The following is a 72,089-nucleotide window of genomic DNA, read 5'->3' on the forward strand; positions in this document are numbered from 1 at the left end:
ATTTGATCGACCCTGAAATTGTAGGTTTCCACCTTCTTGCCGTTTGCCTCGATCTTCTTCTCTCCCGACTCAATACATTTTGTCAGTTCCTCGAGCATCATCATGATTACCAGATTGGTCCCTGATTCCTTCTTATTCGATCTCCTTGAGGCCGATTCAACTCTGTGAACAACTTCCTGGGATGGCCCGGGCTCAATCCTACTTGGTGGGCAACTCTGGTTCTAGAGTTAGGCTATCGCAGCCTGTTGAGCCAGTAACATTTCGAAGATCACCCGTAAGTTGATTCCACCATCTTCGTTGCCATATATACTTTGAGCGGCCGATCGAACATCCCTACGGACGCTGTCCTCAGTATCGGTGGGCAAATTTGCGTTGATGGCTACATGTGAGCTGACATCGATTGGATCTGCAGCTAGGACTCCATCGAGATCAATCGGGGCATGTCGTTCCTAGGTGCTACGTTATCATTTTTGCCGTGGCGGTCGAAATCATTGTTAATGTGTAGGGGTGCTAATTGAGAGTTTGACATATTGATCCTGGAATCAAAGATCCTCCAAAGAACAAGTGTAAAATAGTGTGTATTATGGAAATTTGTATCAAATAACCACTATTATCCTTAGCCCCACGGTGGGCGCCAAACTATTTACTCAAAAAATCGAATAACAATTGAATTTATATGTGTTTTTAAGGATACATGGATTAATTTGACACAAAATGATAAATTGAGTTATAAATAAAGCGAATAATAATAAATTAGATTCAAACCGTACGACTTGAATAATTATAGCCTTGAAAAGTAAGTTTCGCTCGAACTGAATACGAATTAAATGACAGAAGAACAGTAGATGCGGAAAGAAAATGCTATTATAATTCCTTAAGATACGTGTTACAATGTATTTTACAAACTATCAGACTCCCGTTATATAGTAGGGGAGTCCTGCTTTAGGTATAATTCCATGATTTGCTAATCAGCCGATCACTCATTGATACGTGCCAAGATTTTCGCCGTGATATCCAACTGCTTAAGGATATTTCGGCCTTCCGTTACTTGATCTGACAATGTTTCTTCGAACTCATTTGGAATCGGGGCCGGTTCTAGAGTCACGGACTCGATGATCTCGAAGACGTATGTTCTAACCTCATACCTTGGTTTGATGGAATCAGGGTCGATCTTCTATCTTTTATATTTCAGTCCCGGCCTGTCATGCAATAGAAGAGCCCGATTTCAACCGTATATAGATGCGAGGCCGCAAAAATGCCATGTGTTGAGCAGAAGCGGTAATAGACTAGAGGCAGGGGAAGTCCACAGATGCAGAGATTTTTCGCAGAAGCGGATGCGCTTTAGCGATGTGGAGTCCAAAAAAGCGGATGGTCGGTAAGTAAGTGACTTCCGTACCTGTGACAGGTTATCTGCAGACGCGATACCGCAAAAGTGGAATTTGGTTCCTCAAATGCGGAATCGTTGGGCAGATTATATCTTTCCAGGGGTTTGGTCATTTTTCATTATTTAGAGATGTAGAGCTCGGGTAGAGGCAGCTTTTGGAGGAATTTTCACTACAATTTGTTAGATATTGATTTCCATGGATTATTGAGCCTAGTTTATGTGATTTTAAATAAGAAATTACACGTTTTTGCTATGGATTTTGGAGAGTGAAATTTGGTGATTTATGGTTGATATGAGATTGAATTTCAATGAAATAGACATATTTGAACTCGTATTGGAGTGGGTGTTCAGGATTATTGAGTTTTGTATGGTTCTGGGGTGCGAGCCTAGAGTTGACTTTTGAGTTGACTTTGCATATTTGAATTAAGATCATAGCTTTATTGTTTGAGATTGTCTCCTTTGGTACTTATTGATATTATTAAGTTATTTTGGCTAGATTAGTGCCCACAACATTTCCCAAACAACAACATCCATGTCACCACAATACATAGCCCACGACTCAATCACAATATGTACAAGAATCTTAATAATAACAGAATGAAACGAGAAATAGCTCAATAAAGAAGGATACTCCATAAAACAACAACTTCAACTAAAACATGTTAATAGGTCCCAATAACTTCAGCTTCAATTACTTGCTTATGAATAAACTTAACAATGAAAGGCATGAGGTGTATTAACAACCTCAAATAAATACACATAAGAGCAACTTGACTGTCACGACCCCGGTTTGCCCTCCGTGAATCATCCTGATGGCACCTAGTCTCTCCGACTAGGTAAGCCTAAATTGCGGAAGAGAAACCAAAATTTGCGGAAATAAAACGACTTTAAACAGTAATAAAGTAATATCAGTATTTAAATGTGTCACTCGGCATACACCATATTCAACTCTCAAAACCAAAACGTAAATCCAAGACCCGGAAACCCACGAATCACAAGCTAAGATCAATACTACATAGCTATAACTCCGGAATGTCTAATAAGAACAGAAAAATACAGAAGAGCTAAATACTAAAGCAGGAATAGAAAGGGACTTCTCGATCTGCGAACGCGGTAGATGTACGTCGAAGTCTCTAGAGCAGTCGCCTCCTCAAGGATGATAGGCCTGAGTAGCGGTACCTGGATCTGCACATGAAAAACATATGCAGAAGAGGCATGAGTACACCACAGCGGTACTCAGTAAGTGCCAAGCCTAACCTCGGTTGGGTAGTGATGAGGAAGGTCAGGGCCCTACTGAGATTAAATAAATATAAAAATGAAAAGATAAGATAAGTAGTACAATTGAGAATCTACAGTAAGAATCTACACAAGATAATAAGAGTACAATAACGGAAACAAAGATGAAGGCAAACCACAAGGAAGTAACACTCATAACAAGGATGATAACCGGGGATCTCTTGGTATCCCGAGGATCTCTTGGTATCCTCAATATATGCTAGGGATCTCTTGGTATCTCACACCTCGGTTCAGATCATAAATACGTACAGGGGATCTCTCGGGATGCCGACCGGTAGTCCCGAAGTAAAAACACACAGCAACAACACAAGAATATCCAATTAAGCTAAATTTCGTACCAAGTAAACAGTTAATTCTAGCCTAACATGCTTCACGTAATGTAATTAAGGCAGTTTAAGCAAATAGGCAATTAAGTCAACTAACATGCTTTTTCTAAACTGGCAACTGGCTAAATTCATAAGTAGAATAAAACGGGAAAAAAAACTCAATTGAAATACTTAAGGAAAAATCGGATTTTCAACAATTAGCTCAAGTACGCGCTCTTCACCTCACGTACAAGGCATTTCAATTATCAATTATATTATATCCTAAGGGGAAGATCCCCCACATAAGGTTAGATAAGCCACTTACCTCGAACCGGCTCAAAAATCAATCCGAAACCACGCTCTTGCCACGAGTACTCGACTCCAAATGGCCTAAATCTATTCAATTCAATTTCATAATGTAAATAACACTTCAAGTAACTGATTCTACAATTAAAGTCTAAGTTAGTATGCGAAATTATATGAAATGACCAAAATGCCCCTCGAGCCCACATCTCGGAATCGGGTAAAATTCACATTTTCAAAATTCTCACATCCTCACGAGTCTAACCATATCAAAATTATTTCAATCCAATGTCAAATCCCCCATCGAAACTCAAATTCTTGACCTAAGAACCTTTCCCCAATTTTCATACAAATTCCCGAAATTAAAGGATGAATTCATGTTTAGATTAATGGATTACAAGTAAAAAGGAGTTAGGAATCATTACCCAATCGATAGCTCTGAAAATCCCTCAAAATCTCGCTCAAATCCGAGCTCCCAAGCTTAAGTTTTCTCAAAAATGGCTAAACCCTCGTTTTGAAATTTTTATATTCTGCCCAGCTGTTTACGCATCTACGGTCCACTGACTGCATCTGCGGTCCCGCTTTTGCGGACAAAAGGTTGCACCTACGACTTTCACTTAGAGGCTGACTCCGCACCTGCGATTCCATTTTCGCAGATGCGGCTTCTGCGATATTACTTCCGCATCTGCGGAACCTGTAGCTCCTTCCCAGCTCCGCTTCTGTGATGGCTCCACCGCATCTGCGGCTCCAGCTGGACTTCCCCAATTCCGCTTCTGCGGTTGAAATAACGCTTCTGCGGCTCCGCACCTGCGGGACCTAAACCGCAGGTGCGGTTATGATAGATACCAGCAATGCAAAAATCTTCCTAAGTCCAAATTCAACTTCCGTTAAGCACCCGAAACTCACCCGAGGCCCTCGGGACCACAACCAAATATGCCAACCAATCCCAAAACATCATTCAAACTTGTTCCAACCTTTGGAATGCTCAAAACAACACCAAAACACCAATTTAACCTCGGATTCAAGCCTAAGAATTCCAAAACTCTAGAAATACGCTTTTCGATCAAAAAGTATATTAAACCTCGTTCGAATGACCTGAAATTTTGTACACACGTCACATTCAACACTACAGACCTATTTCAACTTCCGAAATTCTATTCCGACCCTCGGATCAAAATCTCACTATCGGACCGGAAACTCCAAAAATTCAACTTTCGGTATTTCAAGCCTAAATTAGCTACGGACCTCCAAAACACAATCCGATCACGCTCCTAAACCCGAAATTGCCCAATGAAGCTAACGGAACCATCAGATTTCTATTTCGAGGCTGTCTTCACATTGCTCCGACTACGGTCAACTTTCCAACACTTAAGCTCTCATTTAGGGACTAAGTGTCCCAAAACTCTCCGAAACTCAAAACCGAACATCCCGACAAATCAAAATAGCAGAAATAAACTTGGGAAAAGCAGTTAATAGGGGATCGGGGCATTAATTCTTAAGATGAACGGCCGGGTCATCACATTGACATTGAAAGATACAACATTTTCTAACAACTTCAATTAAAGCATGTAAGAATAAACTTGACAATAGAATATAGAACATAAAATGACAAATTAAATTAAAACATATAAAAAGAAACTCGACAATGGAATATAGAATATGTAATGAAAAATTTAATTAAATGCATATAAGAAGCCTAAGAGTCTAATCTGGTCAATTTTCACATATAAGGCCGTGTACACACTCTCCATCTCATGTACAATTCTTTCACAATCCAAATAGTGCAATTAAACCAAATCCTACGGGGTAATTTTTTCACACAAAGTTAGATAAGATACTTATATCAAAGAAGCTAAATCAATATACTAAAAAGCCCTTCATGTGTGAAACAACCGCTTAACGACTCAAATATAGCCAAAATATCTTAATATCATAAATAAAAGCCATAGAAAATAATTTCGGATAATAAAGCTTCGATCTTTAATGAAAACTAAAAGTCAAACAAAAAAGTCAACCCTGGGCCTGCATCTCAAAATCCAACAAAACTCACAAAATCCGAACACCCATTCCGATATGATTCTAACAATACCAAAATTGTCCAATTCCGACCTCAAATCGTCCTTCAAATCATCATCTTATTTTTTAGAAAAGTTTTTACTAAAATTCTCAATTTTTCCTATTCAAATCATGAATTAAATAATAAAAACAAAGATGGATTCATGAAATATAATCAAACTCGAGTCAAAAATGCTTACTCCAATTCAAATCGTGAAATCCCGCCAAAATTGCCCAAAATCGAGTTCTCTAAATCAAAATGTGATTAAATAACTAAACCCTCAATATATGTGAAATCTGCCCAGAGATTTCCGTATTTGTAGACAACAGCGCATCTGCAAGAAAAAATGCCGCATTTGCAGCTCAACTTACCAGACCAAGAACCGCACCTGCGACACCGCAGAAGCGCCAATACAACCGCAAAAGCAGCCTCTCAACTCAAGATTCCTTCCCGCATTTGCGATCCATATACCACAGACGTGACCATCGCACCTACGATCCTTCACCCACAGAAGCGAAATACCTGCCCAAGCCACAACATCCCAGAAGCAACTCGATCTCGCAGAAGCGAATCCGCATATGCGTTCCAACATGCGCAGATGCGAAACACAAGAATTAGACCTGCCTAATAACATGGAAATGATTTGAGACTCATCTGAAACACACCCGAGGCCCCCGGGACCCATCCAATCACAGTAATCAATCCTAAAATATAACGTGAACCTCCTCGAGGCCTCAAATTACACCAAACAACATCAAAACAAATTACACCTCAATTCAAGCCTAATGAATTAATGAATTTTCAACTTCTACAACTCATGTCGAACCATATCAAATCAACTCTAAACAACCTCAAAATTTGCATGCAAGTCCCAAATGATACAACAGACCTATTCCAACTCCCCAAACCAAAATCCAAACCCGATATCAATAAAGTCAACTGTCGGTCAAACCTCTCAATCTTCTAAACCTTAAACTTTCCAACTTTTGCTAAAAAGCATCAAATCAACCTACAAACCTCCAAATCCAAATCCGGATATGCGCCAAAGTCCAAAATCACCATAGGAAGCTATTGGAATCATTAAAATATCATTCCAAAGTCATCTACACAAAAGTCAAATTCCGGTCAACTCTTACCACCTAAGCTTATAAAATAAGAATCATTCCTCCAAATCAATCTTGAATCATCCGAAAACCAAAACCGACCATACACACAAGTCATAATGCAGAAGTTGCTCATCTTAACCACCGAACGGAATGCTAAAGCTCAAAATGACCGATCGAGTCGTTACAATAACAGATTTCCTATTCTGTTTCCCAAATAAACCTCATCCCCAAATTAATTTTTCGTCCCACTTCTCCACCCCCCCCCCCCCCCCCCGTTTTTTCATATTTTACGCTTTTCACACCCACATCCATCTCATCAAGACAACTCTTAAATTTGAAAACTTATCAACTTTTATAAATTGGCAATATATATGTTGCCAATTAATTTGGCACAGTTGTTTATTACTACATTTTTTTTTTATTTTGATCCGGTATACGAAATTTAAAAAGAAAGAAAGATTTCTTAAAACTTGAAGCATAACATAAGATTTTTGAAAATATCGTTTTTACGAGAAGTTAAAGTTAAATTATTTCTAAATATAGAAATATATTTTTTTTAACGAACTAATGAGAAAATAGTGTGAAACAAAGTGAAATGGAAGGGTATGTGTTTGGTGAATTTCCAATTACAGTAGGTGTGTTATTTACTTCTTTTATATAGTTCGAATTTCATTATAGAGACCTTAAAATTTTGATATTTGAAACAAATATCTATAAAATTTAGAATGGCGCAAAAACTTTATTGTTGTGTGGTTGGTAATCCAACCAAGCAAAATTGCAGCAATGGAGGCATGGACTAACCCACAAATCGATTGAAGATAGGTTGGACTAGCATTTTGGGAGCCTTCTCAAACAATCAAACAGATAAAAGAAAAGTCTACAAGAGAAATAAGAAAAAATTTAAAACCAAAAATTGAAACTCTGATTAAGTGCAGTTCATTAAGGACATGGGAAATGTCCATGTTTGCTTCTGTGCCACACTCCAAATCCCACCATAGGGGTCGTAATGATACCTAGTCTCTAAAATTAGGTAAGTCGATCACTTAACAACATTTTAATCAACAAGACATGATATAATAAAAGAGAATTTAATATAAAAACAGGAATAAAATCAATACAAGCCAGAGTGGCAATACTCAAACACCTCCCTATAACTAGGTAGTATAAAATTACGAGCTCTAACTGAATGCATAAGGATATCTCAAAATACAATTACTACAAAAAAAACAGCATTTAGCGACGGAATTTAGCGACAAGAGATACTCCGTAGCTACATAACGACGGATTAGCGACGCTTTTTGTAATTTGTCGCCAAATAAGTTACAAAATGAATTCGTATAGAATATAGTGACGGAATAGAATATAGTCACTAAATGTTAGCACCTTTATTTTACCTACAAAATTAGCGATGAAAGGGGGCCGACAAAAATTATTAAGACCTAGCGACGGATTTAACGTCAAAATATCCGTCGCTGAAGTCCTTTTACTTATCAAGACATTCCAAAGTTGATTGCGACAAAATGTTCGGTCGCTAGTTTTTTTTTTTTAAATAAAATTTCATTTGATATTAGTAGCAACAAAAATTCCATCCGTCGCAAATTCCGTCGCTACGTCCACCGTCTCTCCTCTCTATCACAGACTCTCACTCTCAATACTCTTCAACAATGTGAGTTTTTTACTTTAAATACAAAAAATTAGGCGTGAATCCAGGGTTAATGTCTGAAAAATAGAAAATTTTTTTCGAAATTGCAAGATTTTTGCTTCGGAACTCTGAAATTCTTCAATCTGGTCTTACATTTCTTGTATTGTCAACTTTCAGGGCTTTTCCTTCCTGCAGTTGTAAGACCAATGCTTGATTTTTTTGAATCACCAAAGCAAGTCCCTCAACCTGCTCTAAGTTGTGTGAGTTAATCGTCGCTTTGGTACCCATTTCGCTGCTCCTTTTTATTTATCCTTTAATCAAAAGTATTTGTACTGTACCTTCTCCTTCAAAGTTGGTTTTTATGGATCTCGGTGGTGTTTTTTTTTGGGGCTTCCGAGGTTTATTATTATTGAAGTATTTGTTTAAATGTCTTCTTCGTACTTGGTTGGTAAATGTTGTGCGCCCCATGCATCTGTAATTGAGGTTTTTTTTTTTTTCTTTCAAATTTCTCAATTTTAGTTCCAAGTTGTCTGTGGTGTGCGCTTTATTTTGTTCAATTTTGGTAATTTTTTCTCTATTCTTGCTTTCATTGAATGTAATTTGTTATTGTTACTGTAGCTGTGGTGTTGGTGGCTATCGGCTACAGGCTATGTTCTTTTGGATAGTGTGCTATTGAATTTTCAGATCTTGGTGTTGCTCCGTTTTGGATCCACAAGGCAGGCTCAATTTTGGTAACTTCTATTAATAGCGTTTGATTGGTAATCCAGAATAATTAAATTGTACTGAGTCTGCATTTTCTTGCTACGTGTATATGAATAACATTTACATATCGCGGTTTAAGATATTTGTTAGTTTTCTTTATTTATTTGGTTTTTGTCTTAAAATTATGATTCAGTTGCTTTCAAATGGATAATTCTCTCAAAATCTCAGCTTTTGGTACAAATACAAGCTAAGAAACTACAAAAAGGATAAAGGAGAACTTTAGTGTGTGTGTGAGATCCAATAAGTTTGGTGCCTTTTGGATTGGTATATTCTCAATTCTCATGCTTATTTCCTGCTCTATTGTAATCAAAGTGCAACTCCTTATGTAGATGTTTTGTTCTTAATTAATGATCTATATTTCTGGATGTCTTTAGTCCTATGTGGTTCAACTCTTCTATACTTAGTCATGGATATTATGTCTCAGTTAAGTGCATGTGTACAGGGGTGGGATGTGATGTTTATTTTTATCTGCTTTTTGTCTAATTGGAGAATCTGGCAGTGTTATGAGTTATGCAGTCTAATTTGTATTGGCCTTCTTTCCTCATGCTTCATGATTAGGTATTTCATTTCTTTCTATTAATAGAAATGTGGATTAATTGTTACATCCTAGTTGACTCTTTTGCTGTTAGAAATTTGTCATCTTGAAGTATGGGTAATCTGGGAAGAGCCTGCCTTCTGTCCTCTTGAATCATGATAATCTTCTTGGTCTTAACCTGAACTTCTCTTCTACTTGAGATATTTACTGGAAAAAAAAGAAGATCAAGAGCCATGTTGACTAGATCTCTAATTTGCTTATGCATTTCAGAATTTTGGATCAGTATTTTTATTCCCCCCAGCTATTTTCTCCAGTTAGTTACGTTATCTAATCATTTTTGACTTCTGATATCAACTTGTTATTCATTCTAGAAAGCATTCTGATGTCTTATTAAATAAAGAACTCTAAGGTCTTGTTTATTTTTATATTAAATAAATAGGAACATGGACAATCTAGAGCGTGATTGGATGTACAAAAGGTTGGATGACCGAGGGGGTATTAATTCAAGTTTCATAACTGGTGTGAACAAGTTTCTCCAATTCTTGCGTAGTCTTGCTCATGGACCATTAATAAGCGCAAAATGTTATCCGGTGTATTTTGTTAACGGATACAAATTTCACACTGAATGTCATGGTAGTGAAAAGATCAACAATTAATAGTGGAGTTTGTATCTCGGATCCAAATGTTGGTGACTATTTTGGATGAATACAAGAGATTATACAATTGGAATACCGTGAAGAACCTTTAAAGCAAACTGTGTTATTCAAGTGTGAATGGTTTGATCCAACTGTGAATGTTGGTGTCAAGGAGCATAACCAATACAAATTAGTCGATGTGAACCATCACCGTCATTTTAGAATAGGTCAGTTCTTTCCTAGTTTAGCACAATTAGTTGTTCTTTCCTAGTTTAGCACAATGAAAGCAAAAGTTTTACTTATTTTCCTTCTTCTGTTTGATAATGAAGCGACTGAAAGAGCAAGTGTTTTTCCTTTATCATCACACACAATCTGGACAAAAGCTCTGCCCATTAGGGGAGGAGGGTAGACAAGACGAATTAGGAGTCTGATACTTAAATAGCCACTTAACTATTAGATGAAGACGAAGGACACACACAAATTGTTAGATATTCTGACACAAACCAGATACGATCTATTACTTCTGGATACTGTCTTAGATCCGGTGCAGTAGTAGAATATCGAGCTATAGTCCTACAATACGTGAGCTATAGTCCTACAATTTGTTGGCTAATTCTGTTTTCCGTTTCTAATTGCAGGTTCTGCTACCCCTCTTCCAGCTCCAGGTACCAAACCAACTAATTTATCTAATCTTAAATTGTGTTTCCAGATGGAGGGAAAAATCAAATCAAATCTTGAACATTTCATGCGAATTTATGAATTCTATATAGTCTAATCTGGCTAAAACTTTAACATTTCATGCGAATTTATTGAACATGATGAATTCTATATAGTCTAATCTGGCTAATTTGTAGATATGCCTTGAGGTAGAGGTCGAGGTAGCGCAGGCCGTGTAGGTAAATCTTCAGTTAGGGGTAATTTTGCTACTGGTGAAAATATGCCCCCTGTTCCCATTCCCATAATCAATCCTCAACAAGGTGGTACGAGTTCCTCAGGTGGACCAGATCACATCAATGAAGTTCAAACATTAGGTCCTAGTAGTACGCCAAACATCAGGCCATGGTAGTACCCCAACTATTAATTTGGAACCATCTCCAAATACCCCTAATCAGAGCAACACAATAGGCGAGGGTACATCTTCTCAAAGCAACATAATAGGCGAAACTGAGTGTAGCAGTACCCGCGGGCCGCGGAAGCTTCTTACTATTTCTCCTACAGGGTTAGTCCATACTTGTACTATTACTTTTGGTATATTTTTATTGATATATGGTATGCCTTTAAATAATATGGTATAATTTTTTCAGGTTAGAGCCTTCATATGAATGCTCTGAGTATATAACTAAGTCTTTCAAGAATGAACTTGATCCTAATGGAGTCAACTGGAAAAGCGTCTCAAATGAGATAAAAAAATTTTATTTTGGAGAATTCAAGGTATAATCCATCACAATTGGATTTAGAAAGTATATTAACTTTTATATGTAACTTATTAATGTTATTACTTTATAAAATTATTTCAGAAGGTATTCTACTGGGATTCTTCGATTGATAGTGCGGTGCGATCCAATGAGAGTGTAGGGCAGCAAAAAGATACAGTGATTTTGTTAGCAAACTGAAATCAAATCAAGTGCAACTTGACACTATTCCAAATAATGTATGGTAAAATTGGTTGAGACTTTGGAAAGATCCTAAGTGTGTTGAAAAGTCAAAAATAAATGCAAAAAATCGTTGTGCTGGGAGCGGAGTTGCCACTGGGACTCACACAGGTGTCTCTATCAATGTTGGGGAGCATCGCAAGAGACTTGTAAGTGGATAGGACTTGTGCTTTTTGCAGTCAGTGACATGAGTTTTTTTAAGTACAGAGTCTAATGATCTTTGAGTAATTTTTTATGTCAGCTTGTTCATTAATTGGTAAACATACTTTCCTTCGTGATTATGCTTCCCTTCGTGACATTATGTTGATCTTATAAGTGGATTCCCTGTTTTTCATATCTTGTATTTAACCTGTCTACTTTAACTGTCTCAACTGATAAATGTGATAACTGGCTTGCTCAGGATATCTAGTAATCTGTGTATAACTTTTACTCTTAGACTTTGTTAATGCTTCATGATTAATTAAATCCTATGCTAGCAATATTTTATGTAACTAGTTTTGTGTTAAATCAGACCCTTAAGCTCCGTTTCAGAACACTGTTAACTTTTTAACACCAAGCCATCTTGATGTTTACATCTATGCGTTCACCTGTAGTAGTCCTAATAATTTTGTGGTAATGAAATGGTGTGAGTTCAATGAATGATCCTATATAAGGGATTGACCCTAATGATCTGTCCTTGTTTAAACGATTTTAACAGTTCAGTGAAGCTATGATGTTGTAATAACCTATACACAGACTCATGTACTAAGTGTTTCTAGTGAACCTGTTTGATTATTTAGGTGGGTGACACTTATCTGTAACACTTTTGAACCTAAAGAGATGAGTAATGAAGCAGGCCTACTACCTGCATTTTGTGATCATGTGTGATTATGTCCCAATAGTGACTCATGCCTACTATAGTGTACTATCCTAATACCCTATGTTTGATATGAGTTTTCCAAGTCAATGTTGTGCTTTGGTTTGGTCCCTGTGCTTTGATGATGAACTATAGTATCCTATTTGTTCACAATAGTTGAGTTTTGTTGTTTGATCGTTTAGAAGGGTCAGCATGACTCTTATGCCTACTGTTTGTATCTTAGCAGTATAAAGTTGCCCCGTTGATTCTTTATTTGTGTTTAAGCCTTTGAGGAAGCCAATTGCAGCACTTGCAGTTGTATTTATGGCTGTAGCTTTGTCTTATGTACAGAAACTTGGATTGGAAGGCGAAATGATTTATTCAGTTTTCATAGCTTTTGTTCGGCTATCTATTATTGGTTTTGTTCTTCAGTTCATTTTCAGTCAAGAGAATGCTGGTTGGATCATTCTTGCTTATCTATTCATTATGTTAAACGAGACATGGTTGAAGTATAACATCACTGTTGATCTTTCATAAAAGTAGGTGCATTGAATTTATTCAAGGAATGTCTAAAGATTATGTGATCTTCTGAATATATCAGTCTATGCTTCATGTTAACCTTGAATATGTAGTACACACTTAATGGTAAATCATTGCTTGTAAAATTAAGTAGTAGTTTTTAGCTGAAGTTGGTGTGCGGCTGGTCATTTATGCTCAATTGCAGCTGCAGAACAAGCTGACTTAATAAACCAAATCCGTTTTTCTTTCAAACACAACCTTCCAAGTGCTGGTCTTGTGATACATCTGTTACTTAGAGAGAATGCACCAGAGTGAAAATTCTGGCAGAATGATTGAGAAGCTGCTTAATTGAATAACTTTTGTATAAGCCCTTAAAAAGGGTCGAGATCCAACACCAAGTGAGTTACATTTGCACGTCCATACACATGGTAATGATGGGAAATCTTTTGTTGCTGAGAAATCCCGGATCATACATGTAAGTTAACTTTTTAAATAATTTTATTGACTTTACTTTCATATATTTTATTCATTTGGTAAATTGAATGCTCAATATTATTTAGTTTTTTATTTCATTAATTATTTACTCTTCTACCTGAAAAATATCAGGAGATATTACAACAACAAACACACTCAATCTGATATTGATCAATGTAAAGCATATTATCAAGCCGTGGGAGGAGAAAAGAAAAGAAGAGTATATGGTCTTGGATCTCAAGCAAAGTGCTACTACGGGCCAAATCTTCATGGCTCTTTTGGATCTGATGCTGCATCGTCAGCAACACCTCCAAATGCTCAATCAACACCGACAGGGAATCTGGATGAGTTAGTGATGAGATTGATTCTTGCACTAACGGATCATATAGTTCCTGTAATCGTTTAGCGGGTACGCGAATTAGTTTCCTTACCCTCGTATCAGCCAAATACTGATCTTACCAACCACCCATTAGATGCGGCACCTACAGTTCTTACATCTTCTACTGCTGCTAACATTGATGAGGTTCATGCATTGGGTTCTGATGATGACCGTAACTCTCCAGCCTCGCATAGTTGGCCTACTTTGTTTGGACTTTATTGTTGGTCCTTGTGGATTTTTTGTACTTAACGAGACTGTTATATGCATTATGTTATATATTTTGGACCTTGTTGAATATATTGTTAATTTATATTAATATCAATGACTTTTTATTATGTGTATTTAATAGCTTTTATGTAATATGCTAGAACAGGGTACATTTAAAAATAATAAATAAAAAGAATTTTAAAAATTAGCAATATATTAAAAATTAATTAGCGACGGATACTTTCCGTAGCTAAATTTATCGCGTAAAATTAAATCTTGCGACGAATTGGCGACAAAATATTTTGTTGCAAAAGGCAGGGAGAATTAGCTATAATGTCTAGCGACGGATGATTTTCGTCGCTATAAGCACAAACGACGAATTTTACTATGTATTGCAGCGACGAAAGGTTCAAAATAGCGACAGAAACAAGCAAATATAGCGACGATTATTTCCCTCGCTAACATTTGCTACGGATATATGTCGTCGCTAATCCGTCGCTAATGTTGCGACGGTTGGGTATTTTTTGTCGCTATAAGCCTAGCTACGAGCATTTTAGGGGCTGACTTGAATCCGTCGCTAAACAACTGTAGCGACGGAAAACATTGATTTAGCGACGGAAAACGGCCGTTGCTAAACACTGTTTTTTTGTAGTGAATACTGTTTGGATATAAATATAATAGTATCAATGTAAGAATAAGACTCCAAGGGACTGTGACGGTCAATGCAGCTCTACCTTGAATCCTCGTAGTAAATGTAAGCTCTCACTGCTTAGGTCCGCTGCCCCAACACGGATCTACATAAAAATATGCAGAAGTATAGTATGAGTAAATCACGATCGGTACCCAGTAAGTGTTAAACTAACCTCGATGAAATTGTCACGAGGTTCAAGTCATGTGATACTCACTAGTCAAATGATCTGTGTAATATATCAAAGACTGACAATAGAATGTATTACAAAAAGCAGTAACAAAAATCTCTTTAGAACAGGTGATAACAACTCAATGCAAGTAAAGATTCAGCTTCAACAACAAGTCATCAAATAGAACACAAACATATGGCACCTCGTGCCCACATTTCTGTCATAATAACAATATCCACCCTTTATCACTCCGTCATGACAAATCAAAATATCTAACAACGTATCGTTCCTCCCTAGCACAAATCATAATATTCAACTGTATCACTCTGACCTAACATGAATCACAATATCCAACCGTGTTGCTCCGCCCGTACACAAATCATACTATCCAACCGTATCACTCCGCCCTGACACAAATCACATATCCACCATATCGCTCCGTCCTGACACAAATCACAATATCTAACTATATCGCTCCGCCCTGACACAAATCAAAATAACAATCGCACGACAAAAATGTCGTGCCAACACCCAAATAATCCGCTCAACATGTCCATATGTGCCACAATAATCATAAAATAATAATGTCAAATTTCATCCAAATATAAGCTCACAATTTATAAATAAGGTGCACAAGGACATGACAACAATACAAATGCGGATGGATATTCAACAGATACGTTCATGTAGTCATATTGATTAAGCATGTTTCACATAAAATACATCCTCGACTTAAGGCATATTAATAGCCTAAGATCTTATCCAATCATAATCCATAAACAACACCTATGTATACACTCGTCACCTCGTGTACACGTCGCTTTTTATACAACACGAATACCAATTAAAACCAAATCCTAAGGGGTATCCCCCCCACAAGATTAGACAAGATACTTACTTCAAACAAGCCAAATCGATACTTTAATCCTCCATTTTCAAGGTACACTAGATCAAGTGTAAGCTCAAAATCCTTCATTACTTGTAAATCTTCTTATATATCCTTATCTTATCTTAGGAGTAATTAAGCCGGCATTAATTGGTGGATTCAGGGGCGGCATCAAGTCGAAAGAGTGTTGCAGAAAGATAAAGATTTGTACTTTCCTTTTACAACATAGGAGGGAGGGGGCCTTGTTCCTTAAAGTACTTGAGAGGACCGATGAAGATTAGAGCGGGATCTAGAATTTAAGGAAGCGACTAGAAGATAACTGGGCTAGATTGATCTTTTGCAGTAGCCTGATTTTGGGAAAGAGACTATAATCGCAACCGAGAATAAACATTCCAGTCGCTTCCACAAATTCTGAATCCTGCTCTCAGCTTTGCTGATCCTCCTCAAGTTTCTTATCATGTTGAAGGCTTATGAATCGTTTTCCCTAAATAATCAAGCTTACCTCATCTCAGTTCAATCTGCTCATGAACCTGCAACAAGATGCAGGTCTTTTGATGGATAGCTATGTTAGCTAGGCCACTGTCTAATTAGAGTTTTCATCCGAACTAATGCCTTAAGTTTAGGTATGACCATCTTAACAAAATTATGAATGTTTACACCATTCTTGAATATTTTATCTGTGGGACTTCTTCCGTGAATGTTTCCAACAATAAAATTCCATAACTATACATGTCACCGTAGGTTGAAAACTTACTGTCTGTCGAATATTCTGCCTGGTACAATTTTTTATTGATGATTTAGCATCAAATATAAATTTTCTATACACATATTCAGCACATCATGCCTAATAGATACATTTTGGCTGAGTACTCAAGTGTTCACTAGGTATAATCCTCAATTCAGGTGTCCAAATGAAAAATCCTTGGGCATCTAGAATGCATTATTTACCTTTAGTTAGAACATTTGTCATTGTTCCTCCAATGCAATATCTAGAATGCATGTAATAGCCGTCACCTTAACTACTAAAAAAATGTGTTAATGATATATAGAGGATTGAGAAAAAGGAGATTTTGTCTAAGAATTACAGCTGCAATGAAGGCAGATGTTACAACTAGAACTTAAGAGGAGATATACGAGACTAGGCAGCAGTTTCTAAATACTTGTCTCAAAATCCTTTTTTGCCTATATACATTTCTACATTTGGTTATTTCGCCCTCAAAAGTAAATGGCGTTATTACTTATTGCACGTCTCCAACCCAATTTAGAAAATTTACTATGTATCAAAATGACGGAAGGATAGAAAGAAAGCAAAATTAAAGATTGTATTTTATTTTCTTATTAATCACCACATCAATAAATGCATAGTTTCTTCTCGCCCTACTCTCTATTTACATTTGGAGCCTCCTCACATTGCCCTCTCTTGTTCCGTATATCATAAGAGTTAATTATTTATTAGTATAACTGTTCTGTCCACTCTCTGTCTTTCCTGCTCAATCAACAACCTGCTATTGTCAATTTTGATAAAGGTATTTTGAGAAGTACTGAAAAAATTTGATCAAATTAATAAATTTGATTATAAGCCGAAAAGTTACAAGTATGGGTGATGACGTATGGCTTTTGGGTGATGTTAGTTTTATAAGCACTTAACTTATAAATAATTTGCATTTTTATCAAATGAGTAAATAAGCTAAAAGGTGCTTATAAGTCAGTTTCACAAGGTATTTTAAAAAGAAATTTGCACGGGCAATATACATTGAATGAAACTGAATATAATTTAGACGAGGGGTGTGTTTGATACGAAGGAAAATATTTTCCAATTTTCTCATGTTTGATTGGCTTAAATGTTTTGGAAAACATTTTCCTTATGAACTCATTTTCCTTATTAAGAAAATGGAAAGTATTTTTCAAAATTCCTTCTCAACCTTCCCCACCCTCACCAACCCACTGCACACCCCCACACCAACCCACCCCATGCCTACCCACCCCACCCCTCTCTCCAAAAAGGCTTGTTTTTCAAACTTCGGTTTTTTTTTCCGTCACCACCCACCTTGCTACCCCTCCTGCAAAAAATATTATCAATTTTTTTTTTTGCAATTTCAAATTTCCGTTTTTTCGTTTTTCTGCACCACCCATCCCCTCCCCCAAAATTTAAATATATTTTTCAGTTTTAATTTTTTTTTTGCTATTTTTAAATTTCTGTTTTTTCGTTTTTTCTGCACCACCCACCCCCACCCCGGCACAAAAAAAAATTACTTTTTTTTGTAATTTCAAATTTCTGCTTTGTTTATTTTCTGCATCCCCCCCCCCACCTCGAAAAAAATATTTTTTAAATATATTTTCAGTTTTAGTTTTTTCATCTTTCGGTTTACAGGTTCCAAATTTTACAAGTTCGAAAGTTATGAGTTCGGAGGTTTATGTGTTTGGAAGTTTACGGGTTTAGAAATTATAAAGTTTACGGGTTCAAAAATTTGCGGTTTCGAAAGTTTAGGGTTCGGAAGTTTATGAAATTTGTGGGTTCGGAAGGTTGTTGGTTCGAAAGTTTATGACTTCATGTTTATTGTATCTAAATTATTTATGAATACTCTTGAAAAATTATTTTCCTTAATTTGCGTACCAAGCACCGAAAAATGAATAAGATTACTACTTATTTTCCAAGGAGCTTTTTTTTAGAAAATATTTTTCATGGAAAACATTTTTCGTTATACCAAACACACCCGAGATCTCCTTCCCAGCCCTCCTATTGGAATTTGTTTAAAATAAACAAAACTATTGACAAGCATAGCCGCTATAGGCTGATGCTTTTCTTCAGAAAGAAGCAGGAAAAAACTAACAAATGAAGCCAGAATCGCTTTCTCTGCATACCAAAAGCCATCCCTTTTCCTCTAATCCCATTCTTGTTCTCTCCCATGCTTTTATTTTTCTCTTTACAAAAATCATCTTTACATATAAATCTAACCTATGATCTTGTTTCTGTTCATAAAATCTCAATATATTTCCCGCAAAACTAAATCTTTCACCAAACATCATGTCCTCAACAGAAAACCCTAATAATGGGATCAGGAACTTCCGGCGTTACTGGTGTTATCAATGCCATCGCACTGTCAGAATATCGCCCGAAAACCCTTCGGAGATCGTTTGTCCTCGATGTTTCGGCCACTTCCTTTGCGAAATCGAAGAAACAAACGCTAGACAAATCTTGGACTTCACTGCATTTGATCCTTCCCCAGAAGCTAGAATTCTTGAAGCTCTAACTCTCATGCTTGATCCTAATTTGTTCAACAGATCTAGCAGTGGCAATGCAGTTCCCATTTTTCGACGATCGGACGGGACAGAAACCATAGTACCATCTGATTCTATCAGGCCTACACGTGAACAACGCAGAACACGAGACTCCTGGCTAAGGCCAAGAAGACGATACTCATTTCTAAGTAATGACACGGATGAATGGACACCGGAGAGTGGAATTCTAGCACGTCCACGTTCATGGATTATTCTTCGGCCAGCCGGAGAATATTCTTCCGGTGGACCTAACCGACTAGGAGAAAGGCGGTTAGGTCCACCTTCAGGAGTGAACGATAGAGATTACTTTACAGGTCCAGGCCTTGAAAACCTAATAGAAGAGTTAACTGAAAATGATCGGCCAGGTCCAGCACCGGCACCAGAGCCAATCATAAATTCTATTCCGACGGTGGTGATTACGCCAGAACACTTAAGGGATGATTCAGAATGTCCTGTTTGTAAGGAAAAGTTCAAAATAGGCGGAGAAGCAAGAGAGTTGCCATGCAAACATATATACCATTCCGATTGCATTGTGCCTTGGTTAAGGCTTCATAATTCTTGCCCGGTTTGTCGAAATCCGTTGCCGGTTTCTTCTGAAATTCAAATGGATACTTCGGATGATTGTCTTGAAGAAGGGATCAATAGACAGCGGCGTTGCTTCAGACTTAGACAAATTGCAGCTTCTCTTTGGCCATTTCGTTCGAGGTATCGCCCTTTGCGTAACCATGGTGAGAGTTCATACATTTAATTCAAAAGAAATTAAGGGTTAAGAAAATTTATATTTATTTTAAATATCTTCTACTATTATTTTTTATCTTATGCATGTTGTTGAGGAATTGTGCTGTATATATGTATATGTTAAACTTGACGGTTTTATTGTGATCCAAAACAAATTAAAATTCTACGTGAACCTATAATTAATACTAGTATATGGTATTTGAGGATTTCCAATCAAATTCATACTATTCTAAACGAAGAGGAAAATGAATAATTCTCCTTTATAAGGAAAGTATCACCTTCAGCAAAAAAAAAAAAAAAAAAAAAGGAAGGAAAAAAATGAAGAAGGAAAGTATCACGAGCATAGCAAATAAGAAAATGCGACGTCATTTAATAAAGCGGGAAATAAGTTAAACAAGCAAAAGAAGTAAGATGAATGAAACAACTCTTTAAATTCTTTTGCCCTTGACTATTAAAGATTAAAATTTCTGCTATAATATAAGAGACTGATCTGATTGGGCAGAGATTACTGTTTGCACTTAATTGATGTATAAATCTTAATTATTTATATTTTTGTGCGGTTGTTTTTTAAGTGAATCAGAATCATTCAAATTTTGATCGTTAAGTGTGTTTGTTTTTTTAATTTCACAATCACTTAATGAGTCTGATTATATATATGAATGATTAAGATCTATAACAGAGACTTAATTTTACGAAGATATTATTATCCACATTCACAATTAATTACCGTCACTACCCACCATTATTAACTACCACCGTGCACCACCCACCATTTTCATACTCAATCACTACCACCGACCACCACCATCCTCAAGTATAATCGTCACCGCTATCATTATTGACTACCATCACTGGCCACCTCATCATTATTGACTACCACCACTCTACCACCCCCACAATTATCAACTACCACCGCCACCGCCACCATCATCCTCAACCATAACCATCTACTCACCCACCTCAATTATCACCACCAACCACCCCCACCACCATTGTTAACCATAACAATCAGTACCCACCATTATGAGCTATCACCACTTTCCTTAATGAACCACCACCACCACCATCCACCATTATCAACTTCACCAGCCACCATTCTCAACCATAATCTCCATTACCAATCACTACTAGCTACTACCTCGAACCACCACTATCAACCAAAATCATTAATAACCACTGTTTCTAGTCGGCATCCATAAATACCATTGTTAGTCGTTACCACCATCAACTACGATATATTTATTTACAAAAATATTTTTATGATAAAATATTAAGTAAATTAGTATTTTATTTAAATTTTATATTTATTAATTTCTAAATAAATATAAATTTTATTCATTCAGATGTTGAAAAAACAAATAGTCTTAATCATTTAGTATGCAGATTTTAATACACATCTTAATATCCAGATGTGTATTCAGATTCAGACATCTTAATCTTAATAGTACACATCTTGCCATTCAGATATGTATTTAGATTCAAATGTTTAATCTTAAAAAAACAAATGAAGCTTAGAAGAGCAGTAGGATATGTACAATCTTGTTCAACTTGCGAGGTCCAATTGGATTGTTTTTATTTTTATCCTTTTAATAAAGTTCGAGTAATAATTCAATGATAAAACTGTTATCTTAAAAATAATAATTACTATATTCAATTCTCACCAGGCGTTTCTGTTTATTCGGTAAAAATTATGAGAAAATATCACTTTATACCCATTAATTCTAAACTATTTACCCTTTAATGCCCATACCCAAACTATTTACTACTCCTACCCATGCGCCTCAAACTATTTACCCGCCTTTATTATGTTCCTCTTCTTCTTCTTCCTCATTTTACCTTCCTCCAATTCTCTATCTCTTTTATATTTATTCTTACTGTAATCGCCACTAGCTAGTCACATCAGTAACACGTAATATTCGTTCTTATTCAACCTAATTAATTTAGTTTTAGTTTCAATGGAATCTTAACAATTTGAATATTGTTTTCTCTCTCTCGGTTTTCTAATGGAGTACTCATTAATTGTTGAAGTGGTGCTATTATTTTGAGGATTTATTGTTTAATTCGATGTGGTGCTATAAAATATTGCTTATTGTATCTTCGAGTAAACTTTCCAGATCTAAAGTTTTATGTGTATTTGAATATCCACCATTATTGGGCTTGAAGCTCAATTTTATTTTTAAAGATTTCTTGTTTGATTCAAAGTGGGTACTGTTATATATTGCTTATAGTACCTTCTGGAAGTTCATACTGAAATTTGATAGCATTTGGAGTTGATTTGAGGTGATTGAGATCGAAATTTTCAGTTGAAAATCGAAGAAGAACACAGCTACAGTATACCGCTACGATATACAATATGTTGTAGGAGTATATAGCTATACTGCAACATTATACTATTATAGTTTACAATATACTGCAACAGTATATTATAATAATCGAAAAAGAACACAATTATCTAAAAGTATACCGCTATAGTATACAATATACTATACAAGTATATAGTTATACTGCAACAATATACTATTATAGTATATAATATATTGTTATAGTATACTGTAATAATATGCAATCTACTGTAACAATATGCTGTAATAGTATATAATATACTATAATATTATACTTATTACCCGTAAATTCATTTGTCTTTTCCCTTTTAATTTGCTTTAAGCTTTTACCTAGTGTGAGAGGAAAATTGAAAATACAAAAAAATAAAATAAAAAATATTATAGTATGCTATATAATGTAACGGTATACTTTTACAATTAGATCCTTTTAGATTTTTTGGAAATTTTTATTGACAACTGATATTATTTCACTTTAATAATTGAATAAATTTTTTTTAACTTTTTGCGTACAATTGTATGCCCTGTTGGTATAACTATATATTATACTGGTATCATATGTTAGTTAATATTTTTTTGGTTGTATTAGATATATTTAATTGGTACACAATTTGATTTTTCTTTAGTAATAATATAAAAAAAGAATAATAAAAATTAGTGAAAACAGTAAATGAAATTAGATTATAAAGAGAAAAAGAATATAAAAAGAAAGAAGTTAAATGAAATTAGAAAAGGAAAAAAGAAAAAAAAGAAGAAGAAACGAGAAAAAAGAAAAGGAAAAAAGAAAGAAAAAAAATGCATAGAAATAAAAAAGAATTGCAGAATAAAAAAAAAATTCCCCACAAAACTTACTATGGGTAGGAAATGTAATTAGTTTATGGGTAGAAAAATAAATGAGTAGACAAGGGTAAATAGTTTTATTTTTGTGGGTAACTGTGTCAATACCCCAAAAATTATCTATATCCTATATTTACACCAAACCGTACGAATATACAGTAAAAATAGCACGACCTAGCCAATTTTCGGACTGGTCATTCAAAAATAGCCAGCATTTATCAAGTCAATGAAAAATAGCCACTATTTTGCTGCAACAGAGACCGGTCCAGCATAATATACTGGAGTTCGGTGCACATGTGTATGAATTTCCAGCATATTATGCTGGACCAGTATACTTTGTTGGCTCCAGTATAATATACTAGAGACTGGAGCACCGGTGCTCCAAACTCTAGTATATTATGCTGGACCGGTATATTATACTGGAACTCCAGTATATTAAACTGGAGTATTTTTCCGAATTTTGATCAATATTTTCGTTCAGATTTATCTTTACATGAAGTGGCTAAATTTCGATTACTGTTAAAACTGAGCTATTTTTGAACGACCACTTGTAAATATAATTATTTTTGAATTTCTCCCGAATATACAGTGTTCCTTTTCTATCAGAACTTCGGCAGCCCATATATAAATAATTGCTTTTATATGGTCTTTCTCCTATTATTATGACACTTTTAAATAAGAGAAGTACTCATTTAACCCCGAGAAATAATTACGCTATCAGCTTTTTTTACCCTTTTATATTCCCTTTTTATCCTTTCCGCCTTTTTGTATTTATTTATTTTAATATTCATAATTTAAAAGAAAAATAATATTCTCTGCGAACAGATGAACCGTCGGGGCCTTCATGTCATATTCTTTAGCGGACATTCACTTGAAACAATCGAAACAGAGGCAAGAGGTTCTACACAAGATTATTTGTTTACCGACAGAAAAGGATGGGGCAGGAGGCAGAGCGAAGGAAAAAGAATAAAGAACAGAGATCCTAGAGGCAAGAGCTTGAAAAGATGAACCAAAAATCACGATCCAATTCCTTTGTACAATACAGAAAATTACTCTGTCTTCTGTTCATTTTTACAAATCAAGCTTCAAAGTTGGTCCAACTGACTCGTGAACAAATTTACTAAATCTATAAAGTGGGAAACGGAAGCCGGAACTAAAGCATATACTTTCAGTTTGTTATAAATTGAGCATGAAATAAGAATTTCTATTTAGTGGTCTAGACATCTCACAAAATCAACTTTTTTACTTTGACAAACAATAAACTTGTTAAAAATATTATTGGATTTTTTATTGGATAAGTGGTGTGACTGGAAAATGAACGGCAATGAAAATTTAAAAAAAAATCCTCGTCCCATATTGAAAGAGGAAAAGAAATTTATAATACAAATGCACTTCTTCTAGCTCTCACGGAGTTGAGAATTCATGGCTAACACAGATGCTTTAACCATGGATAATGCATATAATACATGAAGCAAACAAGGCATGAATAAAGCAAGATTTACCCGAAAAAGGTCTTAAGATTCTTGTATCGGTTTATCATTTTTCATTATCAAATGAAAGAGGATTCGCCCCACTCAAGATTGTGTGAATCTCTTCCTTTATTTACATTTTATTGTCATTTATGTTACTTAATGCATCTTTTTTCATACTATTACTCGACTATATTTTTTATTCATGGTGTTCATCTCAGATCTAGAATTAATTATTCTTAACTAGGATTTACCCTCTATCTTCTTATTTAATTAGTATGACAAAAAGGTCCCATACTTTTTTTGGTCAAACACACTCGTCACCATGCATATACATCACCCCCAACACATTTGCATGCAGCAAATAGAGCCAAATACAACCTAATTCTCATAATCAAGGTTAACTAAGATACTTACCTCCAGAATAAACCATCTCCAATACTCTTTTCCCTTAAGGACAAGCCTCCAAACAACTCGAGTCTAGTCAAACGATACTCAAATAAGTCAAAATAAGCTTAAGAAACCCTCCTGATACAAAAAATGTTCGATTCTTAACACATTTGGGAAGTTCATCTAATAGTCAACTCGGACCAAATATGTGATTTATTTTGAGACCCGATTTAGTCTCTAAAATTCATATCTTATGTTACTATCCAAAAATCCTATTTCTACACTTTAAAATTCCTAGATCTAGGGGTATCTATGGGGAATAATAAAATTTAATCAAGATAAAGTTAAAATCACTAAACCTAGAAGTTGGGAAGAAAATCCTCTAAAAAAATTCCTCCTAAAAATGTCTAGGTCTCAAAAATGAAATAAAGTGAGCTAATCTCTGAACCCTTCCTTTTTTACCCGGCTAGAGATATTGCAATTGAAAAATATTATTTGCAATTGCACAGCTCGCAAATGTAAACTATTGGTGTCAATTGTTAAAAAACTCATGGGCTACTAAAGTCGCAATTGCGAGCATCGCAAATGAGATCCTAGTTGTGATCTGACCTCGCAAATGTGAGTTAGTTTTTTTAAATGTGAACATCGCATTTGCGAGCTGGTCATCAATATGCAATGACTGTTGCACCGGTAATGACAAACTCATCAAATGAGCCTGAAACCAATCTGAAACTCATTCGAGCCCCATTCCAAATATCCATACAACTATAATAACCTAACACGTACTCGCTCGTAAGCTCAAAGCATTAAAAATAACATCCGAACTAAAAATCAAGCATCAAAACCGAATGATTTCAATTGTTCATAGCTCAAATTTTTAACTTCACCTATAAGTGCCGAAAAGGCTTGGGGTCACCTCAGATCCAAAATAAATATACGTACATATCCAAAATTATCATAAAAACTTATAAAAATTGTCAAAATATCGATATGATATCGTTTACTAAGAATGCTGGTCGTGGCCAACTCCAACAACATCAAAGCTCTTGAATTTGAATTTCTCTACCAAACACATCTAAACTTTTCGGAAATCAAAACGGATCATTGATCGCTGCCGACTCGACACTACACTATGGTAGGAAGAGCAGGTCACAATAGCTTTTACCCAAATAGAGGTCCGGGATTGAATTTCCACAGGGAGCTAGTAGTGGAGTTGTATTTTTTGTCTAGCCTAGAGTTGTGGTTGTGCTTCTAATGTCGCTTCAAACATTTCTTGAGTTTTTGTATTTATAACCACTATTATAAAACTAAGGATTAAAGCTAAATTATGCTAGGAAAATATTGCTCAGTTGTAATTAATGGGAAGAAGAGCACTAGGGTCGTAGCAACACCTAGGTGGCTAATTGACGGGTAGATGTTACTAGGGGTAGATTGACATATTTGGGGATTATGCTGAAACCGTTGTACAATTGCATCCACTCTCACACCTCTCAGTAGAGAGAGTGATTTTTCCCAATTGACTCTCTTGAGACCAATTGGATAGGCCAATGAGACCAAACAACTAGTGTTCAAGTAGGGTGATTACTCTCTCGAGATTTAACCGTTAATTGGGACTACCATTTCTCATGGGTCCCTCCCATTTTCTTGTTGAGTCAATATTGGGGTCATAGACTCTCTTTCTCAAGAAGAGTTAAACCCACTAAGCTTGAATCAACATTTGCAACCACCAATTCTTGAATAAAAACATAAAATCAACCCAAATAGCAAACACCCAATATCAATCTAACCCTAGATGGAAACACCCATCGATTACCCACACTAGGGTTGAGCCACAACCCTAGATAATGGGTTTAGCTACACATAATTAAGGAAGAAACTGAAGAAATAGATGAAGAACTAAACATATTAATTAATTACTAAGAAGAAACTACAACAATCTATTGTTAATGGGAAGCAAAATATGCCAAAAATGGCTACAACACCAAGCGCAACTTTCGTCTCAAGTTCCCAGATAAAAACCGACCCCTAATAATGGTAAAATGTTATATTTATACTAGGCTGGAAAAACTGGACAAAAATACCCCTGCAGGGTCAGTGCGGGCCGCACAAAATGGACTGCGACCGCACTGGCTCTTGGACTTCAACTGCTTGATAACTTGAACTGGGGGATGCAGACCGCGTGGAAGTGTACCGCAACCGCAATGTCAACTGGCGCGGTCCGTGCAGTCGTGACCGCGAACCGCGTGATCAAAAGTGCCCTTCTCTGAACCTTATGAATGCGGACCGCACAAAGCAAGAGTGCGGCCGCGAAGCTTCACCGCGGACCGCAAAAATCCTATCGTGGCCGCGTGACTTTAAGCCTGAATATGTCATGTCTCTGAACCTCCTAGTGCGGCCGCGGTCACTGTTACGCGGTCCGCACTAGGCCCTTTCTTCTTCAATTCTCTTGGTCTTTGATACTTGAGCAGGTTTCACTCCTTTTTGAGCCGATCTTTGACATTTCGTCACTTTTTCGATCAAACCTGCAATCAAGCACAACTTGTGAGCATTTTGGGACTATTTTGTATCAATTTATACTCAAAACATAGGCAAGTAGGGGCATAAACACATAAAAATCCTAAGTTATCAACTCCCCTAAACTTAAGCCTTTGCTTGTCCTCAAGCAAACAAAATAAAACCCACCCCTTAAAGGAACGTCCAAGTAATTCCAGCTATCCTGAAAGAACCTCAACAAGCATCAATTGGGACTAACAATTGCCCTCAATACGAATGCATCATTAACACATTTAAAACTTTGAAAACTATGGATCAAGTGTGACACAAGAGCATCAAGAGTTGACACATTTCATCAAAGAGCTTTTTACTTACTTTGGTCATTGTGGAACCCAAACTCCCACATCCTCAACTCTCCCTAAGAGAACCTCATTTTAAGTATGACACACAAACCGAGGTTAATAGAATTTCGCTCATCTCTCTCAAGAAGAAGGTCACAAGTTCGGCTCTAAGTACCATATGCTTGCCCCTTATGTAAGTATCCACTAATGTAAGCTCCCTTCAACTCGAGATCAAATAGGGCTTTTGTGGGGTCATTGTGAAGGCTTTTAGGTAAGGGTAGGACATATTTTTATTCAAGTGGGTTCAATCTTCTCTTAAGCATTTCTTTTGATTCATTTTGGCACAACTCTCTTGACTCTTTTAAGTATTTCACTTCTTTACAAGGGGTTAGAGAGACACATTGTCACTCTTTCTTATACAATTCAAAACATTTCTCCTTTTTCTACTTTTTCCACACACTTTTTTACTTTTGTTTTCCTTGAGTCCCCTTTTTTTAATTCTTGTTCACATTGGACTTTCTTTTTGTCGTTTTTCTTTTCTTGCTTTTTTCATTGCCTTACTTTTCTTTTGCTTTTGTACATTTTTACCACTTTTCTTCCTTTCTTGTCTCTCCCCACAAACTTATATATTTGCCATTATTCAAGGGAAGATTTAGGTGCCAAGAGAGGGTAATCATTTAGAACGAGTATAGGCTTGTAGCATTGGTTCTTGAAAGAAAAATATTTAAGGCTCAAAAGGGTTAACTAGGGATCATCTCATTGGTAGGCTATGGAATTGTTCAATTTAACATTTGGATCAAGGAGAACCTATAATCATTTCTTAAGTCAAATTTCACCTAGGATTTCGCCTCAACAAACATTCAGGGCAAGTTCTAGACCATTGGCTCGGGACTTGATTCACATTTTGATTCCTCACCACACACACTAGGGGATTGCTAAAGACATCGAGTCCAGGGCCCACCACGACCTTAGTTATGATTCAAGCACACAATGGTCCGAAAAGACCACATGATGATTGTTTCGTCAATGCAAGATTCTCAAAGCCATGACTTTTACCATCCTGAACATAACATTATGTCTTTGACCATGGGATCAAAGGCAAATGTGCTAGGCCCAAGTGAAGCTTTGCTTGAGGTACCTTTAACTACAACTATCAAAAACAAAAGAAAAATCAAAGAAATGGACTCAAACCCTTAAGAAGGTAGTCACGCCATCTATCATTGGGAAGAGCCACCCGGTTCGCACAATATTCCACCCTTGGAAAGAACCGTGGCATTAAGAAAACCAAGGGCTTATTGGAGGCGTCAAAAACAAAACAAGAGGCTGCGAGCCTAACTACAAAGCTAAAAACAAAATGTTTTTGCGAAAATAGAAAATAGAATGAATATGTATAATAGGGGAGTAGAATATACAATGGGGATGAATACATACAGAAATGTAAAGTTATATACAACCCAAAATAAAAAAGTATCAACAAAAACATAAACTAAGAATCTATATATACAGTCATCCAGATAAAAGTAGGGCGCACCCCCACGAATAAAAGCTGGCATTGTCCTCAATGCCAACTATCAAATAAGCATAAAAAACAAAGTAAAGGATATAGGAGTCCCCAAGTCCTCTGTATATACAGGAACCTCAGACTGGTTCCCGATCTCCTGCTGCTCAGCTGCTGGGACTGGGGCCTGCTCTTGGACCGGCTGGATAATAGGTGCATCACTGTAGGGGGTCTCCTGTGGGTTTGCTAGCTCAATAACTGCACCAACTGAACTGGGGAGCTTCCTCTTCTTCCTTGGAGGCCTGGGTGCCTGCTCCTACTCCTGCTGTGGATGTGGCACTGGTGCTGCTGCTGGGGCTGGATTCCTGAATAGCAAGTCTAAAGGCATCTGGTCCGCCAATAACTTGTCCACATTAGTCCTTAGCACTCTCACCGACTCCTTAGAATCCCTTGACTTCCTTATCTTCTTATGCTCCTTGGAAAGCTCCCTCAAGCCCTTTCCATGTGAATCCACCGCCTTAGTCAAGGCGTCCTGAGTCCTCATAATCTTCTCCTGATTGTCTAGGAGCTTCTTCAGTGTATCCTCAATGGACTGAGGAATCTGAGCAGTGGAAGGTGCTGAGTGGGCCTCAACTGTAGCAGACAATGTAGACAACTTGGATGTCGTAGCTGACATCCAGTTGTTCAAACTGGCTAGTGTCCGGCTCAATTGATGGGCTGTAAAAGGATGAGTCCGGGAAGAAGGAACCCCCGGGTCAGCTGAAGTACTGGGGCCAGTAGAAGAGGAGGGTCCTGGAGGCAAATCATCAACAGTGGTGGCAGCAGGCATGGTGGAAGGCTCAACAGAAGACTCTACCACAACTGGCTCCTCAGACTGGCCAGCTGGGGTAGAAACAAACGGCTTGTAATTTTTGTCCTTGGGGTTGTCTGAACCCTTCAAACTGTACCAGGAGAACAAAGCCACAGGTTTGACCTTGATGTCAAACGGTCTCTTCTCCACCTCCAAGTCCCGGAAATACATAGTGAGAGTGCTGGGAAAAGGGTAGTTCCGGTCATGCTCAACCCCCACTGCAGAAATGGTGCGGGACATCACATTGCCCACATTGATAGGATAGCCTGCCATAATAGAAGCAATAAGAACTACCCGGGCAAGTGGAATAGTCTGATCATGGGTAGTCGGGTCGAGCCGACTGCACACAAAGGTCAACCACCCTCTAGCCTCGAAGTTGAAAGTTTTCCGAAGTTTTTTGGCCCCTGCCCATAACCATTCTGGAACCGTACTCGGGATTGCCAGGTATGAAGCTAACCACGGACGAACCTCCTCATCCATTGCTAACTTTTCATTGTAAAGGGACTCATCTTCATCAATGAACCCCAAGTATTCATTCAGTGCCCTCCCGGTGAATACCACATTTTTGTTTCTCACCTTGGTCACCTTAGTGCTCTTCAAGATATGGGCCACATTGCTGTAAAATTCCTTGACCATATGCTCATTCGCCTTCAAACAATTGTCTTTAAAGAACTCCCAACCCGCTCGAGCCTAAAACTGTCTATGCACATTGGGTTGTAGGGGTAGAAGGTCTTTGTCAATGAAGCTTCTCTTAAGAATCAACTTCCGTGACGGCCACCATTCCCTAAACTTGTGGAATGCCACCTGGCTGACAAATCGATCTTCCCAAACTTCAGGTTTTCTAGTTCGTTCAACACCCCCAACCTAGGGCACACCACTGTCCAGTACCTCATTATCACTATTAGTCCCACCTTCTGCACTCTCCCCAGATACTGAAGCTGTGAGGGAGGTGGAATATTCACCACTGCCTGCTGCTGAGCCATCAGACGACTCAAAAGGTACACGTTGTGGGGCTTGGGCAGTATGTGAAGCTGGGACTGCAAGAGCTGGCCCTGAGTCAAAAGAGAGGTCTTGAGAGGATACGTACTCACTCCCCTATTGGTCATCTATAACAACTTGTTTCCTTGTTTTTTGTTTAGGTCGAGGAATGAGTTTAACTTATTTTCTTTTCCTCCCCGGGAGGGGTCACCTTGGCTGGGTTATTTGGAACCTCTTCCTCGTTGTTTTACCATTGTCTGCAAGCAAACACATCTAATATTGTTAGTTTAAGCACAAGCAGTGAAGCAGGTGAATGAATTAAAGTTGCAGACAACAAACAAAATTCTTGCAGACACTGCTGCAGAACCAGTCATCGCGGCCCGCGCACAAGGGAGCGCGACCGTGTTGGGGGTACCGCGGACCGCAAAAAGGCTACCGCGGTCCGTGTTGATCAAGTACCAACTAAAGTCCTTCTCTGAATCTAAGCACCGCGGTCCGCGTAAAATGGGTACGCGGCCGCGTTGGACCAGCGCGAACCATACAAAAGTTACCGCGGCCGCGCTGGACACAAGTTATTCCTCAGTCAATCAAGTATCGCGGGCCGCGTGGAAGTATAACGCGGACCGCGTTAGGGCATCGAGGATCGCGCTAAGGCGACCGCAGACCGCACTGGGTCAATTTCAGGGACTAAGCTAGAGTTACATGTTTTCTTCTATTTTTGTTCAAATGTTTACCCCTACTTGTCCCTACTCAGGTACCCAATCCTTAGTTACTTTAAACTAACATGAAAGCTACCCTAGACTAACAAATTCGAATAAAATCGTGAAGAAAAAGAAGTTACAGACTACTGGCAAGAAAATTAAAAAAATAAAAAACAAGAAAGTAATTAATCATGAATGCATGAAATGTTACCAGGACTAGGAAGAATGAATGCAATCTATCCAAACAAGCAATAATTTCAGTCTTGGCAGAGGATGAACAGTAGAATTAGGGTTCTGGGTTTTCAAATTGCGAAAAGGGTAAAATGAGACCCTTGGTCTCTATTATAGGTACCCAATGGGACCCGTGCTCACCTACCAGTGCGGCCGCACAAAAGCGACTGCGGACCACGCTGGGTTTATTTGTGTGATCCTTCGGTAATCACCCTACGCGGACTGCACACAAGTGGACCGTGTCCGCGAAAGTCCTCCGCGGACTGCACTAACTTGACCGTGATCGCGGTGAAGAACTTCAGAGAGTCCCCTTCTAAACTCATGCTGGTGCGGACCGCGCAAAGTGCACCGCGGCCGCACTGGCAACTTCAGAGACTATGCAATTTTCATACTTTATTTTGCACTGCTTCAACACAATCCTTGCAACATCTCACAAACAATTAGCTCAAACATTCCTAAGCTACAAAGAAAATCAAAGAGAAAGACATGGGTTGCCTCCCAAGAAGCGCCTGATTTAACGTCGCGGCATGACACATGTTACCACCACATCATTTTAGATGAAGAAGCGCCACTACGTGGCTGCCATCGAACTTTACAAGATAATGCTTGACCCGGTAGCCGTTAACTCTAAAGACTTCACCATTTTTGTATTTTAGATCAAGAGCACCAAACGGGGTCATGAACACAACTTCAAATGGCCCACTCCATTTTGACTTGAGCTTACTCGAAAACAGATGTAGCCGGTAATTAAACAAGAGAACCATATCTCCAACTTTTAACTCCTTGGCCCGAGCATATTTGTCGTGAAGATACTTCATTTTGTCCTTGTACAAGGACGAGCTGGAGTATGCATGGAATCTAAACTCATCGAGCTCATTAAGTTGTTCAACCCTCAGATTTGCAGCAATATCCCATTCTAAGTTCAACTTCCTCAAGGCCCACATAGCCTTGTGCTCCAATTCCACCGGAAGATGGCAAGCTTTCCCAAACACCAACCAATACGAAGACATACCAATTGGGGTTTTGTAATCTGTCTGATAGGCCCAAAGAGCATCATAAAATATTTTCGACCAATCGGTCCTGTTACCATTGACATTTTTGGACAAAATACTCTTAATTTCTTGGCTGGAGACTTCTACTTGACCGCTAGCTTGAGGATGGTAGGGGGTGGTCACTTTGTGATTAACTCCATATTTGGCAAGCAATGAATCAAAAGCCTTGTTGCAAAAGTGAGATCCCCTATTACTAATGATAGCACGGGGAGTGCCAAACCTCGTGAACATACTCTTTTTGAGAAATGCCACAACACTCTGGGCTTCATTGTTGGGTAAAGCCACAACTTCAACCCACTTGGAGACATAATCTACCACCACAAGAATGTAAGTGTTTCCACAAGAGATCACAAAAGGACCCATGAAGTCGAGGCCCCAAATATAAAAAATATCTACCCTGAGAATCGTATTGAGGGGCATCTCATCCCTTTTTGAAATTCCATCGGCTCGTTGGCATTCATCACATCTTTTGACCACATCACCAACATCTTTAAATATGATAGGCCAATAAAATCCGCAACTGAGTACCTTTGAGGTCGTCCTCGCCCCGCCATGATGGCTACCATAGGGTGAAAAATGGCAAGCCTCTAGGATACTCAATTGTTCCTCCTCTGGAACATATCTACAAATCACACCATCCATGCAAATCTTGAACAAATATGGCTTATCCCAATAGAAATCCAAACTATCCCGCTTGAGCTTTTTCCTTTGGTTAGAAGAGAGCTCACACGGGATTATTCTGGTCACAAGGTAATTGGCAACATCAGTGAACCACGACATTCCACTCATTGACACCGCAAGGAGTTGCTCGTCGGGAAATGTATCATTGATCTCAAGGCCGTCACAAGGCTTCCCCTCCTCCAAATGGGACAAGTGGTCCGCCACTTGATTCTCACTACCCTTCCGGTTAACAATTTCTAAATCAAACTCTTGAAGAAGAATAACCCATCTCATCAATCTTGCCTTTGAATCTTTCTTGGTCATCAAATACCTAAAGGTGGCATGGTCGGTGTGCACAATAACTTTGGCCCCCATAAGGTAAGGACGAAACTTTTCCATAGCAAAAACAATAGCCAATAACTCCTTTTCGGTGACTGTGTAGTTCCTTTGAGCCTCATTCATGGTCTTGCTTGAGTAGTATATCGGATGGAACATCTTGTTGATCCTTTGGCCTAAAACTGCCCCCACCGCAACGTCACTAGCATCGTACATGAGCTCAAATGGTAAGCTCCAATTTGGTGCGGTGATGATGGGGGTAGTTGTCACCTTTTGTTTAAGGAGCTCAAAAGCCTCTATGCACTTCTCATCGAAAACAAACTTGGCATCTTTATCTAGCAACTTGCACAATGGGTTAACAACCTTAGAAAAATCTTTGATGAACCTCTGGTAGAAACCCACATGCCCAAGAAAACTCCTCACCCCTTTGACAGAAGTAGGGGGAGGAAGCCTTGAAATAATCTCCATCTTGGCCTTATCAACTTCAATTCCTTGCTTCGAGATCTTGTGACCCAACACTATACCTTCTTCTACCATAAAATGGCACTTTTCCCAGTTTAGAACAAGGTTGGTATCTTCACACTGAGTCAACACTCTATCCAAGTTTACCAAGCATTCCTTAAAAGAATCCCTAACCACACTGAAATCATCCATGAAGACCTCCAAGATATCCTCCACCATGTCGGTGAAAATAGCCATCATGCACCGTTGGAAGGTCGCCGGAGCATTACATAATCCAAATGGCATTCTAGAGAAAGCGAATGTGCCATAAGGACATATAAAGGTAGTTTTCTCTTGGTCTTATGGGGCAATTAGAATTTGATTGTACCCTGAGTAACCATCCAGAAAGCAATAGAAAGCCCGGCCCGCAAGACGATCAAGCATTTGGTCAAGGAATGGCAACGAGAAATGATCTTTTCTAGTCACCTTGTTAAGCTTCTGGTAATCCATACAAACTCTCCAACTCATCACTGTCCGAGTCGGAATAAGCTCATTGTTGTCATTGGTCACCATAGTCATTCCACCTTTCTTCGGTATACATTGCACCGGAGAAGTCCATGAACTGTCAGAAATGGGATAAACCACACCGGCGTCAAGCCACTTGATAACCTCTTTCTTTACTACTTCTTGTATAGCCTCATTTAGTCTTCTTTGATGCTCAAGTGAAGGCCTCGCATCCTCCTCCAATATGATTTTATGCATGCAAAAGGCGGGGCTTATACCCTGAATATCAGCTAGAGTCCATCCGATTGCCCTTTTTTGCTTTTGAAGAACCGCCAAGGTGGCCTCAACCTGCATGTTAGTAAGGCAAGAAGAAAGAATAACAGGTAAAGTAGAATTTGAACCCAAGAATTCATACCTGAGGTATGGAGGAAGTGGCTTCAACTCCAACACCGGTGGCTCCTCAATTAATGGCTTTGTTGGTGGAGTTTTGCGGGTTTCAAGATGTAAAGATAGCCTTCTAGGCTCATAAGAATATGAACCCATACCGTGTAATGCATTCATGCACTTCACTCTACTAGCATCATCATTGACATCCATATTAAGAAGCACGACCTCAAGAGGATCTTCAACATTGATCATGGAACTTGTGTCATCCACTATCACAGCTGTGACAATGTCCACAAATGAATACACCTCCGTGCTATTGGGTTGTCTCATTGATTTGCAAACATGGAATACCACCTTCTCATCTCCCACTTGGAATGTCAACTCACTCGCTTCAACATCAACCAATGCCTTTCCCGTAGCCAGGAAAGGCCTACCAAGAATAATTGGCACTTCAAATTCCACCTCACAATCTAATATGACAAAGTCGGCCGGCAATATGAATTTATCAACACGGACAAGAACATTATCAATTATGCCCAAGGGTCGCTTCATCGATCGATCCACCATTTGAAGTCTCATTGAGGTAGGTCGAGGTTGCCCAATTCCCAAAGTTTTGAAGACCGAGTGCGACATCAAATTAATACTAGCCCCCAAGTCACAAAGGGCCTTAGAAAAATCCGCACTTTCGATAGTACAAGAGATAGTAAAAGCTTTGGGATCCTCAAGATTGGGTGCCATTGAATGCACTATGGCACTCACTTGATGAGTCATCTTAATTGTTTCACACTCCATAGACCTCTTCTTTGTAACCAAATCTTTCATGAACTTTGCATACCCCGACATTTGCTCAAGTGCCTCAACCAAAGGGACATTGATTGTGAGGCTCTTCATCATGTCAATGAATTTTTTGAATTGATTGTCACTCTTTTGCTTTGCTAATCGTTGAGGATAAGGTGGAGGTGGCCTAGGCAAAGGTGCCTTGGCCTTTTGTACAACTGGATCGGGCATGTCAATCACGTGTTCCCTAGACGGGTTCACAGCATCTTGAGTCTCCACCTCGGCTTCATCATCAATATCAATCCCCACATCATTGTTCACATTTTGATTAACCATATCATCAACAATCAAAGGTACATCATCATCCCGCAACTCAACATCTTCATCCATAGCTTGCTTTTGCATCAAGGCATTCACATCACCGCCTCTCCCACTTCTTGTTGTAACTGCCATCACATGATTATTATTCCCACCCTTCGGGTTCACCACCGTATCACTTGGTAGAGCACCCTTGGGATGAGTATTCAATGCTTGAGAGATTTGGCCTAATTGCACCTCCAAATTCCGGATAGATGTGTTATGCGAAGCTAATTGGGCCTCAGAATCTTGGTTCTTTTTCATCATTTGCTCGAACATGCTTTCAATTCTTCCCATATCACTTCCGGACGAACTCGGACCTTGAGAAGGAAAGGGGGTGGATTGTTCGGTTGTTGGTACATGGGGGTCTTTGAAAGCCTTGCCCCCGGTTGCCTTGGTTCCCGCTATTGTTCTACCCTCCTTGATTGTTGTTGTTACCCTAATTATTGTTATTTCCATTCCAATTTCCTTGGTTGCTTTGATTACCCCAATTGTTATTTTGGTTGTTGTTATTCCAATTACTTCTGCCTTTTTATTGATTGTTCCAATTTCCTGGAGGACACCATTGTTGATTCGAAGAGTTGCCTCTATTCCCTTAGTAGTTATTGACATATTGGACCTCTTCGCTTTGATTGTCATAGAACTCATTTGAATAACTACCTCCATCATTGTTGTTGTCATATTGTTCATAATTACCTTGAGGTTGTTGTCCTCTTTGCCTCCTTTTCAACATAGACACACCTTCCATTGCATTGACTTGGCGCGGGTTTTGGACTTGTTGCAATTGCACCTTTGCCAATTGATTCATAGTTGTTGTAAGCTCGGCGATGGCTTGGCCATGATCATGTAATTCCTTGTGCAAATGGATGACCGTGGGGTCACCTTGGGGCACATTTGCTCAGCTTTACCATGCCGAAGAGGTGTCGGCCATTTCATCAAGTACATCACATGCCTCTTGGTAAGAAAGTTTCATAAATTTCCCTCCAACCAATTGGTTCACAATGCATTGATTCGTGGTGTTGATGCCCCGATAAAAGGTTTGCTGAATCATAGCCTCGGTCATGTCGTTATTAGGGAACTCTTTCACCATTGTTCTATATCTTTCCCATATCTCGTGCAAAGGTTCCGTTGGCTCTTTCTTGTAAGCTAGAATTTCATCCCGAAGAGCTGCCATATGACTTGGAGAAAAGAACTTGGAAATAAATTTGTCCGCCAATTCATCCCATGTTGTAATAGAATGATTGGGGAGCCTTTCTAACCAATCCAATGCTTTACCCTGAAGAGAGAACGGGAAAAACTTCAATCTCAATGCATCCTCGGACACATTTGTCTGCTTGATACCCCAGCATGTATCCACGAACCCCTTCAAGTACTTGTAGGCATTTTGATCGGAGGCACCCGTGAAATATCCTCTTTGCTCGAGCAAGGTCAACATAATATTTGTGATTTGAAAGTTCCCCACCCAGATTCGGGGAGGAACAATAGCACTGACGTATCCTTGATTTGGTAGAACTCTAGGAGCCACTCTCGGCGGTGCCGGAGGAGGGTCTGGAATATTGTTGTTCTCATTTGCATTTACATTGGCATTTCGGACTCTCCGTGGAACTTGAGGTAAGATCTCATCTTGTTCTAGATCCTCTACCTCCTCCCCCGCTATCACATTGCCGAGAGGGTCATTTGCATTAAGAGCCATTGTACCTGATAGTGATCGACACAAACAAAATTAGTAAACAAGAAGGAAAGAGAAGTAAAACACAAAACTAACTAAACAAATAGTCAACACCGTAAGCTCCCTGGCAACGGCGCCAAAAAGTGATCGCTACCGACTCGACACTACACTATGGTAGGAAGAGCGAGTCGCAATAGCTTTTACCCGAATACAGGTCCGGGATCGAATTTCCACAGGGAGCTAGTAGTGGAGTTGTATTTTCTGTCTAGCCTAGAGTTGTGGTTGTGCTTCTAATGTCGCTTCAAACATTTCTTGAGTTTTTGTATTTATAACCACTATTATAAAACTAAGGATTAAAGATAAATTATGCTAGGAGAATATTGCTAAGTTGTAATTAATGGGAAGAAGAACACTAGGGTCGTAGCAGCACCTAGGTGGCTAATTGACGGGTAGATGTTACTAGGGGTAGATTGACATATTTGGGGATTATGCTGAAACCGTTGCACAATTGCATCCACTCTCACACCTCTCAGTAGAGAGAGTGATTTTGCCCAATTGACTCTCTCGAGACCAATTGGATAGGCCAATGAGACCAAGCAACTAGGGTTCAAATAGGGTGATTACTCTTTCGAGATTTAACCCGTTAATTGGGACTACCATTTCTCATGGGTCTATCCCATTTTCTTGTTGAGTCAATTTTAGGGTCATAGACTCTCTTTCTCAAGAAAAGTTAAACCCACTAAGCTTGAATCAATGTTTGCAACCAGCAATTCTTGAATAAAAATATAAAATCAATCCAAATAGCAAACACCCAATATCAATCTAACCCTAGATAGCAACACCCATCGATTACCCACACTAGGGTTGAACCACAACCCTAGCTAATAGGTTTAGCTACACATAATTAAGGAATAAACTGAATAAATAGATGAAGAACTAAACATATTAATTAATTACTAAGAAGAAACTACAATAATCTATTGTTAATGGGAAGCAAAATATGCCAAAAATGGCTACAACACCAAGCGCAACTTTCGTCTCAAGTTCCCCAGATAAACACTGACCCCTAATAATGGTAAAATATTCTATTTATACTAGGCTGGAAAAACTAGACAAAAATACCCCTACGAGGTCAGTGCAGCCCGCACAAAATGGACCGCGACCTCACTGGCTCTTGGACTTCAACTGTTTGATAACTTGACTGGGGGACGCAAACCACGTGGAAGTGTACCACATCAGCGATGGCAACTGGTGCGGTCTGCACAGTCGTGACCGCGGACCGCGTGATCAAAAGTGCCCTTCTCTGAACCTTATGAACGCGGACCGCACAAAGCAGGAGTACGGCCGCGAAGCTTCACTGCAGACCGCGAAAATCCTACCGCGACTGCATGACTTTGAGCCTGAATATGTCATGTCTCTGAACCTCCTAGTGCGGCTGCGGTCACTGTTACGCGGTCCGCACTAGGCCCTTTCTTCTTCAATTCTCTTGGTCTTTGATACTTGAGCAGGTTTCACTCCTTTTTGAGCCGATCTTTGACATTTCGTCACTTTGTCGATCAAACCTGCAATCGAGCACAACTTGTGAGCATTTTGGGACTATTTTGTATCAATTTATACTCAAAACATAAGCAAGTAGGGGCATAAACACATAAAAATACTAAGTTATTAACCATGCACACGAGTCATCAAATATTATATGAAGCTATCCAAAATCCCAAGCCACAAAAAGAAAGGCTAGAACTCCAAAAAACCTATCGGGTCGTTGTAGTTTTAACTCAACCTGTTGGCTATAAATACCTGGCCGTTACCTTAGATTTTCTTACGAAAATTGCAAATTCTCTTCTTCCTTTATGCCTTATTTTTAACAAAAAGTAAGTGTGATTTGATTATGCCTTATGGTTTCATTGAACATTGTTTTTGAAGTACCGTTATACTAGTGAGATTAATCTATTTTATCTTAGAGGAAATAATCTTAAACTTCAGATACTAGGAAGGAATTATGTTTTTTAAGTTTATTTATATTCTTATTCATTTCTGTTTCTATTTTAAGTTTCGGAATTATTCTTCGAATAGAGAAAAATAACAATACCTATAACAACAACTTCTTGTTGTTTAGAGGGATCATGGCATTTTCTCTCTTGAAAACATTAGGAAATATTGGTAACTCAAATCAGAGATCAACCATATTTTTTAACGGAATAGGGTCTGATATATCCCTGTACTATGGTAAACTGTTTAAAATTATCCCTTGTTATACTATTGCGCCGTAAAAGTTCCTGCCATCCAACTATCCTAACAAAAATGCCCTTAGTTAGACGGAGGTGCCACGTGACATCCATCCTTGCCTCTTTTAAATCTGGGAATATAAGAGACGACCCGCTCCATGAAACCCACCAATCCATAACCCATTTATAAACCAAATAATCCCCCAAAGCCACCGCCCAACGATTTATAACCCAAATTAAACCCCAACCCTAACTTATAATCCTACTGCCATCTCCATCAAACCCTCTATGCTATTAGCTCCATCAAGACAACCCATTTCAACAAATTTTATGATAAATATCGGAGTCTAGTGCTATATCAAAGAGGAGGTACCATTGTGGAGAGATTTCCAACCATATCCGATCGACCATACCTCGAAATCTCGGAAGAAGATTCTATAAATGTGCAAAACCTGAAGTCGTGTGGATATTGGGAATGGCAAGACGAACCTTTTCCAGACCGAGCTTTGTTAGAAATCAATAAGTTGCAGTGTAAATTGGATGCTGCTAATATTACAATGAATATGTTAAAGAAATTATTGGAGTCATGTAAGATAGAAAGAGACAAGCTGTTGGAAAAAGTTGAAGATTTGGAGGTTTCAAAAAATGTTGAAGTAAACAAAGTAAGGGAAATCGAAGATAAAGTGGTTAAGATGAAGATGTTTATTTGAATTTCAGTTGCACTTTTTGTTGGTTTTATTGCGGCAATGTGGATGAAGTAAATTGTGTTTGCTGAAGATGGCCTGTGGTCCATATTTCACTTGTTAATGTATGTTCCTAAGTACTAGAGTTTTTTTTGCTATTGTAAAACAATTACATCAATTGTTAATGTATGTTTCCAAGTAATAGTGTTTTGATGTTCTATGTTTCCAAGTACTAGTGTTTTGATGTTCTATCTACTGACTTGTCAATTGTTTGAAATTAGTTTGAATTGTTTTATGGAATATGGTCCTTTTAAAGTACTAGAACTTAGTTTGAAAACATAAACTTTGGTGATGATCATATGAGACTAATATATGCACCTGGAGCTTTGGATAAAAAACATATAGTCTCACTTCTGGATTTAATATCATATATACAAGAGGACGCTGGGCAACAAGTCAACACTATTTTCCAAAACACAAATGCTTACAACACAGTACATCCCCAAAAACAGCACCAAAAAAACTGAAATTACATCACCAAAAACACAGTAATTCCAGTAGTAATTTTCTTAAACAACACCAAAAATAACACCAAGAAATTGTTAATACACCAAAAACACATTAATTCCAGTAGTTACATCACTAAAATAGCACCAAAAAACAACACCAAATAACTGTAATTACATCACTAAAATAACGCCAAATAACTATAATTACATCACCAAAGAAGATAGTAACTCCAGTAGTTACATCACCAAAACAACACCAAAAAAACTGAAATTACAGAATACTAAAGGGGACACAACTGTCTATAAGTTTGCAGTAAATACATCCCACATAACAAAAAAATTATACGTTTTTCTTCATTTTTTCTCCTTGATTTCAGCTTCCCAATTCTTTCTCGCCCTTGTTTTTCCAACTGATTTACAGTTACAGCAGCCTTCCCCTTCCACTGTAATGTTGGGGCTGAATATGGCAGATTTGTTGGTACACTAACACCACTATGATCACATGTGAAGTTGATTGACCTTGTTCCAGCTGGTATTTGTACATGTTGTCTCATCCTAAGCCTTGTAGTTACTTCTAATATAACTCTTGACCTAAGAACAACATCTTCTTCATGCCTAACTCTTGACCTAAGCATTCTTCAAGGTGTAGGCATGAACCTAAGCCCACTATCCTTACTTGGTTGAGTGGCTTGAGATGTTGAACAGTTGATATCATTTTCAACTTGAGGTTCAGTTTCATGTTCTATCAAACAACTTGACCTCTTTCTCTGCTACTTTCCTTTTGATTATTTTGCAGCATGTGTTGAACTAGTGGTAGCCTGCTCAACTGTGGCAGTTGGTGCTGAACTGGTGGAATCCTGCTCACTTGTGGCAGCAGCCTGCTCAGGTGTGGCAGCAGCCTGCTCAACTATTTCTCTCTTACTTTGCTTCTTTTCCTTGATTCAAATAGTTAAAAAATAAGTTAGAAATATTTATGTCTAGTATTTAATACTTTGAAGTTAATGTAAAATAATTACCTGACCACAAGTCCTTACATTAAGAGTTGTTTCTCCACATTTGCTGCAAGTCATGATTCTTCCTTTTTAGGCTGTGACCACACTCCTTGTCTTTTAATTGCCTCATCCTTCTGCCTATCTCTCTTAACCTTAGGTCTACCAGCCAATTTCACAAGCTCTGGAGGCTCCATTGCGTGAGATGGCTCAATCTTCCAAATATTTTCTCCCCTAACAGGCTGTTTTTTGTGCCTATAAGTCAGCAGAAATACCTCCTTGCTATACCACCAGTTAATTTCAGTCATTGGATCACCAGAGTCATGAAGTATATCTCTAATAGCATGTGGACATGGGATTCCTGTAAGGTCCGATGACCTACAAGTGCACTTCATCACCGCCAAATTAACACAATGCTTGTCAGATCCTTCTATTACTTCATAGCCATTTTGACCATTTGCATTTACTTTACAGGCAGTTTGTGCAATCTGCAGGTACTCATTATACAAGTCCATGCATTTTGGACTGAAATCATATCTCCAGCTCCTAACTTTTTCTTCATGTTCTCTTAACAAGTTCTTGGTCTTGATTCTGATGTCCTCTAGCATCTTGATTATAGGCTTATGCCTTGTATCCACAATCCAAGTGTAACAACCACATCACTACCAGGGTTACTTTCTTCTTCTTCCTTCTTCAAGTGCACTCTTTGAAAGTGTAACAACCACATCACTACTAGGGTTACTTTCCCTCAATTCATTGACATAAGCCTCTAGTTTATTGTACTCATCTAAAAAACTACCATCTAGTGACTCCAATACCATCCTCTTTGCCCTCTTGCACTTCCCATGACTAACATTTAGCTCAAAGTTTCTCTTCAAATCTAACATCATCTTCCTAAACTTGTTCTTAGGATTATACTGTAACTTCTTCTTGAAATATTGTGCAATGGTACTAAAATCAACAGTCTTGTTATCAAATGCAGTGCCACAATCATGTTCAACAGATAAAGTCTTGATTTTAACCCCACCAAATTTTTCTTTTGATATTAAGCACAACAAGGGACAACCAACAATATCACAAGTATACCTAAGCCTTTCTAGGTCACTCTTCTCTAATTTCAATCTTTTCTTGTTAGCCAGAGAATATAACTTCATACACTTCTTAGCTTCTAGTATGTCCTTAAAGGATATACCTTTGTATTACTCTTTGAAGTCACTAAGTTTTTCATTTATTTCCCTTTTCTGTTGTGCTTTAAGTGCTTCTAATTCTTCAGAATTGTATCCTTCAGAATCAGTACTAGAGTCAGATCCTACATCACTTAAGCTATAATTAGTACCAATATCATCCACAATTTTATTAGATTCTTCTTTATATTGTTCAATATTGGGAATAGAGTAAATAGGGGGCTCACATTCATCTACACCATATAGGTTCACTACATTGAATTCATTGCATAATAACCTTTGTAGATGTCTAATACCATCATCCCCCTCAATCACATAAAATTTACCAGATGGGGCAGCAACTATAAGTTGTTGAACCCCTAAATATCCTAGCTCATTTGTGAATTCATTGACTATGTCTATGTGTGAAAGTAAGTCGGAGTCATAACTTGTCCAAGTCTTCACCAATTTTCCCGTGTAGACAACTTGAGGCTCAATAACCCAATCACCATCGTAATTGAATATTAAGTCAACTAGCACCATCTCCAACAACCTATAAAACACAATAGAAAAAAATATAATTAATGTAAAAGTCAGTAGTGGGAATGAATAATTAATGCCAAAAAGAATAATTTTTTATGACAAGAGGTCCCCCCCAAGGAAGAATCCAACATACCCGAATACTTTAATCAAATGGCCACACAATTGGGGACCATCGTTGTTAATAAACAAAGGAAAAGCTTAGAATCTTCAGTAAATATACTTTACGGAAAAGGACAAACAAACAAACCCCAAATAACCCCACAAAACAAAGAGTCAGGACTTAATCCCACAAAACCCCAGCAATAAATAAAGAATAAAGGCGTACCATGCATGCAAACACTAGAAACTGACAAGAAATAAGGATATATCAATGAAACTTCAAAAACTTTAGTTAGATGTAAATGTAATCTAAAAAATTGAAACCCTAGCATAAAAACCCTAAAATACGAAAAGAAAACTAAAAAATTGCAATACTAACATGAATAATATAGCAAAGACGAATCATTTTCATAGAGGAAGGTATTACCTTTATGGAATTTCTCCACTTCAAATCAGCTATCAACAAAGTTGTGAGAGTATTTTCATGTTCTAGATAGTTAGTGAGAGAAGAAAATGAAACGAGGAAAATGAAATGGACAAAATGGGTATTATTTGGTTTATAAATGACGGGTCACGGGTTATGGGTTGGTGGTGTTGAGCCCCCCTTTTTCCCTCCATGGAGAGATAGAAGACCGGGTTTCGACATTCATGGGAGGTAATAACTCATTTCCTTTTGGGAATTTGGATTTTTGAAGAGTCGCCACCTAATGGGTAATGGTGCGTTAGAGCACCTAGAGCGATTAACTCTTAGACTAGTTTGCATTACCAGAGATTTAGGGCAAGAGCTCGAAATAACCTTGAGAGGAAGGTGTTAGGCACCCCTCACAATCCACAACGGTTGGTCCCGACCGAACTTATACTTATGAATTAGTCCTTTTAATAAATAAATAGTTTAAATACATACTTGCAAATAAAGATATGTTTTGGACATTGTATGACTCAAGTAATGAGATAAAAAAAGGAAAAGACTCGAACAAGTTGCATACATATAGAAAAGTAAAGTTTACGCATCAGGAATTGGGAAAGAGGGGTCCTAGGTTGGTTAGCCTACAAGATCACCCCACACAATGCCCGATAAACACTCCTCAATGAGGGGCTAGACGTGACATTAGCACGTAGTCATAATATCCTTACTACCCAATTCCCTCCCCTTGGTCATAGCCTAAAGCATTCTAGCAACCTTGAAAATGTCCTATGCATGCACTACCCATCCCTTCTTCACGACTCTGGAGGTATTTTAGGACCTCTACTTTTGGACAGTTCTAGACTATCCTAAGGTTCTAAAGGATAAAAGTCTAGGCGTCAATCAAGAACAATTAGGACTACATTTAAAGAGAACAAATTACAGGCTCACAGTCACCTCTACAAATATAACAAGTAAATGCACGTCTTCAAACAACAGTCAGATATTTAAGAGAAAATCCTAGAACATGATATCTAGGTGAGCAGGGATTATACAATATTGAATTAGGACAAAGTGTCAAAAACCTGTTTAGCTTGCCTACTGATTTAGACATATTAAAAATCTGAACAGTTTTAAATAACAAAGCACAGTTTTATAGTTACAGAATTTGAATTGCCCTAGAGGCTTGCCTAAACGCATAACAATAGTGTCCTAAGAGCATGATATCTATTAGGAATGCAGTAAAACAATGATCAATTTTTAAGCGGACAACTTGAGATCCTATAGACATATTTTCTAGCGGCATTAATTAAGGCAGTGTTTGAAAACTCATTTAAAGAAACGGACAGTTAATTAAACCAATTCAAACATGAATTAGACTGATTTGTTTAACTAAACTGATTTTAAATTCTATAGGCATGATATATAGTTATTACAATTGACTCTTGAACTTATAGGCATGCTATCTAAGAAAACGAACGTGAATACATGCTGTAACAAAAATTGAACTTCAATTATTTTACACTCTATAGGCATGATATCTAATTATAAGGCTAATTTTAACCCTATAGGCGTGATTTCTATTATTAAAGCCATTTAGATCCTATAGGCATGATTTCTAATATTGTACAAGTAAAGAAAATATAACAAATGCATTAACGCAATCCTATAGGCATGGCATCTACCCGATTTACCCAATAGAAATGTAGCTACTCACCCCTTTTCACTAATAATCCTAATGTTGTTTACGATAATTATTACAGACCAATGAATTAAAAAACATAAATGAACAAAAGTTAATCTATAGGGAGCTTGCAGTAGGCTCAAATGACTTCCAAGCCTCTAATAGCCTCAAGTGCCAAAGTTCCATAGACAGTATCATGTCTAGGTGTGTCAGAGTTCCCAAAGGACCTCAAGGATCCTGGGCAGTGCTCTCACCTAAACTTTTCTCAAACAATAACTGATTTAGGTGCAGTGTGGAAAGGCCAGCTCTGACATGCCAGAGTTCAGAGAGATCTCAAAGGTCTCAAAGCAGTACACATATCAGAGGGGTATAACCTAATATCCTAAGAGTAAAATGAGAGTGCTTGACATAGTTTTGTTTTGAAAATAGTACATAGATGACTTCAAAAGTGGAAAAGTTTTTTAGAAACAGGAAATAACTTAGTGGTAAAAGACAGTTTGAGAAGAGTACCAAGCAACAGATAATCAATTGGTCAGAAGAGACATTCAGATTCAGAAAAGAACACTTAACAAACAGATCTTCACATGAGGATAAAGGATTTGGCACATAAGAATAACATTAGGGTACATGGATAAGGATAGAGGAGACATATAGTCACAAACTGCATGCAACACTTAGGGTCTTAGAGACTCGGTAAATAGTTAGGACATAGATAATAGTTGGCATATCTTAAACATGATTAAACATACAGTTTGGACGTGCTAGATGAAGAAGTAAGCAGGAAAGAGTGCAGAGTGTAAAACATGCATTGAACAGGACAAAGTTTAGACATGTTGAGCAAAGAAATAAACAGGAATACAAGTTGAAATCATAACTGATGAACTAGTACAGGAATGAAACACATAGAGTTTGGATCTCAAAACTTAATTAGAGACATACCAGCTGAAGAAAGGGTGCAAAATATAAAGCAAATAAAGTTCTAATATCTAGCCTTGGCTTTCAGTCGGCTAGATCAGTGAGTATCACAAGTAGCAGCAGAGAAAGAGAACTTTAGAGTGTAAGGAGTAGTAATTTTTGAACTAATGTTCGTTGTCCAGAACTTAAAATAAGAGGAGGTTTATATAGTAATCAAAAGGTTGACAAATAAGGTAAGAGATCAATTAAGTAATAAATCAGGGAAGTCACATGTAAATCAGCAAGTCTTTCCATTAATCAAGGGACAATTGAATCAACGGTAAAGCATGCTAAGTATTTAAGGAAAAGAATCAAGTAAGGTTTAGGTATAGAATAGGTAATTAGGGGTAAATGAACAGAAGTTTTAATTAAGGAAACAAATCAATAAGAATTGGCTAAATACAAACAAGGCAAGGAAAAATAATTAAGGCAAGCAATTTAATCAAATCGAGTAGGAAGGTAAGAATCGAAAGTTTAAGGGAAATTGTTCAAATCAAACCAAGAAATAAGGAGTTCAGAATATTCAAGGATTCAATCAAAAAGAAAGTCATGAAAGAGTCAGCATGTTTAGCATATAAAATAAGGTGAAACATGAATAGTCAGGAATCGACATATAACTTTAACAAAACAAAAAGTTAAACAACATTGATTTAATGAGAAAGATACAGGTCTTGATATGAATAGTCAAGACGAACACAAGCACATAGAATTAGTGAAAGGTCAAACTAAGAAATTCAATAGAATCATATTAGGATAAGAAAATCATGAGAAATCACAAGAACCCAAAGCAAGAACACAATCAAATGTACTAATACTCAGAAACCAAACGAAGAACCTCAAAAATTAGGGCTTTTGGTACAAGCGAGTTAAGGTTGTAGGAGACTCATAAAATCAGTCAAAATATATGAGAAGCAGAAGATTAAACACAAAAAATCATCAAACAATTTCTAAAAAAAAATTCCGGAAACCCTAGTTTTAGGAAAAGATGAAAATCACTTGAAAATCATACGATTCTTGTAAAGAATCTTAATGTTGTTGTAAAACTCACATAAAACAAACCCAAATCACCTTAGATCTGTACAGATCTAAGAGGTATTGAAAAAAAAAATTAGGATTTCGAAGAGAACGACACAGAGATGAAGAAACATACTGAGAAACCTATAGATCGTAGTCAATATAGGATGATCTTACTCGGAATCACATTGGAATGACCTGAAACAGGTGAGGGAGGAGCCATAGATGCAAGTCACTAGCCCTGGTCCCTTGAGGGCCCTGGAGATGGCAAGAATAACATGAGAGAGGCCATTGGAGGCCCGAGAGGTGGTGAGAAACCATCAGAGAGAGCCATAGATGAAGGTCAGTGGGACTGGATTAGGGTTAGGTTGAGAGCGTTTGAGAGCAGAGAGGATTGGGTGACGGCGGGGGAAGGGTGGTAAAATAATTAGGGTTTTGGGGTATATGTTAGTTTAATTATGGAAAGGGGGAACCTGGACCGTTGATAAAAAATGATCAACGACCAGGATTTGGCTAGGTATTGGGTTGGGCAGATGGGTATTTGGGCCTGGGTAGGTTTAGGTTTAAAAGTTGGGTTGGGTATTGGGTTAGAATTAAGGCTGAAATTAGAATAAAAATAGGCTAGATTTTAAATAGCCACTTTTAATCCTATATAATTTATAAAAATAATAAATGATTTCTAAAAAACTATTTTCGTGTACTAAAATGATTTAAAATAATTTTTTAATATTTTTAAAATATAAAATATCATTTTACGCACTAATAATGTAATTATGCATTAGTAGGGCTATTATTGCAAAGATATCCAATTTAGCCTAAAAAATGTAAATGCAATTATAAAAATGCACTAAAATATTTAAACAATTATAAATAAAGAATTTAGATGAGTAAATCACCACAAAAATAGTTTGAAGGATAATTATTGGAAGTTTTATAAATAAAAATGGAAGAAATAAATCAATTTGGAGCTTTTTAAAAATTATAAAAAAATTATATAAAATTATAAAATGCATGATTATAACTGCATATGTGCTATTTTGAAAGTATATATATGTATTAAAAATATATAAGGAAAAATTGGGTATCAACAGGTGGGTTTCATGAAGCGGGTCGTCTCTTATGTGCCCATATTTAAAAGAGGCAAGGATGGATGCCACGTGGCACCTCCGTCTAAGTAAGGGCAGATTTGTTAGGATAGTTGGACGACATGGACTTTTATGACCCAATAGTATAAAGGGGGATAATTTTAAATAATTTAACATATTAAAAGGATATATCAGACCCGTTTTCGGTTTTTTAATCATCACCGCATGAGGATATCCAATATCCTTAAAACAAAGTCAAATACATAAACGGACCCTTAAACTTGGCCCTTTTTTCATTTAGACATTTGAACTAAACTTTGTTCCTATTGAACACTTTAACTCAAGTCCAAGTGTATCTATTAGACACACATTGCTAACATGTCAAGGTGTGTGTGCTATGCTGTGTATGAGCGCGTGATGCCCTCTTTTTCTTACCAATCTTTGTTTCTCTTACTTACTCATTCTCTCTCCCTACCATCCTTTACCTTCCGTAATTAATCTACCATGTTATTCAACTGAAATAATCCACTATATTCTTCAAAGACTTGATTTTGTCAAGAACACAAACAGGGAATGATTTTTTTTTGCAGCAACTTAAAAAGCTTGTTATCAAAACTTTTAGAACAAAGGACATCAAAAATTAGTTGAGTAGTATCAAGGCCACTAGTAATGAGCCATATATCACAAACATAAGAGTACAATTTACATTCATTAATAACTTTTCTAAACCTTCCTCTAATACAAATCTCTTGGGTAAGTATTGCCAATTTGCCACCACAATAGTCAATTAAGGCCCAAATGGTAAATTCACGCGTAAGCAAACTTTTAAAATAAATTGTGTGAGAAATATATCTTTAATGCCCATATATGTATAATACCCATATGTTAAATGCCCTCCAAATGGTAAATTCAAACTTTAATTCTGTCATGCGAAATCGAAACTATTGCATAAATAGTAAAATTTGTAGGCAACAAGAATATGGTTGAACATTTAATCCATTTCATGGTCCAACTGAAAAAGAAGAAGAATAGGGAATGGGGAGAAAAGAAGAAGAGCATGAGGTGAAAAAATGGGGGACGTGAGTGGTGGCAAGAAGAAGGGGTGAGGCTGGGGCGGGAATTAAAAACAAATTGTTAAAGAAAAAGGTTTTCTTTAAATTTCACGTGTCACGAAATAATTCGTCTAGTTTGCCATGTAAAGGCGTTTGATAATACGCGCAGGAGGTATGTCTAATTGACACATATTTTAGATGGTACAAGTGTTCAATAGGAACAAAATTTAGTTTAAGTGTCTAAATAAAAAAAAAAGTCAAGTTTAAGGGTCACTTATGTATTTGGCCTTGAAACAATAAAGAGACCGACTTACAATCGCTTTGCTAGATAGCGAGTACCAGCATGGAACACTTCTTTACAAGTCATATTTTTGAATGTTGTTCGCAACCAACGAAAGAAGAATGTGTTATTTTATTTCCCTCGGGAGGGGGAGGATATAAATAGAACTTAGTATACGAAAAGGACTATAAATGTCGTCAAATTAAAATTTTTATATCTAATAAATAATGTTGTCCAATACACGTTGCTGACGTGTCGTACATAGAAGGACTTGAGACTTGTCTATGTATGCATATACAGCAGGGACATAGACCAGTGAGGTGCCACCTCTCTTTGAAAAGAATGACTCTATCTTTTTTCTCATTTTTGGCCTTTTTAAAATTTCTAATTCATCTTAAGAAAGTGCTCATAAGTTGCTTGTGAAATTTTTTATTTTGTGTCTCATACAACTGACACTAGTTATATGAGATATTGTTTTTATCTCATAATTTTGTGGACCCAGATTTTATGAACCCAGAAGTGTAAGATTTTGTGTCCACAAATTTGCGAGAGAAAAATAAGCCTCACACAACTAATTTTAGTTGTGTGAGGCACACAATAAAACTTCTCATCGCTTGTGTATTCAGTTTTTTTATCTGGTGTCCCTTCGAGGACATCTTATGTATTCAATTAGAAAACTCAAAAGACGCTTTTGTTGCTATCTGTATACGGCCAAAATCAGGGAAGACCGATTTAAGGCTTCCGTGGCAGCTCAAGCCCGACCTCGGTGGGATCGAAGCACGGTCCAAGGTCCGTCCTCAAAGCACTCGCCTCGGCAGGTTACATCGAAGATTCACCATGATGTACCTCGAGGTAGTATGAAAGTCGATGTCCATTATGGAAAGGCGAGAAACCCTCGAGGGCACACGATGAGGACTAACAGAGTCTGCAAGAATAGTACAAATCCGTACTGAGCCGTTATACAGCTGTACTAGTAGCATTTCTTCGTCATTTATTAGTCATGTACTATGTAAGGATCCTTCCTCCTATATAAAGGGGACCCTTATCATCTTGTAAGGGACTTCGGATAATTATTGAATACACAACATATTGAATATAATACAACTTTCCCTGCTCTTTGCTTATACTATTATTCTACACATTTATTGTTCATTTTTTTATTGTTCATTTATTGTTCTTCATTTATTGCTCATTATTAACCGCAAAAGGCCATCTTTGAGGCCCTCATTATCAGTAATTCTTCATCAATCGTTCATCGCTGTTAGCCCTGCTAGACCTCGAGGCCCTGCTCCAGCTAGCTCGAGGCCCAGCCTTGTGACCCTATTGGTTTGCATTTGTTGTTTTCTTTACTTACACCTAGCATCTATTGCTTGACAACTAATATTAAAATAAATCACGTATTTTTAGAACAACGAAATCAAATATAATTGTAGTTATCATTTTCAAGGTAAACACCATCTTAATTACGGCTTTAACTTTATCTCTTGCTTCTTCTTTGACGATCCTCTCTCTTTTGTTTTATTATTGTTTAATCTAGGAGTGTGCATTCGATTTATCGATTCGATTTTGATCTTTATCGATAATTACTTATCGACTATCGATTTGTACATATGCTTATCGTTATAGTTTCAATAAGGTTTCGATTTTTTCGATTTCGATTTATCGATTTTTGGGGCTTATCGATTCAGTTATCGATTATACCAATAAGAAAATTTACGGGATTCCACGGAAAGTATATCACTATAAACACGCCTAACTAATATGGACAAAAAGAAGCTAAAATAAGACGAACACCGTTTATAACATAAAAATTGTGTCAACAAGCACATGCAACAAAACTAAAGTAAGAGATCAAATGTATGCCACCAACACTCCAACGGTATAAAAAAACAAAACAAAATACATCGTCATGACTAATTCTGTTTTCTATTGATTTGAACTTCATTCCTTTGAGCTTTAAATATGATCATTCGTTAAATGTGGTAGAATGAAATAATAGGGTTAGAGATTTAGGGTAAAGGAAAGGGTATTATAGAATAAGAGTAATTTTTTTTTGTCTTTTTAGTATATCTAATCGGTTTATCGATAAACCGATAATCGAAAAGGACAAAATCGAAACCGATAACTCGATAAGAAAATTTCGAAATCGAAATCGATAAACTGATAACAAATAATCGATAAACCAATTCGAATGCACACTTCTAGTTTAATGTCCCTATATACAATCGAAAACCCTCCAGGCAGAGTTAACGATTTTTTTATTTTTTCGCTTGGAATCTTGAATCTCTCTCAACATAATTGAAAACCCCCAATGCATCGAACAAGGCCGTCGAGAAGAAAGGTTCGAAGACGCTGATGAAGCAAAATTGCGATTAATGTGTTGACCTTGACTAAACTTCTTATAGTACTAAAACTTCCAATTCCGCTACATTTTGTTTTCGGTTAATAATACAGAAAAGACAGTCGAGGAAAAAATTAATCATTATTAAGATTTCTCTAGCGGAGAAGAAGCGCACCGCCGGTATGAATCTTCATGTTTGGTGGTGCTTAATTTCAAATGTCTATACATCAACTATTTTTTCCTCCATAAAGCCGCTGAAAATTGAGATTATGGATTTGGTACTCTCAAAAGCAACGGGATATATTCTCTACAATTTGAGCCCAAACTCATCCAACACGTCCAGAGATTAATGGATTGAGCTACAAATATTTTAGCTCATGGGTCAATTTGAGTTGAGCCCAAGTTAACCCATTATTTTTTTAGGAATTTTTATATTCCTATGCATATAGTAAACTATATTACCCTCTATGCTTAACTTTTAATATAATTACCTTCTATATACCTAATTACCATTTATGTACCATTTTAGGATTTTAATGGTATTAATTAGTCTCCTAATTTTACTCAACCGTATATTCTCCCCCCAAGTTTCTCTCTCCAAATCCCCACGATTTCCTCTTCTAAAACCAGCGAAAATCTGTAACCCCTCCACCATTGACAACCATTAAAAAGCTTTGAAGCTTTGAATTCTAATTTGAGTTTTCAAAAGACATTATTTGTTTGGATTGGATGTTGTTGCAAAGAATTGAGAATTCTCTCTGCGTCTCTCTATATCTCTCAATCCCAAATTTCAGTAATATAAGAGGAAGGAAAAGAGAGCAGCAATTCCACCATTGACGGCCATTAAAAAGGTTTGAAGCTTTAAATTCGAATTTGGGGTTTCAAAAATCATTATTTGTTTGGATTGGGTGTTGATGCAAATAATTGGGAATATGGTTTGGAGTTATATCTCAATTTTGAGGGGTTTTGATGAAGATTAGACTTGGTTTTGGCTGAATTTCAGATTGAAACTCGAAGAAGAAGAAGAAGAAGAAGAAGAAGAAGAAGAAGAAGAAGAAGAAGAAGAAGAAGACATGACATACATTATATTGCAGAAATTGTAGAAAAATTGTAGAAAAAATTTATTTGTTGTTTATTTATTTTTCTTTTATTCATTTAACTATTGTATGAAAGTTGAACAATATTGTATAAAAATTATATTTAAGTGGTATTATATTATAGTTGTATATAACTTAGTAGAAATAATGTACGAAAATTGTAGATAATTTATAGATAAATTGTATAATATATAATTAGTTTTATGAAATTTATTTTTACTATATATAAATCAGATATAAAATATACAAAAAATATATTGTATAAAATTAGTATAAAATTTGTATGTATGTTTTATGTTATTGTAGTTGTATTTAACTGGGTGAAAATAATGTATGAAAGTTGTAAAAAATTATAGATAAGTTGTATTCCTCTACAACGGGAGATGTTTGCATATCAAGTAACTTTAGTGTTCCAGACAAACATGCATGAAAATAAAGATAAATTATGTTATGAACAATTTGTAGAAATTTTCTAGATAATTTGTAGAAACATTGAAATTCTGTATTTTCATATAAATTTTCAAATGATATGTAGTTTTATTGTAGAATAAATATAGAAATTTTGTAGATATTGTGAAAATCCATACTGATATATATATTTACTCTGACATGTAGTTTATTTGTAGATAAAATATAGATAAAGTGTAGGACATTTATATACAACCAGAATTTGATATAAAATGTAACATCACAAACATGCAACTGTGTTCTCATTGGTGATACTCAATTCCATACTGAAATCGCGAACATTTATACATAGCAGATATGTTCCTAAGTTTTTGTTTTTTCAACTTTCATACAATAGCTAAATAAATAAAAGAAAAATAAATAAACAACAGAATATAATTTTTCTACAATTTCTGCAATATAATGTATGTCATGTCTTCTTCTTGTTTTTTGAGTTTCAATCTGAAATTCAGCCAAAATCAAGTCTAATCTTCACCAAAACCCCTAAAAATTGATATATAAACTCCAAACCATATTCTCAATTATTTGCAACAATAAAATCTTTGGTGATGAAAACCAAGATTTGATGGATGAGTTTGCGTCAGTTCTAAAAATTAAAAAGAGGAAAAGGGAGGAAGAGAATGTATCTTCACCAAGTAGTAGTAGTAAAGAAATCAAAGCCAAAAGGCAGAAAACTGCAGAAGATGAAATAAGGAAGCCTACAACTACAATGATTCCTTATTTAATGAAATGTCTATATTTTGTAGAAATACTATTAGCATGGCGGGTAATATTCAAACTATGAACATATTTGGTAATATAGCTTCCTATATGGTATAAGAACGAAAATTTTCCTATTTTTTATAGCCCACTCTGACCCATGAAGTAGCCCAAATACAACCCATGAAACTCACCCAAACACAAAGGGATCTCAATCCAACTTATCCAGAAAGTTACTTAGTTGCCCCAATTTTACCTTTTTTTTTTTATTTTATATTTTCAATTTTCTGTGTTTTTATTTCTGCACCACACCCCCACCCTATCCCCCCTCCCGCCGTGCAAACCCCCTCAAAAAACTTTTTTTACTTTTTTTTTTGTATTTTTAATTTTTTATTATTTTTATTTATTTTCTAACCACCCACCCTACCCCTATCCCCGCGCAAACTCCCTCAATTTTTTTTTTTACTTTTCGTTTGTATTTTTAATTTTCAATTTTTTTGTTTTTCTGCACCACCCTACACCCTACCCTCCCTTCCCACCTTCCGCACAAACCGCCTCAATTTTTTTTTTTTACATTTTGTTTTTGTATTTTCAATTTTTTTATTTTCTGTTTTTTCGTTTTTCTGCACCAACCCCCCTCTCCCCAACCACCCCATCCCCACCCGAAAAATGTTTTCCAACTTACACATTTTAAGGTAAAAAGCTTTTTTATGCAAGATGAACATGGTTCTAAAACATGGGTCAAGTTGGGCGGGTTGGGTTATGACCCATTATTTAGCCTGTCTTGACCCAACCCATCTTGGCCCAAGTACGCTTTGGGTTGGGTTGGGCAATGCCCCATTTATTGACTTAACTCATCTTCACCCGTCCAAATTCAGTCCAACCCACCCATTTGCCACCCCTAATTCTCTCCAACACCTTTATCATCAAGGGCAACCCGTGATTGGGGGAAGAACTCAAGACCCACTTCTACTTTTTGTTTGCTTTGAATATCCTCTTAGCGTTATTTCCATTAAATTCTTAATTCACTTGTGTCTAAGTTGGATATGACTATAATTTTCTTCAAAAAAATATGTTTTACAAATTGAAAAAATGCATGAAGTTTAATAGATTCGGACGGCCTAAACGCAAAAATGAGGTGATATTCTTCTTTTATCTTTTATAGTTCACGTTATAAGGATAAGAATCACTTCGTGTCATTTTGGTATTATTTCATCACAAAAATTAAGTTATAGAACAAAATGACGTGAAGAAAGAAAATAGAAATGCATGCGCTATATTACCCGGGATAACGGCCCAACCCAACGACCGTTAGTGATTCCCAAGTGATATACCGCATGCGTACCATGTGTTGTGTGTCCCTATTATCCCATAAATCTACAGGGGCAGACCCTTCCATCTATACTATTTTTTCCATTTTTTCTATAGGCTCCCATCGCAAGTTCCTCTCCTTCAAAATTTTAAGTTCCAACAACGAACTATGTCTAGTCGAGGTGATGTACCTATGTTTTTACGAAAAATACGTAGTTTTCAGGCCTTCATGACGCCCCTACAATCCAGGCTAGAGAAGTTGGACTTGTAAATATATGTGCAGTATGAATACACATATTTATATTTTGTGTGATACCCCAACCTTGAAAGGTGCGATCTACATACAATACTTGAAGGCCCATGTGAATCGACGTCTTCTCCTATCACCCTTATTATTCATAAAACTGGGCCATTGGAGACTCCAAGTAATAATACCATAATTAAAATGTGTACCACTAATTAGCAAAGGAAATATTGGCATTTTATTTAGGTCATCACTGTTACAAACATCGTCATAGCCAACCATTACATGCAATCGAACACTAACACTAGTTTGCAAGCCTCTAAGATTACCAAAAGGGATATGCATATTACATAACTTGATTGGGACATGGCCCAACCGTACCCAAAAGGTTAGAACACATGCTTTAGTACCTATTGACCCTATCTTTTTTCATCGTACCCAACTAATTAGTGGTTGCATAATAGGTGTCGTACGCGACCGTCTATAGTGTGACTCGGTAAAGTAAAATTAATACATATATGTAAGTGGAATGCAATAGCAGTTTCAAGAGACAACACAACTTTAAACTCATAATGACTCATACCCTCCATCCACAAGATACCAGCCGAAAACAATTTAGACTTTGAAAGAAATGCTACCAGCAAGAACACACAAAAATAAGATAACATCATTGAGAGGGCTTAGAACTACCAAACCTTACAATACAGGAAACATTTAGAAAGAAGGAGAGACTCACACTACCTCATGCTAAGAAAGAAGATTTCCCTACATACCTTGTTGAAGAACTAACTACACCTCTAGGATGGTTAACCTTGCCTTCAACACATTTTCAAAGTCGATGCAACAAAATAGTAACTATTACTGTGATGATTCCAAGTTCCTTCATCCTAGATCCTGCTAGATTCATATTCACCTTCGACTTTGCCTTAATTGCTTAAAGATTCTAAAGGGGCGTTGAGAGTATTTTGGGAGAATAAGTGTTAGTGATACTTCTAGAATGAGAGAGAATAAGCCTCACTACCCCCTTTTTATATTTTTACAAGCATAGGAAGTTTCACCGTTCCACATGCAAAGTGGGTCGCCTCGCCCAGTTAGAACGCCAGGTGGGACATTTGGCGCAAGCTCATTGAAAAATGTAACCACCTTCTAGCCTTAAATGGATCGCCAGTTGACTGGTCTTGTTAGAAGCCACACTTACCAGACTTCATTTAGGTGTGGGGTGTAACATTCTGCTATAGTAATAATTATTCTATAACATCAAGTTTATTTTCATGATGGATAGAATAACTGATAATGCGCATATATGTGGAGAAAATCTGTTGCATATGCATGTAAATACTTGTATGATTTGATTTTTTTGGTGAATCCACTAGGCATTGTGCGTAGGGCTGATTTTTATATACATAAAGCTAAAGTACAACAAGGAGAGAGACATAAACCATACCTCCGAATAAGTGACTGGTATCTGATGACTACTAAATCTATAGCCATTTGATACCTTACAAGAATGTATAGTCAGACCTAAATAAGTGTACCATTTTGCTCACCGAAATTGGTAGCGTAATGATTTACAAAAACTAGGTAAAGGTAGGTAAACTATAAGACTAGAATCGGAGGACTCCAATATACATTTTCTCCTATAATACAACAGAAGACATGTTCTCCATATATGAGGTGGCAAAAATATAATACAACAATATAGGGTAGGTAGTAAAGGATACATCAAAGTTATCTTCATGTTGGCTTGAGAAAAGGAAGCCATTGTGAAGGTAACCCAAGTAGAAGCCAAAAATTGTGTAGAAAACTGTCCAAAAATTGTGTTGCATATTGTTGATTGCTCAATTACAATCAACTCCAAATATTCAGAGAAATTGATGCTACTTGGTTGTTGTCTTGTATCATTTGTGACACTGCCGAGTGTTGTGCAATGCAATGACCAAAGGGGCTTGTTGACGGAAGAGAAGAAGCAACATTTATCCTGGTGATTATGGTGATTCCAAGTAAGTGGAGTTTCCCACCACATTAGTATACATTCAACAGAATGAGCACACGCAGTGCTGGTATAACACCTTAAATGTATACCAATGTTATGATTTTACTTCTGGTACCTGCAAAAAAGAAAATTAAAGTTAGGTAGAAAACTGTCTGGTTTCCATTTTTGGTTGGAGTGGAAAAAAGGTTGTTGTTGCTATTGTTCCTACTGCTGGACATGTTGCTTTGGACAGATAAGTTAGCTCCCATTGTTTCAACAATATCAACCATATCCATGAGAGGAATTAGAGATAGAAGCAAGCTGTGATGGGCATATGCTCCTACTGGTTTTTTTGTGCCCGAAGACAGGGATTCTTAGAAGGTCCTGCTAAAGACCTATAATGTGGTTGGGGAAAGATTAAGTGGAGTAAAAATGATTTATGGTTGATAGGTTGTGGCTGAGTTTTGAGGGGGAGTTTGATGGGCAATTGGCTTCCCTATACACATGTGAGAATTTGATTTATTCACATTGGACACATAGTTGTCTTAGATTCATCGATTGCATCTTTAAACTCCATGGAGGATCAGTGTCAATGGTAAGCCAATGAATGAGCAGTGCTGAGTCTGCTTCTAAGTGTGCCTTACTGTGGCTATTATCAATGCACCACTTAACTCCTAAGGCTGCTGCTTCTACTTCATCTTGATTATTGGTACCTTTTCCTAATGGATTAACTAAGGCATGAATGAATGTACCACTGTGGCTTCTTATTATTTCCCCTACCCCTATACTTCCTGGATTGTTCAATGCACTCCCATCACTGTTGATTTTTACAAATCCTTGTTCAGGTCTGCTCCAAACAACTTGCCTGACATTGATGTAATGTTTTATACTCTTAGAAATAGTGTATAAATCCTCCCATTTTAGTTTCCAGCAAATTGAGGGTCAGGTTATTTGCATGAGCATCTGAATATCTGAGTTGATGGAGTAGATGACTCTCGTGAAGGAGGAAGTTTTGATGCCATATTTTACATTGCATCTGTTCCTCCAAATGTTCCAATAGATGATGGTTGGTACAGTGTCAAGTAAAAGCTTCTACACTTCATTCTTTCTTTTGTGAAGCCACCATTTCATCAGAAGCAGTCTTAGAGGAATTTCAGCAGTGTGGATACCAACTGGTCCTGCAAACGTTTTCCATACTACCAATGCAAATTGACCCCTACTAAAAATATAATCCACAGACTCTGGCCCAGGTGTATAACAACATACACACTTAGATACAGTAGGGTTGCTAAATAAGAGCACCATATCATCTGTAGATAGTTTGTTTCTAAGAGCTTTCCACATATAAAAGGGCCGTTTAAAAGGGATCCTTTTATGCCATGTCATTTTATTAAAGAAACATCTCTGCCTCTTCTTTCTGATCAAGTCCCATGCAGAAGAGCATCTGAAGTTTTCTTTCACATTTTGGAATCCATATAGGTTGATCTTGGAGTTGAGGGTTGTGATAAATTTGGATTTGGAGTATGACAAGTATTAAAGGTGTTGGGACTGTTTCATTCAGCTTGTGCAAATTTCACTGGCCTTGATCCCAAAAATTAGACACAGTTACATTGCCTGGCCTTCCTCCCCCACTTCTGTGTTGAGAAAGTGCACCATCTCCTAACCAGTTGTCCCACCAAAAACTGCAGTTACCAGAATGTAGTCTCCAAATGATGTTTTTTTCAGCTTCTTTCTTATTAGTCATCATTTTCTTCCATGTGATTGCCCAGAATTCCATTTTTTGGAAATGGAATTTGATATCTGGCAATATTTAGCTCTGAGAAACTTGCTCCATAGTGACTCTTTAGTTCTGAAATGCCACCATTTTTTATATTCCATGGTTTGACAGATATCCTCCATTGATCTGAGGTCAACACCTCCTTCTTCAGTTGGAAATGCCAATTTTTACCAAGAGGCCTAGTGGTATTTGTTTTTATCTTTCTCCATTCCCAAATGAAGTTAGCCGCTAACTTCTCAACCTGCCTAAGTATAGTTTTAGGGTGGGGGGGGGGGAGGGGGAGGGGGGAGGGGTTAAGGATGACAACAAATGTGTAGTTATAGATTGGAGCACATGTTTAATCATAGTAGCTCTGCCTCTATAAGAGGGGATTCTGCTTTGCTACCCTTTAATTCTGCTTACCACCTTGGCTACCAGGGAGTTGAAATATACTATTCTCATTCTTTCTATGTATAATGGACACCCTAGGTAAGAAATGAGAGATTCTTTCTTGGTGAAACCTGTGATCTGCTGAACTCTTCTGATGACAGCTGGGAATGCAGAAGGAGAAACCATGAAGTGGCTTTTTGGCCTGTTGATTTACTGCCCAGATGTATGTTCATAATTGCTGAGAATCTCCATAATATTATACAAGGACGCTCTATCTCTTGATGTAAAAATTATGATGTCATCTGCAAAGCTTAGGTGGTTGACTTGTAGATCCCTCCTCTCCACGCAGAAGCCATTAAAGAATTGATCATGGGTTAGGTTATTGAGTATCCTATAAAGAAGTTCAGCTCCTATGATGAATAAAGATGGGGTCAGTGGATCTCCTTGTTTCAAGCCTCTGGTAGAGTGGAAAAAATCACATCTAGTGCCATTGATGATCAATGAGTACTAGTTGTTTGCCATAGTTCTCCATATCATGTCAACTATTCTTTCATTAAATCCCATTCTTCTCAGCATAATACATGTAAATCTCCAGGATATCCTATCATAAGCTTTTGCCTTGTCTAGCTTGATAACAACATTTGACCCTTTATTTGGTTTTTGATGCCATGCACAATTTTCTGTGCAAGCATTATGTTTTCAGAAATACTCTTACCCTTAACAAAACTAGACTAATTGGTGATATGATTCTGGGAAGGATTGGGCCAAGTCTGGAGCCGATAACCTTTGAGATGATTTTGTTGACAAAATTGCTGATGTTGATGGGTCTTCAGTGAAGGAGTTGGTAAATTCAACCTTTGGTAGTAAAACTAGGTAGGCACTAGTCATGTATTTAGGATTTTCTGAACCACCAAAGAAGGCTAAAACAACCTGTAGTAGATCAATCTTGATGATATCCCAGCAGGATTGAAAAAACTTTCCATTCATGCCATCAGGACCTGCTGCACTTGTTGGATTCATTTAGAAAACCACTTCTATGAGTTCTTCAATAGTTGGATCTCTGGTGAGGAGGTCATTTTCTTCATCTGTGATGAATGATGGAATACAAGATGGAAAGTCTTCTTTAATGGTGCCACCAGTTTCTGTAAATAGATCCTGATAGTAATCACAAACAGCTTCCCCTATAGCTTCATCAACTTGCACCCATTCACCTTCAATGTCTTTGATTTTATGGACAAACAACTTTCTTCTTCTTCTTCTTCTTCTTCTTCTTCTTCTTCTTCTTCTTCTTCTTCTTCTTCTTCTTCTTCTTCTTCTTCTTCTTCTTCTTCTTCTTCTTCTTCTTCTTCTTCCTCCTCCTCCTCCTCTCATTAAACTGTGGAAGTATCTTGAGTTTGCATCATCATCTTTGAACCAGTGAAGCTGTGTTTTTTGCTTTAGAATAGACTCCTCCAACTTCCTGTTTTTTGTATTGAGTTGTTACCTCATGAAAGTTCATTCTATCATCTGCATAATTTGTTTGAGCCCAAGTCATTTCTGCATGCTTCACTTTTTCTTCATATTCCTTGGCCTTCTGAAAGATATCCCCATATTCCTGCCTCGACCATTTACTTAAGGCATTAAGACTGTTTTTTGATGGAAAATCTACATAGCATTGACTTTGACTTCTTGATTCCAGACTTCTTAAACCAGAGGGATGAATCCTTCATTTTCTATCCAACAGGTGAGAAACTTGAAATATTTTTTGTTGGTATCCTGCCTGAAATTCATTTACGTCATCAGAGGATTGTGATCAGACCTAGTGAAGGCTAGGTCTGAAATGGTGGTAGCTAGGAATGAGATCATCCAATTGTCATTTACCATCCCTCTATCCAATCTCTTCAATTATTGGTCCTGGACCTCTGCCATTGGACCATGTATATCTAGGGCCATAGAACCCCAAGTCTACAAGTCCACAATCTTCTATCATACTGAGAAAGTTCAAACTCTTGCTAATTTGGTATGGTGGACCCCCTATTTTTTCTTCAATGGATGAAATAACATGAAATTTTCAATCACACACCATGGGATGGTACAGGTCAAAGATTTCTGCCTCAGTACCTCCCATAGTAGTTTTCTGAGATTTGCTTTACACTTGGTATAGACAACAGTTAATTGGAAAACTTCAGTTACTTCTATATGCTTTAGTTCAACAGTTATTTGTTGCTCATCTTGGTCAATGACTGAGTCTGTAAAGTCTTGATCCCAAAAGATCTAGATTTTGTTGTTGATATTTGATGCTGCTTGATGCATGGACAATTGGATTCTGTAGTAATTGATAAGAGTGCTGCCAAGGAAAGGTTCTAGGATTGAAATAAAGGATAATTTGTTAAGGTGTTTGAGAGTTTTGAGTCTTTTAATGGCTCTAGAGGTTCTTATACCTCTTATATTCCATGTGATTGTACTAATCATTAAAAATGTTTGGGGAGGTTGTTCTTTGGTGGAAGGGTAGAGATGGTTGCTTTGCTTTTGGTGAGGTAGTGTGATGGCTTATTTCTGGGAGAGAGTCCTTGTGCATTAATGACTGTAGCAGTATAAGGATGACCATTAAAAGCAGTAAGAAGATGACTGTAAGTATCATCATCCTTCAAGATTTCACTATGTTCATCATCTGCTTCATCACCAATATCAACTTCATCTTCAGACTGTATGTGCATATACTCATCTGCTGCCTCATACAAAGGTGAGGGTGAAACATATGGCATAGTTCCTACTTCCTTAACAAGAAGTGAGGGTGCTACATGAGATATAGTTCCTACTTCATCTGCCTGGATTTGAGTAGTAGAGTCTGCCCCAGTTCCTACTGCCTTAGACACAGGTGAAAAACCAGTATAAATCATAGTACCTGCTTCCTTCAAATGAGGTGAGGGTGCTACGTATGATTCTACTCCTATAGTCAAAGGTGAGGGTGCAACATGGGGTTGAACATCAAATTCCATATGACTGTCTACAGAGTTGATCTTTGTTTTAGCCAAAGCATATTCCTGTTGTCTTTTCATTTGCCTTTATTTTTTGACTTGGATTATTTTTTGATTTTGTCGGGAATAATTGATTTGCCATGGGAGCTTTGCCTCTGTCAACTGTGATTCTGTGGTTATCATCAGTACCAATTACCCTACTTGTTTCAATGCCATCAGTAGGAATCTTCTGAGTAGACTGTTGAGTGGTATCAGGGCATTGTGCATCAACACACTCATGCAAGATATGAGGAACACCCACCCCCTTTGGATCCCCAACCTGATCAGTTACAGGTATCTCCTGACCATTCTCCTTTGCTCCATTAGCTTAAATATCAATTACTGTGGGGTTGGGAATGGAATCTTTCACACTTTCCAGAGCAATTGGAGGATTAGCTTGTGAATTAGGAATAATACCTAAGTTTTGGTTAGGGTTAGCCTCTTGTGCATCAACTACTTGCTTACTAGTCTGTTTGAATTTCTATTACCCGTTTCTTTGGTTGACTTCCCTAAAATATTTCTTCTTTTGAGAGCGCCATTGATCTTTGGAATGGTTATCCCTTGTAATTCGTCAAGTTGCTGCTTTTTGATTTTCATTTCTTTGCTGATCTTCTCTTTGGTCTTGTATTACCATCTTTTTCTTGGAATTTTGATTCTTGTTTTGCCCCTACATGACTTGTTCCTGGTTATGGTGAGATCCCCCTTCATGTACTTTCCTGTTATTGTTCTGATTCTCATTGTTTCCAAATGTCTCAGCTGTTGCTTTCTTTTTGTCCTCCTCTTCTCTTTTCCAGATAGAACAAGGGTATTCGTTATGTCCCAAATGCCTGCAGTGTAAACAGTAATTTGGGAGGTCTTCATTCATCACCTCTAGCCACTGCCCATCCCATTAACATCTTGGTCATCATCAAAGGCAAGCCACACATGATGAGGCCTATCCTAGCTAAGTCTACATGTATCTTACTTTTGTTACACTTCCCCTGGTTTTTTGCATTGAGGCAAGGTCCAAATGTAATATCTTACCAATGGGTGACAACAAGACTGATAAGACCTCCATATAGTAAAAGTGCCAAGGCAATTCAGGAATGACTACCCATACTGGGACAATTGGGGTGTCCTCATTAGGTTTGAAGTTGGGAGCCTAGGCTTGAAGATTCATTATTTGACCTTGGATGTACATGAATTGTTTGGTCCAGACAGTGGTGTGGTCATACTCATTGTCTAGATCAATGTACACTGTTCGAGTATTATAGTGGACTATTTTAACTCCACCTCTAAGCTCAGTTTGAGCTGTAAAGCTTCTTCTTATCACTTCCATTTTGGGCATTATGTTAAGAAATTTTCCCACAATAGTGTATTGGCATATATTGGCTAGAGTGACCTTACGGCCTTACTGGTGAAGATAATCGCTGATTGACCCTATTTGATAGTTATTTTGGGCGTGTAAATTCTATTAGGGCTAAATCAGCAGTTTGTTGTGCTCTTAGTTTGGTTGCTAGGGATTGTGTGATGGTAGGAGGAGGTGGGGCAGGATAGATGGGTGGTTTTTATGGTTGTTTATTGGTTTCTTTTAGTGGAGTATCTGGTTTATTGTTGTGAAACTAGGCATTTTGGATACGCTCTGTAGGTGACTTATTATTCTGTGGGTGTTGAGGTTTATCAAAGTTGGCTGAGATCTTTCGGTATGTGAAAGTAGACGGGGAAGGGGTGGTTTGGGTTTTTGTTTGAGCTTATTGAGGAGTCTTAGCAGCATTGACTAGATAGCTCATTAGCTGGTGTCTTCTCCAAGTGTCCTGGAGCATTTTGAACAGCTGCTTGAGTAAGGTCGACCACTTGGTTTTCTGATTAAGGAGAGATGATTGGTGCTTTTGGTCGAACACCTGTAACAATGGTGGCTGAAGGAGTCGATTTTGGAGATGTTGTGACTTTTGATTGGTTTATTAGAGGTTGTGATGGATTGAGAAGATTCCCTATATCTGCAGAAACATTTTGGCATTGACCTTGGTCGATTTGGATAGCTGGTTCACCATGTCCAACCAACTGAGCAACTAGGAAGAAGATGATAATCGATCGCCATAAATATGGGCCTTGTAAAGTGGCTCCAACACCATGATGAGCTTCAGGAACATCCGAAGGTTCGTTTCTAGTACACTGCACTTCAATTGGGTCAGTGGAATTGGTTGGGAAATTTCGTTGAACACCTGTTATGTTCGCGACTGCAGAATTTGTTTTTTGAATTGTTGTGGAGATTAATTGATTGTGGTGGGGTTTTGAGGATTGGAGAGTGTTCTCTAGGTTAGCAGAGACATTTTCGCATTGGTTTCGTACCAATTGGATAACTAGAGCGCCTTCTCCGGCAACTGTCTCCTCTCCGACGATTTGCAAAACATCGGAGCTCTCATTTCCCATGGTAGAATGGTATGACATTTTGTGGGGAGGTAGTATTTGACTCGGTAGAGAATCTCCACGACTTGGAATTGCTCGATTTGGTCTAGGAATGAATTGGGAAGTTTCTAAAGATTCCATGCGATTCGAAGCTACAATGATCGCTGCATCTTTTTGTAGCTCTACAACAGCTCGCCTGGAATTGTGGAATAAAGCCAACTAGGGTTTGTGTTCAATGCTAAGGCAGTTCTTTCGAACCAAGTCTAGTGGAATTTCATTGCTGGACGACGGAGTTGTGCCCATTCCGATGACAGACTGTCCTTAGCACCGGAAATCACTATTTTGAGAGAGAGATCCTTTTAAGATGATGTGTTCAAAATATGGAATATATGTTAAATGTTAGGACATGGTTTGAAATTTACTCTTATATTCGGGTATTAGAAAAGGATAAGTCCGTAAATACACCGAGGCATTCGATGACCATGCAAAGTGCGACCAAATTTACCGGTTGATTAATATTTTGTATACACAATGTCTCAAAAGGATCAATTTTGAAATGTTCGGTAAAAAAATTTAGAAAAAATTCACAGCCACAAGAACCTCGCTAGAAAAGCTTACAAAGCTAAGTGACGCCTAGAGAGTTCGCAGTTACTAGTCAAAAACTAAGTGAAGCTTACATAACTTTTTTGTTGTACTATAAATGATAATTGGGTTTCAATCTCTCATTTTGGGAGGTGACGAATCGATTGATGTCAGAAAAAATCTGATTTTGTTTTCTCTCTTGGTTCTAGCTACAATTAAAAAAAAGAGAAAAGGATGCTTTTCAATAAACATGGGCCTTTTCCAGTTACCGTTGCATTTTCTAGTTTAATATTTATTCATGAAAGTAGATTAATTTGAGAAAGACTTGTTAATGAGAGAGGTATTGTTAGTTTTATGTAAGACAGTGACTTAGGTTCTATAATCAATGTTTTATATTGTTTGGTAGTTGGGATGTTTCTTTAAAACTCTATTTCTATCTTAGTGTATTTATCAATATATCCCATTTTATTATTGTGAGCACGTGATTTTAGTCTTTTCTTTAATTATGTGTTATTCTAGAAATTACCGTATGATTTTCCTGATTGTTTGCATATTTTTGTGTGCATGTTTAATTTTATAAATGCATTAAAAAATACAAAAATATAGCATCTGCACTTAGGATTTAATTTTTTTTTTTTAACATTTTTTCGGTTAATTTAGTAAATTGTTGTTTTACAAAATGGAAAAATCACAAAAAATAACGTATTTTTTGCATTTGAATGTTTAATGTCAAAATTTTGTGATTTCTTTTAATTTGGTATTTAATTATTTGTAATAAGTATTATTTAAAGTTAATTAGTATTTTTAAAGTTAATTTGGGTTTTTATAATTTAATTTAGGATTTTAGTTTTAATTTTGAAAAATAGTTTGGAAATAAATAGAAAAGGAAAAGAATGGAAATCAAAATCAGGCCAAATTCAATATTACTTCAAGAGGCCCAAACCAAATACCCTGTACCCAACCAAAATGCCCACAAACCAGACCTAAACCCAATTCATACCCAGTCCAATCTTCCCAAATCTAAACGGCGTCGTTTCTGAACTACGGAATGATCTGAGCCATCGATCCTTTTTGATCTAACGGCCAAGATCGATTCCCCGATTTTAATAAAATAACCAAAAACGACCCCACCCCTCAGAACCCCCTCGGTCACTCATCTCTCTCACTCAGAGAACACCCCTCCCAAAACCCTAGCCGCCACCCTTTTCCACAGCCCTAAAACCCGGCGGCACCCCCTCTAACCACCATCAAAATGACACCCCATGACCCCCTCACTCCCCTCTTTCCAAACCCCCACCTTGTACCCTTCGAATGAGGCCAGAGCTCGTCAAATTTTAGGATCAGGGTTCGAGCTTTAGGAGTTCAGTCGGAATTTCGCATGCACAGATTTTCCTCTAACGTCTCTTCAGTGTTCTTGTCGATTCAATCTCCAAATGACGTTGGTCGTTTGTTCTTAGCAAAGAACAAGCGATTGACGCTATTTGGGGATCGAATCAAGGTCAGTCAAGTTCGAACCAGATTGGTAAGTTTATTCTTTCCTTTTTACTTTCTTTTTTTTCTCTTCACTTCTTCTCTTGGTTTAAATCAGTCGAAAATCGACTAAGTTTTTGCCAAGCCAGAAATTCGTGTGTTTGTTTTCGTTCGTTCATTCTATTCTAGGCTTAATCACTTATTGTGTTTTGTGTGTCCGTTTACTGAATGACTTGATGATTTCCTAGTTCATAGTCTCAATTTGGCTTCTGATTAAAATAAATGTGATAATTTAATCTTGCCTTAACTGATAGTTTAGAGTTGGTTTAAATTTCGTTTATTCTAGTTTCAGGTTGTAATTGAGTTTTGTTTATTTTTTTTTTACTTGAATTGGGAGTTCAATTTGTTTCTCTGGTATTTATGTTCATTTAACTTATTGTTAATAACAATTAGTTTCCTAAGGTTTGGTTGTAATTTGGTTTCAAATTCGTAGGATTTTCCCCCTTCTGTTAGGTTTCATTGATTATGTTTGTGAATTAATTCTGAAACTGAAAGCTTTGAGATTAGAAGGATAGTCTATCCTCTGCATTAGCTCCTGTTTCAAGACAATTTTTGAAAATTCCATGGTTTAACATGATTTAACAACTATTTTTGAATTTCATTGAATTTCAATCCAGCTGAAAGTCTCAGTTTCTTTTACTTACTGTTGTTGAGATTGTGATAATTCAGAACTTAAGATATTGTTAAAAATAGAAACTTAAGGTAATATTGGAGATTGTTTAATAAAAAGGGTATTCACCTAATTGAGAAGCTTCTCAATAGTGGTAGGATTAGAATTACACTAACTAGGTTAAGTGGACAATTAAGAAATGAAAAGGTGAATTGGTAATGGAGAAGGCACTAAGCTGAATGCCTATTTAAAGGGGCTGAAAATCAACACACACAGAGAGAGATAGGCACTGAGTTCATATACACAGAGGAAGACTCTGAAATATTGAAAAGATAGAGTAAAAAGAGATGGAAGGAGTTCATAGATAGACTGAGTTCATATAAGAAGATTCTGAAAAAAAACTCTGAAAGAATACAAAAGAGATTTAGGATTGAAAGATTACAGAGATAGAAAGAAAGCTTAATAGAGTCAGAAGTAAAAAAAAATAATAAAAAAAGAACTATTAAAGAAGTGCTGTTCCATTGGATTCTCTTGGTTAATTTCTGAAAACTTTTTGGTGCTGAAACATTCTGGTTGGTCTATTGATGTTTTTGGTTGATTGAAAGTTTTTCGGGTATATTCTTAAAGCTGGTTTAAATTTGTTGTTAGAAATACTGGTTCATTGCTGATTTGAGCTGATTTCACTTCTCAATTGGTTCTACTATGTGCTGATTTCTGTTGCTACTGCTGAATCTTACCATTATTCATTCTCATTTCCAGGTATTACTTAGCCTTATGGACATCATCTAAATGTATTTGAAGTCTAGAATTGGAATTTGAAATGGAATGACCATGATGAGTCTTATTCTTGTTGTCTAGTATCATTTATATTTATAATGTTTAGTCCTCAAAATGTTTCAATTAGCATAATGAATCAATTTATTATGGTGTGTATAAATAGGACTGTGCTGTGAATTGTGAAATTTAGGACTGTTTAATGCTGTTAAACACTCGCTGAGTTGTAGCTGATTTTTATGCTTGATTGCCCTTGGCCTTTATTTGGTCTTTGGATTTCAGACTGATTTCTGATAGATTGGTATGTAACTATAACTTTGTGTGCTCCAGTTAAGTTATTAATTTGAAGTACTGATTGTATGTTGCGTCCATAATGTCCATCTCCAATGTTATTGATGCTTTACTTCCTCACTTATTCTCGTGTGATTGCCTTTGGATTCTTAATATTATGAGTAGCAGTAGATTTGATGAGATGTTTATACTAATATTCTAATAGCAGAAAGTATGAAAGTATAATTGAGTTGAAGAACAATGAAATCCGTTGGATTTAAGCTCTTTTGTCATTTTTTCCTATAAGTTCATGGAAAGTTGGATTGCTTTGTTCGATGTCTGTTACTTAAAACATTTTAGATAGAATCTCGTTAATATTTTGGGTCAAGTCACGCGTTAGACGCAATCGTTGGGATAGTGCATTAGCTTGTTTTAATATTGATTGAGATTTTTCTTTTTGGTTTCAATGCAAAAATGAAGTTAAATTTTGAGAATGATTGCAGAACCCTATCACTGACATGTAAAAATAGTAACTTTTCCCTCAATTAGTAAGATCTTACTAGCAATATAAATTTCGGATGAAGGGATGATCATTTGATCATAATCAGTTAATCTCGACTTTTAATTGCCAAGCTCCGCACAATTTATCGATCTGCTAACTAATGGCTTGCTTCTGGAAATCCTTTTGGCTAGTTACATATACTAAATAGAATGTTGTGTATTGCTATGTTAAAGTTCAAATCTGTTCATACTATTTAAGTTCTTTAACCTCTGAATAAGTATTGGTTTGCAGATACATTCCTTTGCGTAATATATCATATGGCTGGGAGCATGCATTAATTTACTAGTGAATTTGTAGCTTTCAAACTGTAGTTACTAACTTGTGTGTGGAGAATCTTATTAGTTATTAGGAGAATTAATCAACTTATAAACATCCGTAGTTTATTTTAGTTGAGTAAAGCCCCTTTGGAATAATGTAAGGCGTGCCATACCAAATAAAATCCCAAAACCCATGGTCCTCATTTAATGTTTTTATCCTTAGAAATCGAGGCGCGCCATTTAGCAAATTTTCCATGGCCCTTGCAAAGTTGCAAACACGTAGTTGCTTTAGGCGCGTTGTTTCAATAATTTATCTTCCTAAACTCGGGTGTGCATTTCATGTGGCCCAAATCCAAATCCTAACAACGATAAATAAAATATGCCGCGGATCGCGGGTGCACTTCATGTGGCGTGATCCAAAGACGTGTTTTAAATAACGTTGAATCTTCCTTAAATAATTTAAAGCGGTTTAAAGTTAAAATGCACATAGGTTCAAAAGTTTTTATTTTTATTTTTAAAATTAGATAAATATGCCAATAATAACAGTTGAGCGACCGTGCTAGAACCACGGAACTCGGGAATGCCTAACACCTTCTCCCGGGTTAACAGAATTCCTTACCTGGATTTCTGTGTTCGCATACTATAATACAGAATCAATCTTTCCTCGATTCGGGATTTAAAACCTGTGACATGGGACACCATAAATTATCCCAAGTGGTGACTCTGAATTTTTAATAAAATAATCCCGTTTCGATTGTCACTTTAAGTTGAAAAAAACTCTCATATATACTCCCTTCCGGGGGTTAAAAAAGGAGGTGTGACAATTATGTTAAGATTAGAGTAAAAGACGGTATACAAATCGATCAATACTTTTGTGTTAAGTTGTCCGATATTGATTGTCGTTTTGTTTGATGCATATATATAGGTAGAAGATCAATTAGTTTTGAAGAGTGGTACGATGAATCCTTTCAATATAAATACTACAAGTCAGTGACGCAA

At 37.1% G+C, this 72,089-nt stretch overlaps 4 protein-coding genes across 5 annotated transcripts; 3 read left to right on the top strand and 1 right to left on the bottom strand.

Annotated features, from left to right (window-relative positions):
• The first annotated feature begins 7,993 nt into the window (after positions 1-7,993).
• Positions 7,994-14,224, top strand: LOC104234809 (uncharacterized). The gene is made up of 10 exons (XM_070172171.1): positions 7,994-8,116; positions 8,270-8,352; positions 8,711-8,823; positions 9,829-10,251; positions 10,663-10,689; positions 10,879-11,243; positions 11,329-11,455; positions 11,542-11,825; positions 13,236-13,505; positions 13,637-14,224. Exons 2-4 carry the CDS (start codon positions 8,299-8,301, stop codon positions 10,043-10,045), a joined length of 384 nt encoding a protein of 127 aa, XP_070028272.1. The 5' UTR covers positions 7,994-8,116; positions 8,270-8,298; the 3' UTR covers positions 10,046-10,251; positions 10,663-10,689; positions 10,879-11,243; positions 11,329-11,455; positions 11,542-11,825; positions 13,236-13,505; positions 13,637-14,224.
• On the top strand, positions 10,482-13,910 carry LOC138868149 (uncharacterized). Its single transcript, XM_070173361.1, has 6 exons — positions 10,482-10,573; positions 10,663-10,689; positions 11,329-11,455; positions 11,542-11,616; positions 12,797-13,020; positions 13,637-13,910. Exons 1-6 carry the CDS (start codon positions 10,482-10,484, stop codon positions 13,908-13,910), a joined length of 819 nt encoding a protein of 272 aa, XP_070029462.1.
• Positions 14,225-18,772: 4,548 nt separating the features above from the next.
• On the top strand, positions 18,773-24,248 carry LOC104234806 (E3 ubiquitin-protein ligase RZF1). Of its 2 annotated transcripts, none has more exons than XM_009788445.2 (2): positions 18,773-19,843; positions 23,855-24,248. In XM_009788445.2, exons 1-2 carry the CDS (start codon positions 18,862-18,864, stop codon positions 23,887-23,889), a joined length of 1,017 nt encoding a protein of 338 aa, XP_009786747.1. In that variant the 5' UTR covers positions 18,773-18,861; the 3' UTR covers positions 23,890-24,248. The 2 variants fall into 2 exon arrangements, with proteins under 2 accessions (XP_009786747.1, XP_070027714.1); XM_070171613.1 differs by lacking the exon at positions 23,855-24,248 and adding an exon at positions 22,082-22,309.
• An 18,398-nt stretch (positions 24,249-42,646) lies between these two features.
• LOC104234810 (uncharacterized) lies at positions 42,647-43,177 on the bottom strand. The gene has a single exon (XM_009788448.2). It carries the CDS (start codon positions 43,175-43,177, stop codon positions 42,647-42,649), a length of 531 nt encoding a protein of 176 aa, XP_009786750.2.
• Positions 43,178-72,089: the final 28,912 nt, after the last annotated feature.

Source organism: Nicotiana sylvestris, chromosome 4 (assembly GCF_000393655.2).
Source record: "Nicotiana sylvestris chromosome 4, ASM39365v2, whole genome shotgun sequence".
Taxonomy (NCBI): Eukaryota; Viridiplantae; Streptophyta; class Magnoliopsida; order Solanales; family Solanaceae; genus Nicotiana; species Nicotiana sylvestris.

Bases quoted from the DNA above. Each gene is read 5' to 3' on its own strand.
- LOC104234809 (XM_070172171.1), top strand. From the start codon at position 8,299: ATGCTTGATTTTTTTGAATCACCAAAGCAAGTCCCTCAACCTGCTCTA. The intron at 8,353-8,710 runs GTGAGTTAATCG...TTGTTACTGTAG, and splicing joins CTCAACCTGCTCTAAGTTGT to CTGTGGTGTTGGTGGCTATC. The intron at 8,824-9,828 runs GTAACTTCTATT...TTAAATAAATAG, and splicing joins ACAAGGCAGGCTCAATTTTG to GAACATGGACAATCTAGAGC.
- LOC138868149 (XM_070173361.1), top strand. From the start codon at position 10,482: ATGAAGACGAAGGACACACACAAATTGTTAGATATTCTGACACAAACC. The intron at 10,574-10,662 runs GTAGTAGAATAT...TTCTAATTGCAG, and splicing joins ACTGTCTTAGATCCGGTGCA to GTTCTGCTACCCCTCTTCCA. The intron at 13,021-13,636 runs GTATAACATCAC...GAAAAATATCAG, and splicing joins TTAAACGAGACATGGTTGAA to GAGATATTACAACAACAAAC.
- LOC104234806 (XM_009788445.2), top strand. From the start codon at position 18,862: ATGTCCTCAACAGAAAACCCTAATAATGGGATCAGGAACTTCCGGCGT. The intron at 19,844-23,854 runs GTGAGAGTTCAT...CTCTGCGAACAG, and splicing joins TCGCCCTTTGCGTAACCATG to ATGAACCGTCGGGGCCTTCA.
- LOC104234810 (XM_009788448.2), bottom strand. From the start codon at position 43,177: ATGCTAGAGGACATCAGAATCAAGACCAAGAACTTGTTAAGAGAACAT.